The 72,089-nt window shown below is 38.9% G+C and overlaps 1 protein-coding gene across 2 annotated transcripts; it reads right to left on the bottom strand.

Moving 5' to 3' along the window:
• Positions 1-26,411: 26,411 nt before the first annotated feature.
• On the bottom strand, positions 26,412-70,112 carry LOC121318652 (terminal uridylyltransferase 7-like). Of its 2 annotated transcripts, XM_041255561.1 has the most exons (30): positions 70,034-70,112; positions 68,906-68,988; positions 67,384-67,829; positions 66,222-66,385; positions 65,972-66,088; positions 63,756-63,933; positions 61,411-61,499; positions 55,999-56,050; positions 53,547-53,616; positions 52,810-52,936; positions 52,091-52,210; positions 51,834-51,968; positions 48,639-48,819; positions 47,349-48,469; positions 46,528-46,678; positions 46,138-46,224; positions 45,029-45,129; positions 44,536-44,593; positions 44,332-44,435; positions 44,052-44,141; positions 43,653-43,766; positions 41,168-41,245; positions 36,043-36,220; positions 35,678-35,725; positions 30,542-30,633; positions 30,040-30,155; positions 29,409-29,674; positions 28,150-28,229; positions 27,649-27,691; positions 26,412-27,159 (listed from the first exon to the last, which is right to left on the bottom strand). In XM_041255561.1, exons 3-30 carry the CDS (start codon positions 67,808-67,810, stop codon positions 27,095-27,097), a joined length of 4,452 nt encoding a protein of 1,483 aa, XP_041111495.1. In that variant the 5' UTR covers positions 67,811-67,829; positions 68,906-68,988; positions 70,034-70,112; the 3' UTR covers positions 26,412-27,094. The 2 variants fall into 2 exon arrangements, with proteins under 2 accessions (XP_041111495.1, XP_041111503.1); XM_041255569.1 differs by lacking the exon at positions 68,906-68,988 and having other exon boundaries at positions 70,034-70,104.
• Between the last annotated feature and the right edge of the window lie 1,977 nt (positions 70,113-72,089).

The raw sequence follows: 72,089 nt of genomic DNA, 5'->3' as shown, positions 1-72,089 counted from the left end.
GAGTTTCAGATGTTGTTCCAAATAAGTGGTATTTTAAAATGTTTATCCATTAACATATACATTTCAAATAAAACCCTTTTTGGAATGCTGATAGCATGGGATGATAAGTAGTAAAAGAAGACGAGGACACCATTCATGAGACCTCAGATCTACTTTAGGATATTGTGCAACTGAACAGTGAAGGCATAACCTAACTCAAACATAAATATATACGATCAAAAAATAGTCCCTGTCTTGCTAATAAAACAAACAGGATCCTAATCTGCACAATGTTTCATGCATTTCATTTACCTGAAATTTTTTTAAATAAGTGACACAGCAGCTTGTTCACATATGAAAGGCATTTTATTACCATTGTTTTGTAAAAGAAATACAAACTCTTCTGGGGTAAAGGGTAATGCATTTGATATCAATTTTCTCTGTAGAGTGTGTACTTTCATGTGGCATTAGTGGTGATACAGCGGCTTGTTTACTTAACAAAGGCATTGGAATGTCATTATTTTATGTACATTTTTTTTTTAATTACTGTCGGGGGGCAGCTTGTGGTTTGGGGGGGGCCTCTTCCTGGGGCAAGGGCAGTAAATGTGTCAGTATTTTGTGTAGAGTGTGTTCTTTCATGTGGCAGCAGTGGTTAAGTGACACAGTAGCTTGTTTGCCTTAGAAAGGAATTTGAATATCATTACTTTGTGAAAAAAAAGCCTTTTTAGTGAAGGGATGGGCAGCTGTTTTTGATTTATTATATCATATATACATGCTGCTTCAAAAAGCGCTCTTATCCCAAATAATCAGTTAAACAATAAACACTAAATAGTGACTACGACTAACTTCAGGTTTCTATTACAACCGGGGCCAGTTGCATAAACATAGACTAAAGTCTTTGTCTTAGTCTAATTATAAGTCAGACTAACAATAGACACTCAGTTAAAATGGTTGCATAAAACAGCCTTTTGTTAGACTGGTCTTATTTCGTCAATTTTGCAACACATTCTGGGAAATTTACCACAGCTACTTGTCTCAGGTAAGATTAGACTCTAACCTGCTATGATATAGCAACTATTTTTCCGGCTTGCAAGCTCGATTGTTAGAAACATTAAAAGCACAATCCTGTGTATAATACATGATTAGTGATTTGTACCGAGATCTGGTGGTATTGTGTTAAACTGTATTACAGTATACTGCAGTTCTGATAAAGAACTAGGCTGACTGAGAAATATGTCTGGGTTTGGTCTGTGGAAAAGATGGCAACCCTATCCAAACTACACTATTTTATTATGTTTTGGGAGTTATTAGAAACAATTATTAAATAATTTAACATTTTTTTATATGCTAATTGGATACAAAAATGTAAGTAAAGGACAACAGGTACTGTTATAAGATAAATATTGATAATGCATTATGATTGATTTTTTTTTACTCCATATATCTCAGTTGAGCAAGAAAGCGAGGTCCCACTCCAGCGAAATGTATTGAAGCAGTTTGAGTGCAGCACTGGGAGAGGAAGAGAGAAGAGAATCACCATGGTTACGATCATGGAACAACAACACCACAATTTGATTCTTGAGAAGAGGAAGCTATATTTAGAAATAGAAAAGTTAGTTAGAAAAAACTAAACTAAAATTGGAAATAGCAAAAATGTCAGAACAGTAAACTGCAACAAATTATCAACACACAAAAATGTTAAATTGTTTCTTGTTTTAATAATGTTTTAACACAACTTTAAAATAAAACTGGTAGATCTAAGTTTCAAAACCAATTCCACGGTAACTTTTAGTAAAACATTATTATTATTTGGTAATTATTCAGAAAAAAAGTACTAAAGTATTAAATATAAGTTTATTTTTAAATAGCTACATTTGTCTTAAAAAAAAGCCTAATAAGAAATAATTGGAGGTATAATACAGAAATTGCTACACACATAGTTTATTATTATTATTATTATTATTATTATTATTATTATTATTATTATTATTATTATATTTATATTATTATTAAGGTAATTGAAAGGCTTTTATACCAAAGTAAACCATTACAACATTAGCAGATCAAAAGTATATTCTGAGGCCTGCAACACCCCAAAACCAGTGTCCCTGAGGTGCTACACGTTTGTTTTGCAGGTTGTGGTTTTAAATCCTGTGGGAGATTACTTGTGGCTTTGTAAATTCTAAAACATTAATTGGAGAAAAAAATCTCCACAATCATTTGGCAAATGTATCTTCCTGAGCCATCTTCATCCACTCTCGCTTGCTGAGACACTTCCTCCTCTTCCTACACAACCGCACCATTTAGCCCCTCCGGGTCTGGAAGTTCCCTGTCATTATATAAACAGTAATTTAAACATTTTATTTTCCACAATGTATTTTAATTACGTCTTTATTTATTTCGGTATCTATAAAAAAAGTTAACCAAAGATAAACTATAAATATACATTTAAATGGGATTACACCTGTTATGAAGGGAGAATTAACATGATGGCATATTTGCTCTTACCTTGCAATCACATTCCTTGATTTTGTGTGAGCGTCGTTGTAGTGGGTATGGGCTTCTTTGGTTGGGCTGATGAATGGTGGAAGTAAGCATGGTTTCAGCTGATATCCGCTGACTCTGAGCATTATACCGGGTATTGCGCCACCTTCAAAAGCTTCGTGTACAACAGTCTGTCTCAGGATGCGAGAATCATGGGTTGAGCCAGGTCAGCGTGACACACAGTTGATGATGTTCAGGTTAGCATCACAGACCATTTAAACATTTATGCTGTGGTATCCCTTCCTGTTCACATACAGGTGTTCATCAGCTGAAGGAGTTTCTATCTTTACATGAGTTCCATCAACTTCTCCCAAAACATTAGGAAAACCAGCAATAGAAAAAAGTCACTTTTCATTCTGTTCAGAACAGCTGACTCAACAGGAAACACTGGCAGTCTTTTTGCAAGTTCCTTTGACACTCTGTAGACTATCCATAAGGCAGTTGATTTATGCAGCCCTATGAAATCTCCCACAGAATTTAAAAAACAACCTGTTGCATAAAATCAGAGTGCCAAGCAGACCTGTAACAGTACAGGGACACTATGGTTTCTGCCGCTGGCAGGCCTCGATTTATCCTTTAGATATTCTGCAAATTTTATAATGGTTTGCCTTGGTAAACAAAGCCTTTCAATTACCTCAGTATCAGAGTACACTTCCAGTGAACTGTTTCTGTCTTTCTCTCTCTCCTCAGACAGTGTGTAAACGACGGAGATTGTGGTGGGAGGCCATGATTTTTTTCTGACGGTGGTGGCTCGTCATAAGAGGCTACAGAAGCTAAGACTACCCGTAATTTTGTAAAAGTAAAAAAAAAAACAAGAAGAAAAACTAGACGCGCGCTTCACTTCAAAATTTATATTGGCTATATGACACGACTATAACCTTTGAGTCTAAGCCTCCACCACTCACAGTCTTTTATTTACTAGACTGGGCATGCTGTGTGCATTACGTCTCTCTTTGGAATGCTAATTTTCAGTGGGCGGTGACTGATGTAGAATTTTTGAATTTATAACACAAGTGTTATGTTTTTATTCAGTATGGATGCTGACTTCAAAAACACAGTAGATTTTTTAATCCATATGCCATTTTCTTCACTTGCAATTGAGGAAAAAAATTTAATAAAAAAAGAAGGTCATCCAAAGCCTAAATTGGACCGTCTTCAACAAGGAGGTGAAAAACAAAACCGTCTTTTTAACTGCTTGTGGTACGAGAAAACAAAATGGTTGACTGCAAGCTGTTCTGCTGGCCTTGTTTGCTTTTTAAAACCAACACTACTTCGCCGTGGGTTTCTGAAGGCTGCAGTGATCTGAAAAATCTCTCACGGGCTGTAAAAAGATTCTGGACAATTTGTTTGGTCACCCTGGAGGAAATAAAGTTTTTGCAACTTTTTGAGCCATCAAAATTTGTCCAAATGAACAATGAGTTTCCCATTGAAGCTATAGAATCACTAAACAAGTACAGCCGTTTCTTTGATATTGAGCGCTTGAAAACTGAGCTAATTGTGATCTTTTCAGACAAAAATCTCCAAGCTGGTAATAGACATATTTGCTCTCTCTTGAAGTTTTACAGGCAAAACAATCTGGACAAAGCAATGTGCCAACTTTACCATTTAAGAACATAAGAACATAAGAAAGTTTACAAACGAGAGGAGGCCATTCGGCCCATCTTGCTCGTTTGGTTGTTAGTAGCTTATTGATCCCAAAATCTCATCAAGCAGCTTCTTGAAGGATCCCAGGGTGTCAGCTTCAACAACATTACTGGGGAGTTGATTCCAGACCCTCACAATTCTCTGTGTAAAAAAGTGTCTCCTATTTTCTGTTCTGAATGCCCCTTTTTCTAAACTCCATTTGTGACCCCTGGTCCTTGTTTCTTTTTTCAGGCTGAAAAAGTCCCTTGCGTCCACACTGTCAATACCTTTTAGAATTTTGAATGCTTGAATTAGGTCGCCACGTAGTCTTCTTTGTTCAAGACTGAACAGATTCAATTCTTTAAGCCTGTCTGCATATGACATGCCTTTTAAGCCCGGAATAATTCTGGTCGCTCTTCTTTGCACTCTTTCTAGAGCAGCAATATCTTTTTTATAGCGAGGTGACCAGAACTGCACACAATATTCAAGATGAGGTCTTACAAGTGCATTGTACAGTTTTAACATTACTTCCCTTGATTTAAATTCAACACTTTTCACAATGTATCCGAGTATCTTGTTAGCCTTTTTTATAGCTTCCCCACATTGCCTAGATGAAGACATTTCTGAGTCAACAAAAACTCCTAGGTCTTTTTCATAGATTCCTTCTCCAATTTCAATATCTCCCATATGATATTTATAATGTACATTTTTATTTCCTGCGTGCAGTACCTTACACTTTTCTCTATTAAATGTCATTTGCCATGTATCTGCCCAGTTCTGAATCTTGTCTAGATCATTTTGAATGACCTTTGCTGCTGCAACAGTGTTTGCCACTCCTCCTACTTTTGTGTCGTCTGCAAATTTAACAAGTTTGCTTACTATACCAGAATCTAAATCATTAATGTAGATTAGGAATAGCAGAGGACCTAATACTGATCCCTGTGGTACACCGCTGGTTACCACACTCCATTCTGAGGTTTTTCCTCTAATCAGTACTTTCTGTTTTCTACATGTTAACCACTCCCTAATCCATGTACATGTGTTTCCTTGAATCCCAACTGCGTTCAGTTTGAGAATTAATCTTTTGTGCGGGACTTTGTCAAAAGCTTTCTGGAAATCTAAATAAACCATATCATATGCTTTGCAATTATCCATTATCGATGTTGCATCCTCAAAAAAATCAAGCAAGTTAGTTAGGCACGATCTCCCTTTCCTAAAACCATGTTGACTGTCTCCCAGTACTCTGTTACCATATAGGTAATTTTCCATTTTGGCTCTTATTATAGTTTCCATAAGTTTGCATATAATAGAAGTCAGGCTTACTGGTCTGTAGTTACCTGGTTCAGTTTTGTTTCCCTTTTTGTGGATCGGTATTACGTTTGCAATTTTCCAGTCTGTCGGTACCACCCCTGTGTCAAGAGACTGCTGCATGATCTTGGTTAGCGGTTTGTAAATTACTTCTTTCATTTCTTTGAGTACTACTGGGAGGATCTCATCCGGCCCAGGGGATTTGTTTATTTTAAGAGCTCCTAGTCCCTTTAACACTTCTGCCTCAGTTATGCTAAAGTTATTTAAAACTGGATAGGAACTGGATGACATGTGGGGCATGTTGTCAGTATCTTCCTTTGTAAAAACTTGTGAAAAGTAATCATTTAACATATTTGCTATTTTTTTTTCTTCCTCTACGATTTTGCCATTTGTATCTCTTAAACATTTGATGTGCCTTGTTGCAACAGTTCCTGCATCTTCAGCAGCTGTGGAACAGAGCTTTTCTTGTTTAAAGTGAATTAAAACATATACAAGGAATACCACAGGCCAGGAACGCTTAAGCAAGTCTTGCTCTGTGAAGGTGAGCGTAAGTGTTATAATCTGGATAGAGACAGAGTTTAATATTTATTAATCTGGCATGGTCTTTTTTTCATTTACTGTGTATGTAAGAATATAAGCTGCTTGGATGAATATACTGCATGCTTGTTTGTTGCATATTTAAGTGCAACAAAAATAGTTTTGGTTTTTTACCCTCCCCACTTATCAAAGTCACGAGCCGCTATTGCTTTATGACAGTAAATGGTTACCATGGAAACACAGACTTAAATACATTTAAATTCTAAGTTAAGGTTTAGGTTAGTTGTGGCAAAGTGGCTGCTGATCGTGAACAGGTATAGCAGGAGCGGTGATGATGCAGTAATCCAAAGAACAAACAGACAACAAAGTAAGGATGACATGGATTGTTTTGTTTGTTTTTTGAATCCAATGGTCAGATGACCAGCTAGTAAATAATAAAGCTTTTGCAATACACAACAATGTGTATTGCACAATGAAAAACGGGGTTGCCATTCCGTGAATAATAAGCTCGGTACGTTTAACACACAAAATTAGACACACATGTTCACAAAGTCCAAAGTGAGTACTCTCAGTGCTTGTGGTGCAGGACAATTAGTGCTAACAATGTTAATCATGACTGTAGTGCTGTGTTGATATGGTTTTTTGCTGGCCCTTGGCGACAGCTCCGCATCCGTGTTAGCTATCTGGTGATTCACAAACACAGACACTTACTAACAGACTAAACAAACAAACAGACACTCACAAATATCTTTCTCTTTTTGGGAACTCTCCCGGTCCTTCCAGTTCCTCTCAATTTGAGCCAAATGAAGGAAAAGATTACTGATTCTCTGGCCCTGTGGTGGAGTGTCCTGCACCTTTATGTTTATTAGTGTTTTATGTTGTATGTAGTGTGCTAATGTTGGTGTTTATGTATTAAATACACTGGATATAAATATGGGTTATGAGCACAAGTGTTTAAAATGTATATTTGTATTTAGGCATGAGGATTGCACAGCACTTCACGTGCAGGTGAAATAATATGTGAACACTGGGAATTGCACTTTTATTAATTCACGTGCAGTTGTACCGAGACTCTAATTGAATGATTGATTAGCAATCAAGTCTCAGTACAGCTGCATAAAAGCTGCATGTTTTCACTCAGTCGGGGTTGTGTGTTCAGTGAGTGGAGAACGGGTGTGGAGAGAAGAATTAAAAACAAAGAGAAGGTAAAGTAATTGGTTTCACTCTCCGTGTTTGTCTATTCGTCATTTTGTTTGTCTGTTTTCTTTGGCGTCAAGTGCCATGTGCTGTTTTGTTTAAATCTTTTGTTTGTTTTATTATTTAATAAAACGCTGGACGCCGTAGCGTCCCAGGTTCACCGCCATTACGTGTTTTGGTTTCTGTGTTCTTCCGGATCTGACGTCACCACTACCATTATCCTGGTCACAGGCCCCTTTTATGCTATCATGCATGACCTCTTGGTAAACGATTGCAGCTGCTTTTATTGCTTGCAGCTGCTACCTCGTCTACCTTCCAGGTCAATACGTTCCTGCAACAGAGTCTTGCCTTCATCCAGGCTGACCCACTTCCCAACCCTGGAAATGAACTGTCAGGCCAGCCCATCTCAAACTCCCCCCTCCCCTGCCAGTCTCCAAAGGGTAAAGTATGCGTAACTTATAGCAACATAACATACTCAGTCTTATTTAGAGTAAAATGACAATATACTTACCAAAGTTAACGCTGTTCTTGTAGCTAGCAGTTTCCTCCTGCTGACAACTCTAAGTGTGGCTCCTGCCATGGAAGCAGACATCTTCTTTAGTATTTCTTACTGCCCTATCCAGCATAAACACTGGCGTACACAAGCAGTCACACGCTGTGCATCTTAACTAGAACAAGTAACTGATTCACTAACTCCAATACAATAGGACGATACTGCGACAGGCACTTGAGTGAGCCTATAAAGATTGAGTTTAGTGACCACGGTGGGGGTGGGGACTTTGTTACAAAACCATAGTACTGCCTGTCCCATTTGAAGAGGTTGAATTGGATAGGAATGTAACATATCATCACTGAATTGGTCTTGCTGCCATATGCATTTGTTACAGAATTCTGACTACACATACAGTACAGTTACTGTGAAGAGTCTCCCTTCTGACTGTCCAAAGAACTGATAAGATGAGAGTTTGTCTAAAGTTCATCAATGTTACCTTTTTCTTTTAAATCCCACTGAGAAAAAATGGAGCAAAACGAAACCTGGAACATAGACTGATGGACTCAAGCATGAGCACTAATGGATGGTTTAGGATTAACGATTGATGGAAAAAAGGATGCTGTCAGTTAAAGAGAATGATTCATTTAACAAAATATATGTTCTTAAAGAACATAATGGAAGCAGCACTAAAACAAAAATCGATTAGAGTAGAGAGCTACGGTTCTTGTATACATCTTCTCGACAGAGGCTGTAGATAAAAACAGAAGCATGCTCATTAGCTGGTGCTGTAACAGCTCTGAATTCTACATGTGTGTAAATAAGGAAAGTGGTATATTTATTCTGTAAGTATGTATCTCTATGTGGCAGAGCACAGCTCTGCTCTTTAGAAATTGGCAGGGATGGAGTTAAATTCCCCTACCTGCCTTGGTTCATTGTGTTCAGGTGGCTGGGGTTGATTAGATGATTAGTTTAACGATCAATCAGCGCCCAGCCACCTGACATAAAAGGAGGCCTCTGCTTTTCATTTTGGAGGAGGGAGCTGAGGAAGCAGGTTGGTGGTTTTTGGTGTGTGATTTTTGGAGATTTGTGAATCCAGTGAAGGCATTGCCCAGCCTGGAAATTGTTATTTTTGTTAGTTTTGTCTTTCTTTTTGTGTTTAAATTGCTTTGTTTTGGCCCTTGTGCCCTTTTAATTTTGTGTATTTATAATAATTATTTTTTTGAACTACAGACTGTCTCTGGACCTCTATCCACTCGCCAGCCTGCCACATTTGGTGTCAGAGTGGGATAGCACCACCTAGAGGCTCAGAGCAGTATTTATTTATTTATTTTCATTTTTGGAATTTTTGGGATAATTTTTTTTTGAAAAACAAAATAAAAATGGGAAAGAAGAGCAGACAGCGGCAAAGGCAGGAAAAGCAGCAGCAGCTGAAGAAATGCAAGCTGCTGCAGTCACCGCTGGAGGACCCGGCCAGCCTCTTCCCCTGGTGTTCCTGGTGCGGGAAGGAGGACCATCGTTGGCGGTCCTGCCCAGACGTGCCACCAGAAAACTGGTGTGGCCGGTGTGAGGAGGACGGCCACAACTGGGCAGGATGCCCGTACAACCAGGCCCAGGAAGAGGTGCAGTATTCACCCCGGGCATCAGGGGCCACCCCACTACCTCCAGCACCACCACCTTCACCACCGTCCCAGGAGATCTGGGACTGGTTGATGCACCCTGAGGCAGACCTCGTCCACGATCTCCCCATAGTTATCAACACGCTGTGGCATCGAGATAGGGAGAGGTGGGAACAGTGGGAGGAACAACACCACCCAGCATCCTTCCCAGAGGTTGCCCTCATGGTGGTTAATTACCTGGCGGTAGACATGGGAGATGCCCCGGTCACTCCAATAAAAAGGGGTGAGCCGTCGCTGTACGCGGCCAGTGTACGTTGTACATGGGGGGAGGTATGTGGCAGAGCACAGCTCTGCTCTTTAGAAATTGGCAGGGATGGGGTTAAATTCCCCTACCTGCCTTGGTTCATTGTGTTCAGGTGGCTGGGGTTGATTAGATGATTAGTTTAACGATCAATCAGCTCCCAGCCACCTGACATAAAAGGAGGCCTCTGCTTTTCATTTTGGAGGAGGGAGCTGAGGAAGCAGGTTGGTGGTTTTTGGTGTGTGATTTTTGGAGATTTGTGAATCCAGTGAAGGCATTGCCCAGCCTGGAAATTGTTATTTTTGTTTTTGTTTTTTTTGTCTTTCTTTTTGTGTTTAAATTGCTTTGTTTTGGCCCTTGTGCCCTTTTATTTTTGTGTATTTATAATAAAATAATTATTTTTTTGAACTACAGACTGTCTCTGGACCTCTATCCACTTGCCAGCCTGCCACACTCTATAATAAAATAATGACTGAAGTGAAATTGTCTAATTATCTTCACTTTTGCACATGAAATTAAAAGCCTGACTAAAATGCAAGTCACAGACCATTATGTGGGGCACTATAGGATGTTGCCATGGAAATCATTCTCCATGTATACAGTAGTCCCTTGCTAAACCAGACTTTTGGGAGAGAGACAAAGTTGTCTGAAATACTGAGGTGTCCGGTTTAAAAAATAAAATAATCACACACACAGACATTTATAATGCTTAGTAGGCCTATACTGTATATAATCTGTGTAAAATCAAATAAATACCGAGTGCGGTTTTGTTTTACTTTAGCCTACCGGTAACATAAAATAAATCCGTCACAGGGAAGCTCATCTGTGTGCTCGTCATCCTCACCAGGGTTTTGACCTGGCTGAAGTTTGGCGTCGTAACCGACTTCAGTGGGCAAATGCTCACCTTACACTGGAGAAGTGTGCTCTTCACGGTTGAATCCTGGTTTCAACTGTACCTGGCAGATGGCATACAGCGTGTATGGCATCGTGTGAGTGAGCGGTTTGCTGATGTCAACGTTGTGACCAGAGTTCCCCATGGTGGTGGTGGGGTTATGGTATGGGCAGGCATAAGCTATGGACAACGAACACAATTGCATTTTATAGATGGCAATTTGCATGCACAGAGATACCGTGACGAGATCATGAGGCCCATTGTCGTGCCATTCATTCGCCACCATCACCTCATGTTTCAGCATGATAATGCACGGCCCCATGTCACAAGGATCTGTACACAATTCCTGGAAGCTGAAAATGTCCCAATTCTTCCATGGCCTGCATACTCACCAGACATGTCACTCATTGAGCATGTTTGGGATGCTCTGGATCGATGTGTATGACAGCGTGTTCCAGTTCCAGCCAATATCCAGCAACTTCGCACAGCCATTGAAGAGGTGTGGGACAACATTCCACAGGCCACAATCAACAGGCTGATCAACTCTATGCGAAGGAGATGTGTTGCACTGCATGAAGCAAATGGTGGTCACACCAGATACTGACTGGTTTTCTGATCCACGACCCTACCTTTTTTTTTAAGGTATCTGTGACCAACAGATGCATATCTGTATTCCCAGTCATGTGAAATCCATAAATTAGGGCCTAATGAATTTATTTCAATTGACTCATTTCCTTATATTAACTGTAACTCAGTAAAATCTTTGAAGTTGTTGCATGTTGTTTTTATATTTTTGTTCAACCTAATGGCCTTGTAATTTATGACATCTATCTATCTATCTATCTATCTATATATATATATATATCTATCTATATCTATCTATCTATCTATCTATCTATATATATATATATATATATATATATATATATATATATATATATATATATATATATATATAGATAGATAGATAGATAGACGTCATAAACTACAAGGCCATTTAGTTGAGTAGTTTATAAACTGTCACAGAAACCCGAGATGGAATTACTTTCCTTTAACTCACTGAAGCCTATCTATTATTTTTTATAATACATGGATATTAGTATTTGTACTAAAAAAAGACAAAAAACAGGTGTTAAGGTTCAAATTGCAAGTGAATTTAATGAATAATAACAAGTCAATTTTAAAGAATCTTAAATATAAGACTCTCACACACGCTGCTGCCACTTAAGGTGGCGCCGACACTATTTACCGAAATCACACAGAACAGGGCAAGACAATATAGCACTTACACAACTATTTACATTTATTTGCAATGTCAGGGAGCATTTAGATAAGAGCCACTGGCCAAAACAGTACCTCCAATTATGCCCTGCTCCTCCACTCATGCAAATGAGCCTCCTGGTTGAGTTATAGTCCTGCTTTGTTAGTGGGCAGGCTGTCCAACAGATGGCGGTAGTGTGCCCCCTTTCACTTCCCAGCCGTCCCGGCCGGGAGTAGTGAACAACCCGCTGGCTGAGGCGAGTTGGCGGCCTTCTGTGTCAGCGGCTCCGGCGTGTTGCTGGCGAACAGGGGCTCTTTGCAGCTGGTTCCGAGCCATTGGTAGGACAACTGGCTGTCCCCTGAAGGTTGAGCTCCAGTGAGTTAAGAGTAAGACTGACTGTGGTGCTTGTTGCAATGCCCTTGCGTCAGGTCCCAGGTCGTACGCTTGCTTCTGGCGGAATCCAACACCCCCGATGCCGAAGGATGGGTCCCACCTCTGGGTCTTCGTGCTACTGCTGGCTGAGGGCTGAAGGGGCAAGGGGTGCTGATGGGTTGCTGCTGAGGTCGCTGGCGGTTCTCTCCTCGGGCTCTTGCAGTTGCTCTTTTTGTTCCAGGAGAAGTACTGGCACTGGGTCTCTGCACATGGGCGACAGCATTGGAATGTCAGTGGCTGGCTCGGTGGTGGATGCCGAAGTCGTGGCCTTGCAGGGCCTCGTAATTTTGATATTGATAACTCAGCATGTAAAATAAAATGCTTTTATCAGCGGAATTGAATAATTTGTTTTGCCTCCACCTCGACCAGGATAACTTTGAACACTGTCTGCTTTGAAGCATGCCCCCCCCCCCCGATAAACTTGAACACATTCGCTCCCTCATTCAAATCCTTCGAAACCAGCCACACCAGTTCAAAACAGGACCTTTTTTCATTCCTGAGACATCTCAATTTCACTATTCACATCATTCTTCAGGGCAGGATATTTGCCTTGCTCTGTCTACCACAGTTTAGAAGCATGGAAAGACATCAGGATTTGGTTTTCCCACTGCAGCACTGAAAAAGCCTTTCTCTGTTCTACGATGACTTCATATCTTGTACCCCCTGTGACAGGGAGGACCCTGTCACTGGTTCTTGCGTGGATGTGTGCAGCTGGGACATGTAACAGGAGACACTTTGCTAAATAACCAATTGAGCAGGTAGGCTCGTCTAGCACTGAAATGATCGGGAGGTCCTGATTGGATGGGGTGCGTACCCAAGGAGGCTGCATGTAGCTCGAGGCAGCTGCACCGCCATGCTACACAGATGGGCGCTTTGTTTACATAGAGGAGAGCATCCGCTCTGCAGGTACACATCACTGTGTATTGCCAGCTCTGTTATGTTTTGGTCATCAGACCGTTTGGAGTACAATAAAACATAAACCATTTCACCCATACTTTGTTGTCTCTCTTTTCTTGTTGGATTACTGCACCTGCACTTCACCTGCTCTACTAATTACCACTTTGCCAGGTAAGGTGGAACATTCGAAAAGAAGCTGGATAAATTTGGGATTACCATCTACACATATGGAAGCAAGAGGTTTGGAGTTGAAAAAAGAAAGTACAAACTTTTCAAGTAAAGTATAGATGGCAGCAGGAGATTGAGCACTAGTTAGAGAAAGGAGGCAGCTGAGGAAGCAATGGAGGAGAGCAGAACAAAGTCAAAAGGAGGCACTCAATCTATTACAAAGGGTCATAAAAGATAAGCTTGCAACGTTGCTCAGAGCTGAGCATCTACGGAAACACTACAAAAAGAAGGAGTGTGCGAGAACGTTTATAAAGACCCATTCGACTTTTATAAAGACCCATTCAAATTTGCAAAGAAGTTATTCACCAGGAAGAAAAATGATACACTAAAAGCAACTAAACCTGAGCTGGAGAGATGTCTTGAGGAAACGCACATAGATTAAAAAAGCAAGGAACCTATGTCAATTCCTTCAGACATCCCACCTATCAATCCACCATAAATACCAAATGTAAGACTGTGCACCTAAGTGGAAAGAAGTAGAGCAAGCTGTGAAAAATGAGAGGAAAGAGCTCCATGAGACATTCCTGGATTTAGCTAATACATACGGTTCAGTACCACATGAGCTTCTTTGGGCAGCATTTGATTTTTTTCAGTGTACCGAGGACAATAACAAACTTAGTGAAAGCCTACTTTGGGGGTTTGCAATTTTGTTTTTCAAATTCATAATTTACCACTACATGTCAATGTCTAGAAATTGTAATAATGGAAGAATGCACCATTTCTCCACTGGCTTTTACCATAGCAATGGAATTAATTATTAGGGCGTCAAAATGGATAGTGGGAGGAGCATGTTTGGCTTCTAGAATGCCACCAATTAGAGCGAATATGGATGACATGATAATCATCACTACAACAGTAGCCTGCAATAATTGGTTATTGGGCAAACTAATCAATAACATTGAATGGGCATGAATGCAACTCAAGCCCACTGAGTCAAGGAGCATCTCTATAATTAAAGGAAAAGTAGTGGATAAGTGGATTCTACATTAATGGTGATGCAATACTAATAGTGTCTGACAAGCCTGTGAAAAGTATTGGGAGATGGTATGATGGAGATCTAAAGGACACAGTTCATGTGGGAGAAGTGAGACAACAAGCAGTGCTTTACCGGTTTAAGGTTGAAGAGCATAGACAGCAGCGCTTTACTGGGCAAACTGAAACTCTGGTGCTTTCCATTTGGCCTACTGCCAATACTTCTGTGGCCACTCACTGTGTATGAGGTTTCCTTGACAACAGTAGAGAAGCTGGAGGTGTTAATCAGTTCATACATGGTTAAGAGTTCCATGCTGTTGTAAAGGGATTCTGCAGCTGCTAGTCTTAGCTTTAACCAAGGAGTTTTTAAGTGTGGGTTAAAGTGGAAATGACATTGGTAGAGTCACATGATGAATGTGTGAGGGAAGCAGCACCTGTGTAGAAAACTAGAAGAAAGTGGGTGGCAAAAGAAGCTGTGGAAGATGCAAAAGCTGTCCTTCATATCAGTGATATCATGGGGCAAGTACAGCATGGAAGAGGAGGCCTTGGTCTCAGTTCAGCTCCTCCTACATGGCAGAAAGCAGCCCCAGTTCAATGGAAGAAGCTGGTAGTCAACGAAGTCCAAAAGCAGGAGAGGATGAGGTGCATAAAGGCAATTACCCATGCCAAGCAGGGATAATGGATGAGATGGGAGAGTGTGAAATGACACAAGATTGCCTGGCAAGATTTATGAACAATGGAACAGAGCAGGATCAGTCCTCATCAGGCCAGCATATGATCCCATCACCACAGAACCTTAACTGGAAAATGCTGGCAGATGTTGAACATGTTGATATTTTAAATATATGTCATATGTATAGTTTTATGTACAGGAAATAAACAACAGAGAGGTGGAGTTGGGTGGAGCTGAGCGATTGGTACCACTCAGCATTTCATAATTTAAACAAGCAGAAATAAAAGGTTGTAAAGACAAACAAAACACAGGCACTTGAGGCCAAAATAAACAGACAAACAAAACGAATCAACACTAAGCGAAACAGACACTAACTCAGCAGACGAACAGACAAACACGGAGAGTGAAATTATGTTTTTTCTTTTACTTGTGCTTTTAATTCTCTCCTCTCCACACCCATTTTCCACTCACTGAACACACAACCTCGAGTGAGTGAAAACATGCTGCTTTTATGTAGCTGTACCGAGACTCGATTGCTAATCAATCATTCAATTGGAGTCTCTGTACAACTGCATGTGAATTAATAAAGTGCAATTCCCAGTGCTCACATATTATTTTACTTGCACGTGAAGTGCTGTGCAATCCTTGTGCCTAAATACAAAATATACATTTTAAACATCGTAACCCATATTTATATCCAGTGTATTTTATACATAAACACCAACATTAAACACACTACATACAACATAAAACACTTATAAACATAAAGGGGTGGGACACTCCGCCACACTTACTTACTTGTGTTGTGGTCCTTGGACATTCATCTGGGGGGGGGGTCAGGGTTGGTGTCACAGAATCCCAAAAGAACCTGTAGAGAGTGGAAAATGGGAGGGTTAATGTTTGTATACATAGTTAACAGTGTTTAGTTTATTGTCACCTGGTCAGCTCACTATTTTGTGCGTTAAAGCACGTGACATGTACAGTAACCAAGAGAACTCCTTTTTCCATTCTCCCTGATTTCTGCATTAGTCTGTTTTTTTTTTTTGGAGTGGAAGATGCATCACAAATTTAAAAAAATAGTTTAACAAAAACAAATCATTGTTAAAAGGATCACGCCCCAGTGCAAAAGCCATGAAGCAACAATGGCCCAATGTCTTTTCGTTCCTGTCTGAGTGGCACACAGAAAAACGGGAAATGGAATTCAGTTGGGGTGTGTTAAGTCCATCCAGCACTGGATGGTTTACCGATCTCAGGGAACCTAAGGCTGGAAAATCTGTGTGGCAAGCAGTGAGGCAAAATAAGAAACAAACTGCATTTCATATTAACTTGAAACAGGGCACTACATTTTACTGTTCAATACGGAATGGTTCCTTAAAATAAGTAACGGGTGGCAACACTAAGCTGTATCTTTTCAGTTTTCTAATAGAAATGTTTCTGCTGAAGCACTGTGGCTAGCTTCAAATGAAATCTCTCCTACTGAGATAATATATATATAATATTTATATATATATATATATATATATATATATATATATATATATATATATATATATATATATATATATATATATATATATATATATATATATATATATATATATATATATATATATATATATATATATATATATATATATATATATATATATATATATATATATATATATATATATATATATATATATAGTTATGACTGCTCTGGCGGTTCTAGGTGGGCAGGATTATAACTTCCTTATTTTCGTGATCCTGCCTTTCAAACACAGTCAGGGAATTTAATACATATATTTATTCATAGTCATGAACGGACAACTGTATAGACACACATATTAATTTAAATTTGAAAACCTCAAACCTTCAAAATGACTGCTGTGGCGGTTCTAGTGTTAACATACCCTCTTCACTCTTTCGGCTGGGCAATCACCTTCACTGAAACCTACCTCCCCCTAAACTAGCCCACAAACAAAGGATCTGGTTTCCTTTTTATACCATATGGCTGGGGCTTCATTGACCATCAATTATTCAAACCAGTCAAGACCCAGCCACATTACACACATGGATTTGGCAGGGATGGAATTAACCCCATCCCTGCCAAAACTCAAATTCAAAATACTATTCACATATGCAAGGCTTCCGCCATGCCACAATCTTATACTAAGTGTAGTATACTTTTGTGTGCAACTGTACTATACAGTACCTTACATATACTGCACAAAAATTTACAAAATTCAGATTTTAAATTGACATCGAAAATGTTACAGCGTTCACATGGCTACAAGTAAAACACATAGCCTGCCTGCTACTTTTTTCCCCTGTTGACTCATTTCTTACATTTCTAACCAGTGAAGTCCAACAGTTTTTCTGAAAGTTTCTTGCCCTTTTCCAACCATTTGCTCTCAGGTAGTTTAATTTCTGTAGAGTATGAGATTTCATGCCCTCTTTATAGTAGGCTACTTTTTGTCCTGTCTTTAGCGTCAGTATACCAACATTTTATATTTTATATATAATGGTGTCTCTGTGAATCATGCAACATAGTGTCACATTTGATTAAATGTAAACATTTTGTCAAAGCTAATACATGTCCTACAATTTCCAAGTTAACCTCTAGAAACCAAACTAGGTCTAGGTGTAACAAATTGCCCTTTAAATCAGTATGTGTGTAACCTGAGTTTAGTTATCCCAAAAATAAAAATAAAAAAATCTGTAAAACTAAAAATCAAATTCTACAATAACCTTAAGAACACAATTTAATCAGACTTTATAACAAGACAGGTGCTACTAAACTGAAGGCCACCGAAGTGTATCTATTAAAGTGTGAAGGACAGTAGTTTTTCTAAGGAAAGGTGTGATAAAACTTTTCATTTGAAATAACCCAGTCCTTCACATATTTATAGTTAGAAAACCATGTCCTTCACACTTTTCCATTGAAAAAAAGATTAAAGATTGCCTGTATCCATCATTTTGTTGCATAAATACCATATTTTATTTCGTATAATTGATCGACCAAAGTGGTTTGGAGAGAAATATTTCTGCAAGCCTGAACAAGTCCCAAGTTCAAAGCATTTTGATCTCTGTTCTGTGGCTGATGGTAGGAAGGCATTAGACATTCTATGACAGGCTTAGCAACCTAGGACCTAGTGTATGTAAAAGTTGTTCTAAAGAGGTAACAGAAAGAGATAAGACATAATTCCATAGTTTTCAAGGAGATATGAGGAATTTAAGTTATTACACCCAAGCCTGTGGCCTGCAAGATAACGACAACTGCAGTGTGGTGTAAATACATATAGTAAAACTCTTTACCCATCTCCATCTTGTCAGCAATACTGCTTTCACTCACTAGTAACTACTGTTTGTTTTTGCACTAGAGGGATATTTTCAACCAGTATCTGCAGTGTACATGCTTGTTCCTTACTTACAACATACACATAAGCTACCCAGTAATTGGGTCTGGTGTTTGTGAATGCTTTCCTAGTTTGTACTGAAGTGTGGCTAAGTGACAATATGACAGTTATTAAGAGGTGGATCTGACTGTATATCTTATATCTTCTATGGTAAACATAGGTTCCTGGTACTTACTCTCAGTGTAAATTATTCTTTACTCTGTTGCAAGTTCCTTATTGTGAAGACAACGATGAGTGGTCCACATTAATTAGGTCGAGAAGTGAATACAGAATAACAGCTTAGTAAAAAGTGACTGCAGAGATTCTGATTTTGGGAAAGCCTGAATCCTTCCGCCTATACTTGCAGTGCCATAAAAAAAAAAAAATTAAAAAAATGTATGGATGCTTTGGAAACTGTAAAACTTTTAACAGTTTCTCTATATTGCATAAAACCACTTCTGTAAGAAAAACGTATTGTGGTTGTACTTAACTCAGACTATCTATTTTATTTTATATATAGTATATATTCTTGCTTACGTATGACATACTGAGTTGGAGTACATTGTCCTGTGAAATGGTATTTTAGAGGATAAACGACTAGGCTCTGCTGAATACAATTAACAAACAAGTGCTGATGGATCCATAACCCACAATACCAAATACTTACTAAAATTTAATTTTAAAAAAGTACCCCTACTTTTGCGATGTTCTAATTGTTTCCAGATAAACTGACAAAATTCTCTGTGTTGCTGCTCTGGCTGCCCAAACACTGCGTTTAAACTTTAAATGATTAAACCAACATTTAATTTCAAAAGAGCAAGCAGCGACCTTGAAGGTTAATGGTTACATTTCTATTTCAGGGAACCAAGGTTATGATACTAACCTAACATTCCCCTTCAAGAATGAAATGTAACCATTACCATATGAGTGAGAGTATCAATACTGTCTCAAGGGCAAGATTGCAGACCAACTGGAATGCTAATAGGCTAAGTAGAGAGGCTGCCTTGTGCGTTACCATACGGAACCGCAGTAACAAGTATCTAGGGCTAAAAAAAATCCAAAGCCAGAGTTTTGAGAATCTACGACATTTAGTCCGTAGAGCCTAGTAAAGGTATGGGGAGTAGCCCACACTGCTGCATTGCATATGTCCTTGACAGATGGACTCTGAAATAAAGACCACAAAGTTGTCCCGCCCCTGGTGGAAGGGGCAGTTAGCTTTTCTGGAGGGGGCAAGTTGGCCAGTTCATAAGCAACCCCGACTATGTCTGCTGTCAGACAAGGCTTGACCATGGGACTTAGCCCCATAGCAGACTAAAAATAGTTTGGATTGCTTTCAACTTTTTGTCATGTCAATGTAGTACACCAGGACCTACACTGGGCACAGCTTATGGAGCTGTCACTCCCTATTGGCAAAAAAGCAGGATTGGTACGTAGCAAAACCTTTGTTCTGGCCTCTGTAACAACTAAGCAGGCTTTTGCAATGGAGAATGCCTGTATCTTACTCACCCATTTTGCTGAGGTGATCACAAGCAAGAAAGCCGTTTTGCACGATATATATTTCAGCTCAGCTGAATGCATGGGCTCAAATGGAGGCTTAATGAGTGCATTAAGTACCACGTTTAACTTCCAGCGAGGAACAATGTCCTTCACAGGCAGCCGAAGCCACCAAACTCTTACAAATATTTCCCCACCAGGAAGTGAGTTCATAGGGAAACCACGTCAGTTTTGACATGGCAAGCCGAAATGGCTGACAGATAGACCTTTAAAGGTGGCGGGGATTTCCAAGGGACAGGTCTTGGGGTCGAACCCACTAGGCAGAAATCACGTCTGAAAAACACCTCACTTCTAAACATACTGGGAATGCGTGGACGGTGCTCTGGCATTCTACAGAGTGTCAATGACCCTATTAGAAAGCCCAGACAGCTCAAATGCAGTTGTTCAGGGGCCAGACCCAGATGGATCAGGGTGCTATAAAGTCTATTGTGCCTGACTGAGCAAGTCGTGGTGCTTGGGCAGTCTCCATGGCTGGCCACTCAGGAACTGCGTCAGGGTTGAAAGCCAGTCTCCTGGGCAATAATGTGTTACTAGGAGCACCTTGGCCCGGTCCTGCCTGATTTTCTTCAGACACAGCAGGACAGGGCGAGTGGTGGGAAGGCATATACATTTTGCCTCTGAGTGCACCTTGGGGTGAAGCCTCCAATCTCCAATCAAACTCTCCTTGAGAGGAGGTCTACTGCCTAGTTTGTCACCGGGGGCAGATGCACTGCAGTGAGAGGAGATTTTTCTAATGGTAAATCAGCTTACTGTCATCTGCGCCAGTTCTGCTCTGTTGCATTTGAATCACAGACAACTGTGCATGCATTTATTCATATATAGTATGTGCCTATTCGGGGAGTTTTCAGGTTCTGAATCTAAACAGATTTTAATTTTGCCCAAGTAGTAGCCACTCCACTTACTGAGTGGGCTTTGTTCTGTTTTGGAACAGTTTTTCTGTCAAGACTGTAACAGAACTCAATGCATGATGTTATCCAGCAAGAGTTATGTTATCCGTCTGTTTAGAGACAGTTTTCCCCGTTGTCAGGTGAATTAAAGGAGATAAAAAGTTGCCTGATGGTCTGCTACCGATAGTCCTGTGGATGTAGAAGATTAGGGCTCTTCAGACATTTATAAGATGAATTCTAGCTTCTTCCTTTGATTTGTGAGGTTTTGGGTAGAAATCTGGAAATGTTATGGTTTGATTTATATGGAATTCAGTTACCACCTTTGGTAAGAAATCAGGATTAGTTGTGAAAAAAATCCTGTCCTTAAAAGACAAATTAAATATGGCACGTTAATAACCAGTGCTTGGAGCTTGCTTACCCTTCTTGCTGATGTCACTGCCATAGGGAATGTCGTTTTCCATGTCAGATACTTCATGTTTCAAGTTGCCATGGGCTTAAATGGTGGTCCTAAGAGCTTATTAAGTACCAGACTGAGGCTCCATTGCAGAATAACATGCTTCCTTGGGGTTTTTTTAGATGGTTCACTCCCTAAATAAACTAATGGATGGGAGCCCACCTGGTGATTATCTCAGCCAGGTAAAATACTGGAGGTTGCAGCAACATGCACCTTACCCCTTAGCGGTCCATTTATTCAGAGCTCGTCAGGCACATCAGGTCCAATTTATTTTCACACACGTTGTTTATTTTACAGTCACTGTTTAAAATATTTTTTTTCAGTGTAAAACAGGTTCAAAAGGCATTGAATCATAAAAAAAACACTCAGTACTGTATCTGTAGCCAAGCCCCACCCCTTGTTCGCTGAATTTTTCACATACCTCTTTATAGACGTGCATACTGATAAATCCACTCCTGATCACTCGTTTTATCGCCAAACTACTCAATAATGTGATCCAGTTCATTATTTTATTAATAAAACATCTCAAAAAGCTCTTAGAATGTCTGTGATGTCTTTGAGCGCTGGATGCAGAAGCAGCTACCTACATTGTTATGTCCGTGTTATCTCTGTAATGCATGGTGCGATGAGAAACACCCTTTTTTTTTCAGTCTCACTTGGCCATTGAAAGGTTTTCTCAGCTTTTTCCGAAGAAAAAATGACTAGAGACCTGTGCTTTACGTCTTTTTGATGATGTCAGACAGGGTGATGACTGGAAAGAGAAAATTGTAATGTCGGACCTATCCGACACAGGACAGCAAAGGGTTAATAAAGTACAGGGAGAGACCCTTATGGAATAAGTGGCTGAGGTAAGATAGAAATGTTTGAATGATGCAAGGATTTTGATTTGCACCTGGAAACAAACTCCCTCCATTCACCTGTATATGTTTGAAAGGTGGATGGTTTTCTTGAAGCGAGTAAGATGTTTATCACTTATTCATGTAGCCCAATATCCACCCTTTGTTGCTGGTCAATCTCCAAGCAGCAAGTTGAAAAAGTGCTGGATTGTGGTGTAGTAGCCTCCCCCTGTTCTGAGGTAACAAGTAGGGGTTTAGTGGAATGTGCATGGGTCCTGCCTCGGTTAGTTGTAGAATCTCCGAGAACCAATACGTCTTGGGCCAGTAGAGGGCTACTAATATGAGACTGGCCCTGTCTCTTCTTACCTTCCTGAGTACCTCTGAGATTAGAGCCCAGGGTGGGAAAGTGTACATCAGGCCATTTGACCATGAAATGGACAGACCGTTTGCTGCTATTGTTGCCTCCTGGGAAACACGGGAGCAAAAGAGTGGCAGCTGTTTATGTACTTCACTGCTGTGGTGTTGTCTGTGAGGATCAGTACTGTTTTTTTGTTTCAATATTGGGGTGAAGTGCTTTAGTCCCAGGGAGATTGCTAAGAACTCCAAATAATTTATATAGCAAGATTTCTGCTTGGGTGACCACATGCCCTGGACCTAGGTGTGCTCCCTACCCTAACAGGCAGGCGTCTGCATATAGATGTAGAGTAGGCGGATGTGGAGACAGCGGCATCTCCACACATACCAGAGGTGAAAGCTGATCCCAAAAGGAAGTACTTTGAACTGGAATTGATCGTTCTTGATGAAGAATCTGAGACATTTTCTGTATTCCTTGTGTATAGGAAGATGGAAGTAAGCACCTTTGAGATGAAAAGAAATCAACAAGTCTGCTGGTTGAATTGCCTTGATGATAATGGCTATTGAGATCATCTTGAATTTTTCTGAAAGAATAAAAATGGCAAGGCTAAGATGTCTAGAATAGGCCTGAATTTCCCATTTTTCTTTTGTATCAAAGTATCTTGAGTAAAGGCCCTGGGTCTATGAAGATAAAAAGGGCTATCTTCTATGGCATGGGAATGGAGCATATTTATTATTTCCTCTTGCAGATGCCCTTTGGTTTTGACCAGTCTAATACTGTCTGGATGATGCCTGTTAATGGTGGTAAAACCTGGAATGGAATCCTGTAGCCCTGTTGAATAAGCCTCAGGACCCAGGGGTTTGATGTAACTTTTTCCCAGCTGATTAGAAAATAAGACACCTTTCCTCCTGTTGGCAGTGGAAGGGGTCAGGGGTACGGTTGGAAGGCAGAGAAAATGTCTGGAGGTAGTAGAGAGCTATGTACTGTTCTACGTGGTCTCAACTCCTGGCCACATTGAAAGCCGCGCTGCTTGTTGAACCATGGTAGAGGTGGCTGGTTACTGAAAGACCTTTGTCTATTGAAAAAAAAACCCTGTTGCACGATGCATTTCTCCCTGTAGTACAGCAAGATCTTATCGTCTGACTAGCCTCCATGTCAGACAGGGAATCTTTTATACTGGTGCCAAATAAAACATATCTCCAATATTTATGTCTGGGTGTCCGCAGACAGTTAATTTAGATGCACTGTTTTGCAGAGATGACATTAGCTACAGCTCTGGTATTAGTAACAATGGTGTTGGAACATTTTATTTAGATATAAATGAATTTTTGGTCATAGAATACAACTCACAGAAGTGGTTAAAGATTAAGTCAGATTCTGGTTAAATTCCTACTTAGATAGTAAATTGCTAAACCTTTCTGGTCACTTTGTCCTTGCTAGGACAAGGCTGACCTCCAAGACATTTGGAAATAGGTTTTGGGTTCTCCTTTGATGTCCAGTTCTAACATGAAAGGCATTTGCCATTTAGGGTGGATCATTGTTTTTGTGTTGAGGTACCAGCATATTGTTAAACATCTTTACAAACTAGTTATAAAACAGGTTTTCTTAAGAAATTATAGGTGATTTTATGAGGGTTATAAAAAGTGGCTTCTTAAGACAAAGTGATTGAGCCAGATGCTTTGAAGCTAGGGTTAGGACAAATGGGCAATTAACCAAGTGATTGAGAGTTGTGTCTTTTTCTGATTGGTTAAGGAAAAATCATTATGTCATTGAGAAACTGCATTTATACTGAAAATACTGAAATGTTCTTTGTATTGCTCTGATCCGTGCTTGAAAAAGGATTCCCTCAAGCTGTTGTCACCATGTAACCTTTAACATGTCTGGTAACTTTGCAAATTACCTTAAACTATACTCATCTGGACTCGAAAAGGAGGCAGTGACTTTTCCTTTCTTTTATTTCTTATCTCAACAAATGGCGTCACATGCTGCTTGCAGCTGAACTTTTGCAGGGTTTTTTCCTTCTGCCATCTGCATGGCCACCTCTAGATTTTCAGGTGTAGGTGACTAAAATTGTAGAGCTGGTTCTACAGCAAATGCTGGTATTTTGCTGCATGGATCTGATAATTATTGATACGAATGCTGCATGTGGAGGCATAGTAATTTCTTTGAAAAGAAATGATGAATTGTTTTTATCAGATCCATTCAAAAGAAACAGATCTAGAGGACATACCTCCAGTTTGGTGTAGCCATGATAATATCTAGTTTAGGTTGTTTGAAAGGTGGCTTTTATGATCCACTGGTACCTTGTAGAAATTATCTACTCTGGGCAGACATGGTGCAGAAGTAGCAGATCTTTGCCAAATAGCCTCAACAGACCTTCAGACTGCCTCATGGAATGGGAACCCTTCAAAGACTTTTTTTTATCCCTTGCATCAAAGATGCTAAGGAAGTCATCCTGATCTGCACAGGTATGGGGTTGTACTTTGAGAGAGGATGAAATCATTCTCAGTACGGCATCTACATCTGCGTATGAGAGGGGCAGTCTTTGTACTCCAAAGCGCCCTCCTCAGGGGCGGAGTCAATGATGTCATCATCTCCTAGGGTGGGGGCACCTGGAAAGTATTGCTCCTGTGTACTTCCAGGTGCAATAGTACCAGACCTTGCTGTGTGAGTTACAGGCTGTAAATGTTGAGCCTGTTTTAACTGCTCAGATCACCAATTTCGCCAGCACGTCTCACCCTACTGCTGCGGGAGTGTGTGGATTTTTCTCATGCTTTTCCTTGGACAAGAAAAATCTAAACCCTGTTGTTTTCTGGGGCTGCCTTTTTTTTTTTTTTTTTTTTTTTTTTAAAAAAGACGTAGAGGGTGTAGAACAGTAAACCAACAATGGGGAAGAAACTTCCTTTTGAGTTGGAGTGATGACATGTTTACACACATTAAACATAAATGTGTTAGAAGATGGAGAAAGTTGGGAACTACACTTAAAACAGATGGAAGGCATAGAAGCAGAAAACAAAGAGGAAAAGGAAAAAAATTCTAGCCCGACTTTTTTTTCCCCCGAACAAAAATAATAAAGCGAAACACACGTTAGTCCTTACCCAAGTAAACGCAGAAATTCAGACAACTTGACTTGGGTATTGGATTTTTAAATTTTTTTTATGGAAGATTTTAAAAAGGATCTCTGGGAAAGAGATCTGGTTCTTTCTCCTGACCCAAGTGACATGAAGACTGGGACTGTGGGACTGAAGACTGTGGAGTTCATCAGACAAAGTAAGAACTCCTGTTTCGGCATCCTTGCATTGGCTGCCTATCAAGTCTAGAATTGATTTAAAAATTCTCCTGATGACCTATATGGCCCTAAGCACTAAGAGTGTGGAATGCTCTTCCTGGGTTGATCAAGGACTAGAGTATATTTAAATCATGTCTTAAAACATACCTTTATACACTAGCATTTCCTAATGTTACATCTGTAAGTTGTAATGCCTGCTGTGTCTGTTATTGAACTGTACAGTTTGTGATGTTTGTACATGAAAACACTTTGAATATGTATTCAGAAAAACAAATACTAGTGTGCGTAAAGGCAAGTCATTCCTACATCAGAGGTCCCTCCACCCACAGTTGTGTTGTTAGGGAAGTGCATTAATGACATCACCTCCTTCTTACAGGTTAAGGCCTGTCCACTTGCTGCTCATGAAAGCAAGGTTTCCTGCAGCAGAGAATAAATGCTTTGTCTGTAAAGAAAACCAAGGAAGCCAAAGATAACCCCAAATCAAAGAACATTCTGCAAACGTTTTAGGTTTGATTAGGCAGTTGTGCAGCAGTGCTAGGAGGACTGGCCTAAGCCTACCCCCCCCCCCACCAAATAACAATTTAGATGTTAGATTCCATTATAAATCTCCTTCATACCTGAAGCTTTCAGGTGTTCGTCATACAGCATTATACAATGAGTAAAATTTTGACTCCTGACTCACTTTTAATACACAATTTCAAAAACATTGTTTTTCTTAAGAACTTTTATTTGTCATGGGTTTCACAGACACTGGTAAATAAAATCATAGCAGCAATTTCAGCCTGGAGGCAAGCTCCACAATCTTTGTCTTGTTTTTTCAAACAAAAGCACAGTGGCAATTGAAATCAAGCAAAACAAAACTAATGTTGTACCAAAACTCTCAAAATAAAACCAGTCAAAAGTTCATACATAAAAATTCAATGATTTTGTGAGAGGCCTTCCTTATTTGCCAAAGTTAACAATTATTTTAAAAACATTAAATGCACATTTAATACTACTTATACCTTAAAGGATAACAACAATTATTCAGTCCTTACAAAAGACTTGCCTGTTCTTTATAGTGCACTTGAAATACAACCAAATTAGTTCATGAATTTAAAAGAAAACAAGAAAAAAAAGGTTGCACTACACCTCAGCCTGTACACAAATGACATGCATCATGGCTTTTGTTTAAAACATTAATTATTAGGAATAAGAACAAATTCCCCTCAGGAGGGGCTGGATAAAAACTTTTAAACTTAAAACACCGTCTTTTGGCTTAGGTTATCAAATTTGTTTTACAGTGATGCTGGTTTAGATTTAATAAATCAAAAATGAGTTTTGTACAGTTATATATTAGACCAACCAAAATGTGTTAAAATATATTTTAGTAGAGACCCTCTTGCCTCATTAGTCTTGTTGATTCCACTTTTGTTCTGATCTTCCCTGAGTCATGTGCTTGTTTACAAGGCTGCCTGAAAAAAAAAAAAAAAAAAAAAAAAAATAGAAAAAACAAATCCTTAATGTGCCTCAATAGTATGTATAAAACAGTTTTATGCTTATCATAACCAATAGTTTATTTTATTTCATTGACAGGAAATATGTTGTTTTTTTTTTCTTGTCAATTAAACAATAAAATATAAAAAAAACTTACTAAACAAGAAACCAGGCAGGGAAACATTTAATTAAATGCATACATGTTTAAAGAGACTGAAGCTAGCTACACAAATCAGTAATTTGTTAGCATCTTCTAATTTTCCAGTTTAAATGAAGGAATTACATGTAAGAATCCTACATTTTAATCCTGAAACATGAACAAACTAAGTGTATATACCCCAAAATTATGTTTCCCAAAAGAAAAAGTCTACAAATAAAACCGGTATCCATCATGCAAATAAAAAAAAAGATTAATAAGTGTACAAATAAAAGCGATATCCAACATGCAATAAAAAGAGACTCCAAACCTGTCTGAGGACTTAACACTTTTTGCTTCTGCAGAGATGTACCCTGAAGATACAAAATAAGAACATATTGATATGGAGACCCAATCAATCACGTAGATCCCACAAATCTACCACCATTTGTAAAAACTGACATGTAAATTCCAATGAAATTAGGTAAAAGAAAGGGCTAATAGTCCTACAGTGCCAGACAACTTGTCAGCATTCTGTATTTCAGTTTGTGACCCCCTAGAAAAACAGAATTAGTGCAGCTCACAATTTTTCCTCGTCTTCCCTACAATAGTGCAGGTAGCAATCAGGGACTCCACAGGTTAGATATGTAATCTGACCACAATTTGCCAGTGTATTCAGAGCAGTTTGAATTAGATCCCTAGAGTTTTACCCAGAGAATATGTTGCATTTGCACACATGGCATATTTGAATTTCTGCTTTATTCATCTTTTAGCTCAATTCAGGACACATACTGTACAAATAATGCAATTAAAGACTATTACCAGTAGTTACCTGATTCACTTTGAAATTCTTTAAATTACTTGGAGCAGATGGTGATGTAGAAAATGAAACACTGCCAGGTTTAGAAACACCTGTAATTAGAAAAAGGCATACAATTAAATAAGTCATATACCTGTGTATGTACACAATTACCCACCAGTACATTTAAACACCCTGCAGTCCAGCAGTATCCAACTCTGTTCCTGGAGGGCCGCAGTGTCTTCTGGCTTTTGTTCCACCCGAGCTCTCAATTACTTAATTGGTCTAATTATTTGATTAAATGGACAAATGTAACACCTCCAAGCCTTAAAATGTTTTATAGGTCGTGTACCTTGAATCAAGTGCATTTTTAAACCATCAACTGTAAAATAAAAAAAAAAATAGTAAATATGTCCAATTGAACAAATTAGAGCAATTATGTTAATTGAGAACTTAGGTTGAAATGAAAACCAGAAGACCCCGAGGCCTTCGATGACTGGAGTTTGATGCCCCTGCTCTAGTGACAATGTCAGATCTAAATTTACAAATAGAATAGTAAATTTTTACAAAGACATTAAAAGGAAAATTAAACAAAAACTAGTAAAACCTTTTATGGTCAGCTCTCTCAAATTACTAGACTGGTGCCATAGGGAGAACTTTACAAATAGCAACCTATGTATTACATTTCATGATCACAATTGTTCAGTTGTATAGACACTATAAATTTAAATACTATCATTAGATCAGTTGTCAAACACCATATTTTTGTGCTTTAACAACTACTCAAACATTGTTTCATGATGTGCTGTATAACCACAGGTACTATATATTTGCAGGTTATATTGCTTTTGTAACCCTGCTTTAACAACCTTCTGCAAACAATTAGCACATTTCTTTTTTCTAGGACTTCCTAGATGTGGACCTCCAGCAATCAGACCCCTATTCAATGCTGAACATTTTGACTTTCAAACTGCAAGTTACTTAGCTTGAAAACATCAATTACAACACACACATCTCTGTGCCACTGATCTTGGAAACTGGGCTGTTTTGCCAAAAACTGTCAGGATGCATGAGTTTGAGCTATATAAAATACAATTCTCAATAAGATGACTAAGATTTCCATAGGAGAAAGCTGTAGTTTCAGTAACCTGGAGCAAGACTGCCACTAGCTTATTACGACTACTGTTGTGTATCCGGTATTTCTTTATATGAAGGATTGCCGGCTGGGTAGTGGTTATAATACAATGAAACTTGCACTGTAATTCACTGAACATTCTGCTAAAAGAGGGTACCTGCAGAACCCTTGTACTGAGGGCATTCCTTTTTAATGTGGCCTTCAGATCCACATATGAAGCAGCGCTTCTCTCTAAACTCGCGGTCCTCCTGCTTACTCCACTTGTCAGCCCACTGCCGAGGAGTCCTGTCCCTCCCAGTCTCATAGGTCAGCTGTTCCTGCCTCGTTTTCTGAGGTGGGCTCCCCATGTTTGACATGTCTCGGTCTTCTAGGCTTTGCCTTTGATATCTAGCATCATTATACCCTCGATCTCTCTTTCTTAATCTGTTGACAAAATTGAATTCCCCCAGATTTTAAATTCAAAACATCACAAAATATGTTTTAAATCTCACAACGACACCTACCAACGATACATGCAGTATGGACTGTTGACATAAGTGGAGTTGTGGTGGCATCTAGTGGTGAAATAGTGATGTTAAAATATACAGTGCTTAATTTTTCTTAACATACATATTTTTACTAGGTATATGTAAACATCAATTCTAGCTTTTGATAGGATTACACTGTTAGAATCTGTCAAAAATCAGTTCCTATGAACACATTTAGCATTTCCACGGGAGCAAGAATTCACCACTGGGTGAAAAGGTGTGGTTGCATCACTTAAATTATGCAGCTCTGAAAATACATACTTCCTACGCAAAGGACAGTCTTTCATAAAGTGTCCAATCTTTCCACAGATTCGACAGCATCTATCATTTGGGGCCAGTTCACCCTCTGTCAGCACTTCAGGGTCAAAGAAATATTCCTGAAAACAAGTATTACATGTCACTGAGGGTCAAAGAGTTGAATAATTAGCTTTTTGGGGACTTTAGCAGTAGGTCATGAGTTAAGCTGTGCACTTGGAGCAGATTTCCAACTTCGACAACATGTCATTTTATGAAAGAACACAATTAAATGAGTGTTGTTAACATTAGGGGTCACTGTCACAGGGGACCAATGTTTTCAAACTTCTAGCCTGCAGTTTATCAAGACCAACTGAAAAGTTGGTTTTGTAAATTGTATTTGGAGGTGGGGTTTAAAGGAGCACTGAAATATTTTTTTATATTTTTCTCAAAATGGAACCATAAAAAAACAGCACTGAAAACATTAAACACTGCTGGTGCAAACACTTGAAAGTTAATAAAAGCATACCATTTTTGTAGGGTATTCGCTTGGAAAGACTTTGACTGGTGTACCAAAGACTCTTCTGCCATTGATGAAAGCTTTCATGATAAAATTTGTCACTATAATAGAGATACATAAATACAAAAATTAGGAATTAACATAACCATAATTTTAATAAAATTCCAAACCAAATAATATCGACAAAAGATAAAACCAAACCTAAACTGGCAATTTTGTACAATGAAAAACAGCTGGCAGCTCAAGAGTTGAAAAACTGATCATAACTGACTTGCATCCATATTCATACATACATACACAATGCCTTGCAAGTATTCAGACCCTCTCAGTATTCAGACCCTGACTCTCCCAGTCATATGAAACTTTGAAGTAGGAACTAATGTGTTATATACACAACCTACTCCACACATTGAAAGCAAAAACAAAAAGAAAGAAGTAAATAGATAATTAATCTAAATAAAAATGGAAAAGTCATGATTGCATAAGAATTGAAACCCTTTGCTGTGGCAAACCTAAACTAATTCAGGTGTACAAAATGACCTTAACGAGTAACACAATTAGTTGAATGGACTCTGTTATGATTTCTCATGATTTCAGAATAAAAATACCTGTCTGTGAGGTTCCTTGGTCTGGTAGTGAATTTCAAACAAAGACTCAACCATGAAGACCAAGGAGCTTTCAAAGCAAGTCAGGGATAAAGTCACTGAAAAGCACAGATCAGGAGAAGGGTACAAAAAAATATCGACGTCTCTGAATATCCCTCAATCATCAAGAAATGGAAGGTGCATTGTACCACCCAGACACTGCTAGATCAGGTCGTCCCTCCAAACTGAGCAGCCGGGCAAGGAGGAAACTGGTGAGGGATGCCACTGTGAGCCAACTTTGAAAGAGCTACAGAGTTCAATGGCTGAGATGGGAGAAAAAGTGCATAGGTCAACAATATCCAAAACACTTCATAAAAGTAGCCTGTAAAGCAGGGTGGAAAGAAGGAAGCCATTACTAAAAATAAGCCCACATGAGGTTTGCAACAAAGCATCTGAGTGATCTTGCCAAAATGTGGCAAAGGGTGTTCTGGTCAGACTAGACTAAATTGGAACTTTTTGGACTAAATGCCAAGCGTTACGTTTGGTGCAGACTCAACATAGCACATCTCCCAGTCAACTCCATCCCTACAGTCAAGCACGGACTCAAAAGGTTGATTAAGATTGAAGGAAAAATGGATGGAGCAAAGTACAGGCAAATACTAGAGGAAAACCTGTTTCAGTTTGCTAAAGACTTAAAATGGGGGGGGGGGATTCACCTTTCAGCAGGACAGTGATCCAATGCTCAAGGCCAAAGCTACACTGGAGTGGCTTAAGAATAAGAAAGTGAATGTCCTTGAGTGGCCCAGTCAAAGTCCTGACTTGAATCCTATTGAGAATCTGTGGAAAGACTTGGAAACTGCTGTCCATAAGCAATCCCCAAGCACCTTGAGAGAACTTGAGCAAATCTGCCAAGAACAATGGGCACAAATTGCACCAAGCCAGTGTGCCAAGTTGGTAGAGACTTACCCAAAAAGACTTGCGGCTGTAATTGTTGCCAAAAAGGTGCTTCCAAATATTGAGCTGATGGGTCTGAATACTTATGCAATGAACATTTCAGTTTTTCCTCTTTAGTTTTTGCTGACATTTACTGTAACTTTAGAAGTCTTCAGTTTGAGCATTCCAGTTTTAAACAAAATATTAAGTTTAAAAAAAAAAAATGTATATGCATCATTTTGTAATTTCACAAAATGGGACACCATAGGAAGGGTCTGAATACTTTTGCAAGGCACTGTGTGTGTAATTTAATATAGTTGGATGGTGAAATTTTTGCCCATTCTTCATGGGAAAATTGCTCCAGTTCTGATAAGTTTGTTGGGGATCGCCAATGGATTGCAATCTTCAAGTCTCACCATAGATTTTTGATTGGATTCAAGTCAGGACTTTGACTGGGCCACTCAAGAACATTAATTCTCTTCTTGTTCAACCACTCCAGTGTCACTTTGGCTTTGTGCTTGGGGTCATTGTCCTGCTGAAATGTGAATTTCCTCTCCAGACTCAAACAGGTTTTTTCCTCAAGGATTTGGTGTACTTTGCACCATCCATTCTCCCCTCAATCCTGACTTCCCAGTCCCTGCTGAAGAGAAGCATCCCCATAACATGATGCTGCCATCACCATGCTTGACAGTTGGGATGGTGTTGACTGGGTGATGTGCAGTGTTGGGCTTGCGCCAGATGTAATACTTGGAATTTAGACCGAAAAGTTCAATTTTTGTCTCTTCTGACCACTAATTTTTTCTCCACGTCTGTAGTATCATCTACATGCTTTTTCGCAAACTTCATACATGCTTTAAGATGAGACTTTTTGAATAGCTTCTTTCTTACCACCCGTCCATACAGGCCAGCTTTGTGTAGGGACCGGCTTATTGTTGATGTGTGAACACCGACTCCAATCTCAGACACAGAACTTCGCAGATCTCTGAAGGTCACTGTTGGATTCAGAGTGAAATCCAGAACCAGCGTCCTGCTTGCCCGGCTGCTCAGTTTGGGAGGGCAACCTGATCTGGGTAGTGTCTGGGCGGTATGATGCATTTTTCACTTCTAAATGATGGACTGTGCCAAACAGGGATAATCAGCGCCTTTTTTTCTTGTATCCTTCTCCTGCTCTGTGTCTCTCTACCACTTTATCCCGGACTTGTTTCGAAAGCTCTTTGACCTTCATGGTTGCTATGTTGGATCACTATGTGTGTTGCAGCTTGAAAGTCTTTATATACTTGAGGGAAATTATTTACAAGTTAAACCACATTGAGTACACACAGGCTGAAACCATTTCACTAATGTTGTGGCCTTTCAAACAAATTATTTGCACCTGAGCTGATTTAGGGTTGCAGTAGCAAAGGGGTGGTAAATCTTACCTATTTATATTCTATATGGATTTTTTTTACTTTATCACTGTGGAGTAGTTTGTGTAGATTCTACATGTAAAGTCTAATTTCACAGCGTCGTGGAGTACGCTCAGGTGCCAAAAAAAAGTGAAAATTTTGCAGGGGGGTGAATACTTCTGCAAATCACTGTATATATTAGGCTGCATTCACACTGGGTCTGTTTCAAATCGTAGCCTCTATTTTCATAAGGATTTCTACTCGTGTGGTCACATTACAGGGCTACACTTTCTCATAGGATGCAGTTTCTCGTGCTACACCAGCACCAATCACCTCAGCCTTGCCTGCAGCTTACATAGAAACAAGAACCATCTTCATAGCACTTACTATTTGTTTTATTCATTAAAATGAACCCAGACAAAGACAAAACCTGCTGCAATGAGCATTTAAAGGGGTCCTAAACCCGGCACCAAATAGACTCCTTGCCCCACAGCTTACACAGAAACAAGGTAAACTCACAAGACTGACGCAAGGCAGCCCGAATTCTCTCTGCACGTGGTGCTGAAAGAACAGCTCTCCCAAATCAAGTCCGATCAAGTAGTAGGGTCTATTTCATTTTCTTTACTTTCAATATGATTTTTTTCCTCTACAGAAGCGTCCTAGTGCCAGTCAAAAAAAAAGAAAAAAAAAAGGAAAATCTCCTAATCCTTTTAAACTCCTAGTTTGACTTTTTAGTCCTAATTAGGAGATTTTTTTTTTTTTTTTTTTTTTTTTTTTTTTTAATTGGCACTAGGATGCTTCTGTATTTTTCTTACTTTGCTATGGCTTAAGCATTTCTGTATTATTTAGTATTTCAGGTGTGTTTTGAACCTTTAACTGCCCAACAGCGTGCCAATTTAATTTCGAGGCTGCAATGTTGCAAATTTACAGGCTTTAACAATGTCGCAACGACAAGCCGCACACTATGTGCTGAATGAAATGCTGAGACAAAGGTCTAATTGTCTGAGATCTGATGTAAACTAATGTTAGACATTAAATAATATTGCTTGAATGTGTAAAAAATATTTTCTACAGAACAAAAACTAAACTTTTTATAAGAAAATGTTTTCTTCGAGTCAAATTGTCATTCATATTTCTAAACAAGAAAAATACAAACTTTATACTGTTGATTAATGATTAATTAATATTGCTAAATTAGTTTTGGCACTGCGTTCTTCCTGAGTTTCAGGTAACTAACTGGGTGGCTTTTACACGTTTAAACTTAACTCTGATTTTGCGATTAAAGGCAACAAAGGAAATTCACTCTTTATTTGTATTATACTGTATCTGTTAAAAAAACTTTTATTCGCCTAGGTAGACAAAAAAAAATAAAACAAGTGAAATTTTCTAACCACTAAAATAAATGGCTTTACATAACCACTAAATAAGATACTGGGAGCATCCAGTGTGAAAAGACAACACGAAATAATAAATTAATGTAGCACTATAACATTAAATTGTTCATACAAAATGCCTGTTACAAGCTCTTGCAGTGTCTAAAATAATCCAAAATATGGATTGTAGCATAACAGGAAAGCGTAATCAATCATACTGTAAAGTCTGTAGCCTTGAAACCACCAAACTCCACGTCTTCATCACCTGAACCTTCACTATTGATGATGCAAGTAATTGTGTGAATCATTAATGCAGAGAGCAACTACTTCTAGGCAGTTTTTTCACGTAAGCCGTGACATTTCCCCTCAGGCACTATTTGCACATGGTTATTAACAAACAGAAATTAATGGTGAAAATGTTGCTTTTAGTTAAAAGTTGGGGGGGTGGGGTCTTTCAAATGGGGTATTGACTTGGCAAAATCCGGTAACATGGTATTATTAGCAAAAAGAATACATTGCGCAAAATTACATTTGTTTATTCTATTTCATTGGTTGCATAAATTTTTATAGGGTATCATTGTATAAATACAAATACCGAGTTCAATTACTAACAGCTCTTGCACGCTTTTCAGGAAGCCTGTATATTTCAATATTATTAGTTTTAGCAGCGTCTTCTCTTGCTTTCACCTCGGTTGTACTCTGCAACACCCACAAGAGCACGGAATTATGCGTGCGTCTTGTGTGTGCCTGTGTTCTCTGCATGTTCAAATTCCGTGCACCACTCTTCATGAGCCTCAATAATATGTAAATAAGTCTGCATTACACTAAGTAAACTACAGTATATACAAATAAAAATGTCAAAATGCTTACTCTTTCTGGACAATCCTGCTCCAAGATTGTGGTTCAAGTCAAAGGGATCTGTAATAAAAGTTACAATTCAGTGAATATGCATCGATAAGGTTTATGGTTGAGAACACAAACATTGCATTAAATTTTCAAAGGTAATCAAACAGTATTTGTGAATGCATTTCAGTTCTATATTAAAACTAAAAATACATTTTTTTTCTTGTTCACCAGTATATTCATCCTGAAAACACAATTTTTCCATTACAGATCAAAGCAATTTATTATGCATTAGCCTTAAAATAATGACTAGAATCTGCTGAAACCTCTCAACCGGCCCACACAAAACACAACACAAATTGCAGCACCACGCATTTTCCTTTAAACCTTACCTTCGATAACAATGTACTTTGATGTCCACTGTTTCTTGAAGGTTGTGAGCAGTTTCTTTCTCCTGATACTAATGACATGCTCTTTGAAGTCAAACTCCTGAGTGTAGAACTGAAGCATTCCCAACCACAGCTCTCCCACTGATTCAGTATTTTTTCCAAACTGGGGCCACCTGTTTGGCTGCATATTAAAATAATCAAAAGGAAATGGTTAATGCTTATAATTGGAATATTAATAAATGATTATATTGAAAAAGCTAGTTTTTCCCAACTTTAGGTATTTTAACTACACTGCACAGAATGATGTTCAACATGCTTCCTACTGGAGTAAAGCAAAATTTAGTTTATATGTTTTAGTTAAATTAATTGATAAATGGACAAGGCAGCACTCCATTCAATTGCAGTCACTCTCTCCTCTCAGTTTAACTCTAGTGATAAAAAAATGGTTAAGGAAATTAGATGGTGTGGCAGGAAATGGCGTTGTGGTGACGTCAGGCCAGAATGAGGAACAACAAACTAGGTAACTGCAGTTCAAATAGACGCGGTGTGCGTTGTTTTATTTTAAATACAAAAATAAAATATTTAAACAAACAGACAGTGCTCACAGAGCAGAAAAATAAAAGGTTTAAACAAATCACAAACACAAAGTACGATCAGGCTGGGCAATAGCCTTCACTGATCATTATTTTTAAATTTATTTTCTCCTTGCTCGTTCTCTCGCTCTCCTCCATACACCCACCTTGTACTGAGCTGCAGGTATTTATACAGATGTACATCTCACGATTAGCAACAAATTAATCACTTAATTCGGGAGATGGCCACTTTCTGCACGAGTTTTAATTAACGTGGATGGGATTCCCATCCACGCGGCAAAAACAAAACATACAGCCTCCCCTGTCATTTACAATAAATACATTTTCAAAACAACAACAACAAAACAAAATGCATGGCTACGCCGTCATGTATACAAATACATAAAACAAACACATACAAAATAACACAGGGGCAGAGGGGGAGACCCTGTTCTAAAAATAAACAACTAAATGTACAGGGCTGATCGCCCTGTTACAGATTGATTAAAACGTTAGGTTATGTATGTAACCATGGTTCTATTTTGTGGTCGCAGCTCCCTCCCCTCTCACTGTTGGGATATGCGCTAGTCACATGCCGAATCACTGAGCTTTCAATAAGAAAGGCCCCGCAGCGACGTACTTCCCCTATAAGTAGTAGACGCCTCAGGAGCTCTTCCTTTTTACGCACAGAATTCCCAACGTCATCCTGCGTTGCCGTGAGTTCAACAGGAGGGAGCTGCTACCACTCATAAAACCACGGTTACCTTCGTAACCTAACGTTCAATTTTGTGGTTGCATCCCCCTCTCCTTTCACTGTTGGGATAGCAATAACCAAGCCGTCACGGGGGAAGGCAGCAAACGACGATCGCATGAACCCCCTCATGGCATAAGAGCCGAGGAAGCGTGCGCGCCTGCCAGGACCCTCGTGCCCAATGTAGGCCAACTCGAACTCGCCACATTAAGGCAATAGAACCACACCACTCCCCAGCCTGTGGCTAAGACACCAGTGCTGACGACCATTCGCCTGTGGATGGCACCCAAGCTCACTCCCTCCCAATGACGGAAAGTGGAGTCCCACCAGCCGAGGGCAGACCGACACCTGCGGGACACCTTCAGCCAATGGTATCTGTCCCTCTCGAGGTGGAGGCCAATAGAATTCAGCCGGGTCTGGAGGGGGCACATGTGGAGGAGACCAAGGGGAAGGGCGACTGTACCCACTGCCATTAGGCCCAGCAATTTCCGACACAGCATCAATGGCACCGATGTCCCTAGCTGAAAGCGGGACACACATGCTCGGAGGGCCGTGACTCTGTTTTCCAACAGGTTCGCCCTCATGGTGCGGGAGTCCAATTGGAGCCCCCAAAAATGCGTCACTTGTTCGGGAAGAGGTGACTTCGTCTCGTTGAGCGAGAGGCCCAACCTCATAATGTACTCCACCTCTGACAAAAGAGCAAGAGCAAAGAGCCTTCTTGGCAACTGGCAGTGTAGAGGCCAGTCTAGACCAAGAGCAGCAGACCTTTCTGTATGATGTATTCCCTGAATATGATTATACATGAACGTGTATTAGAAATGTAACTGAATTCATTCATGAAACTGTCTTGAGAAACAGGGCAAACTGCTGTGTCTTGAAAGGGGCCTCTGTTTTGCAGACACACAAACTATATGACCTACTGATTAGAGGACTGGCGTCTGAACTGGATTAGGCTGAGCAGACAGTTAAGTTATGCATAGGCAATTCACACATGCAACAGCAATCGTTTTGACGCAAGGAAGACAGAAACTAGCGATGTCCCAGTGGAAAAGGACACTAAAACATCAAAAGGCGTTGGAGTTAAAAAAGCAAGATATACAAATGACCTCCTGAAAGTAGCTAATCACCAGAGTGAAAAAGACAAAAAAAATCAAAGCAAAATTGAACATTTTGCGCTCCACACAGAATGCCGAACAAGGTCCTGTCACTCTGCAAAGCAAAGCTGCAACTCCGGGACTCTGCCTAAAAACGGAAACAAGACGGGACTCTGCCTGGAACGGACCCAAGATAAGGAAGCATGCTGCAAGCGAGTAAACGACCACAAGCTACGAGACTGAGGCCCGGCTGCAGGACTGCCGTAAAACTTAGAGAGACTTATCAGACAAACCAGTCTGGGTCTGCTCTACACCTAAAACCACAGTATCCAAAAGAAACTGTGCTACCGGCTACCTGCATAGCTAAACATTCAACGAAGAGGGCAGAGTGGAAAGGCGCTGCTGTGGATGCTATACCGAGGACTGGAGACTTTGTTGCAGCTGTTTGTTGATTCTAACGCAGCTGTTTGTTGATTCTATCGAGAATTGAAACCTTGTTGCCAAATTCTGACTCAAAATGGGACTGAAGACTTTGTTGCAGAGAGGAGAGTTTTGTACTGGAAACAACAGATTGAGATTCCAAACCAGCGGACCAAAAGTCTAAGCTTCAAGGAACCGTTGAGTATAATTCCAGTTGCATTTTCCTTTCATGGAAAAATTAATTGTAACACATACACATAGAATTCAACTTAATTTTTTAGTTTGCACATCTTGCGCGTGAAATAACTTGATGAACTATGTAATCTACCTCATACTGTTATATGATAAAGTTCTTTAAAAGTAAACTTGCCATATACTTAATCTATATACCATTACTAAGCTTAATGTGATATATTCTTAAGATTGTCTGCATTATCTCAGATGTACTCTGTGCACTGGATGTGGGCGTGTGTGTGAGCGAGGGACTAGCTACATTACAGCCTGCTTGCTTGCTGCTAATGATAGGAGATAGGCGGTGTCATATTTCAATTGCCTGCTAGTCAAGCATGATTGCAGTGAGAGGAGTTTTGAATAGTGTTTTGTGCTTAGAGACCAAGATATTTACTTTGTGACTTTTCTGATTTGTTTATTAGTTGTGTACTACTACTGATTAACCATTCCTTGTGTTTGCACGTGAATGTTTGTTCATAGTAAATCCTCGACCTTTAGAACACCTCAATTAAATATTGTGAGTAAGAGAACTAATCAACTCAGTATTAAATTATCAAGGCATTATCAGGCAGTGAGCGAGCATGTTGATAAAGCACCAATTCCGACGGCTCTACTGCCGCTTGCCATGGGAGTTTGAGGAATTGGGCAGCCCTTCTAATGACCCCTTAGAAGGTCGATGAGGTTGGTTCTGAGGAACCTCCGTCCATCACTTCTTTCCCTGTAGAAAAACTCTCGGATTCCTGAATGGAATCCAAGGAGTCAGACGCAGCTACCAACAGCATCTGAGCAATCAAACTGGGGGGAGGCCAGCAGGAGAGCCATTTTAATTATTGGCCCCGACCCCACCGGCGGGGAAAGAGGGGCAATGAACTCACTCATCTGATTCTGGAGCACCGTGAGGGCCAACAGTTCTGTGTCTTCAACACGCTGCCCGCTTTTTCCCAGGAGGTGGGGTGGAAGAAGGGAGCTGAGTATCTCAGACGATGGTTGCAACATGAGAGGCCACTGAAGTGGCCGTGGCGGACATGCCTACGCTAGTGGCAGGCACTCTCGTAAGCAGCCGCAATCTCTGATAAAACGTCCGGGTCTGGAAGACCCCACATATCCGGCATGAGTCAGGATCTGTAAGGGCACGGGAGGCATGCTCAGCGCCCAAACAGTACATGTATTAGAATGTTTAAGCTTTCCTGAACTCAACTGCAATGGTTACAAACTAACTGAAAGGAGCAGGAGGGAGCCTTCCTGTACTCAATTTCAGTGATATTATCTATTATTATTATTATTATACCTTTCCTGAAATCAACCTCAACTGCCAGCTAACCGAGGAGGAGGACGCTTCCCTGTACTCCAGCTCAGTGATTAGTTATACTAATCAAGACGGAGCAGGTAGGTCTTCTGCAGTATCCTAACCCTCCCTGAACTCAGATCCGGCAACCAGAACTAATCAAGCAGGAGCTGTGAACCACAGCTAAAGCATGCAAGCACAGCTATAGCATGATACACACGCTACACTTAGAAGTGTAGCATCCACTCTACCTGAACTCAACCACCCTAATCAGAACTAATCTAGAGAGAGCAGGGAGAAACGGATGCTTACCTCGGAACACAGGCAAGATGGTGCCCGAGAACTGTAAACAGAAACTCGAACTGCCAAACACACAGCTCAGATATTGAGACGACCTCTGTAAAAAGCAAAGAGAGGAAAAGCTCCCCGAGGTGTCACTACTTTGATATTGAAAGCTCAGTGATTCAGCATGTGACCAGCGCATATCCCAACAGTGAGAGGGGAGGTAGCTACATCCACGAAATAGAATCATATATAGCAGAGCGCCATGGTTGTATTTAATATGCTAGTGGCATTCTGAAATGCTTTTTATCCATAGTCGCTTACAGCTGCTTTTGCCATCTGGCCTTGCATTGTTTACACTGGAGACCCTCGCCCCACATAAAAGAAAGCTGAACTGACAGGCGATAATGACAGAGGTTAACTTCATTAAGTCATTTACACAGGCGAGTCACTTCCCTGAAAATGAATAAAATGTCATACACCCTGAACATACCAGGTTTGAAAGATCATCAAAGAAGTACACATTCCAACCATCAACGACCTTCTCAGGTTTTCCTGGACCATCGTAAATCTTAAAAAAAGAAACACACACATATTTTATTTTTTTATTTACACACACACACACACTATATCTGCATCCTGAGCCATTCGATAAAAAGCATAATACCACAGTAGTCACGTCAAAAAGTGATAATTCCTCTAGAGGAAAATATACTTGAACTTCTGCCCATTCCACGCCAAGACCATCACTTTCAATTCAAACACAAAATAGCTCATTTTCAGTCACTCGACAACATCCACAGTACAGAAATGTTCATTAATGATCAACAAAATGAAAATGTTAAAAAAAAAAAAAAAAAAAAAAAAAAAAAAAAAAAAAAAAATGATGTAACTGGTCTTGTGTGCATTGCACTTAAGCAAAAAACAAACAAACAAACAATGTTCACATATAACATCAGTAGGGGGTTGGACAAAGTTAGGTGCTACATTGTTTTCATTTAGGTTCCTAAAATCTTGTTTTCAGCCTTGGAGGTAAAATAGTAGAAATGGATGACAAAAAAAGCAAAGTATATTTCAGCTGATGATCGTTTCAAGATATTTCCCAAAGAAACTGTACATGCAGATTAAGGTAACTGTTTTGCATATCTTAATGTGTCTTTGGAGAAAATACGATAGATCGTTATTTAGCTTCAGAATCGCACATTAAACAAAAGCTGCTACAGAGGCTGTTGAACAGAACGTAAAATAAACAGCTTTAAGAAACTAAACTGGAAAATCAGACCAGACAAAAAGTATTCCTGTCTGCAAGTTAAATCAGTCCTAAAACAGATCTTTCACAGCCACCTCGCTTCAACCTGCTGCTTACTTTTTAGCAGTTGGAATTTTAGACCCGAATAGCCACGTTTTCTTTGTTTTGCCGTGGTACTAATAAAATAAATTATTGGTCGGGACAAATAACATGTCAACGAATTTGCTGCATACATTGCCTTTATTAAAGTATGCCAGATGCCCTTGGGTAACCGAGTTTTAGGACTGTTTCGAATCGAGTTCCACATCTGTATAACTTGGCAAAGCTTTGCCTTAACACCAATTCAGTGGATGCAGATGTGCAGTCTCACTGTATGGGCAAGTCAACTGCAGGGGGGGATGTTGCTTGCTTGCCTTTAACAAATGACAGCACTCTGTTTTAGTAAGGAAGCAAAATAGGCTTTATAGTGTTCTGAAATACTGTCTACTTAGGTTTATTTAATGTTTAAAAAGGTCAGCGAAATCCTAATTTATTCTGCAACCTACCCATGAAAAATACAGAAATTTACTGCGATTTAAGTAGACCCCTACATATAAATGGGCGGTGTGTGTTGTATAGTTTTGCAATCCGTCGACCGAAAATCGGTGATTTTGTTAGTATTTATATATATATAATATTATATATATATATATATATATATATATATATATATATATATATATATATATATATATATATAACACACACACACACACACACAGTAGATGTCAGTTATTAGCAACCCTGATAGACAACTTTCAGCATTTTCAACATTTTCACAGGAACCAATCCAATAGCAACTGTCTGCTGCTTAATGACAACTTCTTTAACAATTTCTATGGCTATGACACACACACGAATACATCGTGCGCACGCATTGCAGCGTCTATTTATGTATCAGTTTCCATAATGCAGCTGCGAGTCTGACTGTCGTCTGTCATCGTAGCTTCAAAACATGTAGACCTTTCTATAGCCAATAAAGTTCGGATTCTAGAGGCACTACGTGAACCCGGTGCTAAACAAGTACAGGCAGCAGAAAAGTTTGGCATTTCAAAATCTGTTGTATCCAGCATTTTGAAATTGGCTACGAAGCTGCAAACTGAGAGTGATTTACAGCTGGAGGTGGCGAATCGTAAAAAAACTAGCATTGGACAACTATACTTTTAAAACGATGCTTTACTGTTTTTAAGGATATTGACAGTATGTTGTTGTAATACTGTGTGTACAGTACAGTGTACACCTTTTTGTTTTACAATCCGTGTAGTATTAGTAAACAGTTGGTGTTCTGACATTTGGTGTTTTTCGTGTTTATTTTGTAAAACTAATGAACCAAGACATGTAGAAACAGCGCACTGAAATACAACTAGTTTACGCTTTTACGCGTTTATCGCTTTTTCCATATAAATACAATTGAAAATGTGGCTTTTCACTTAATAACAACATTCGGTTAATAACAACCCTTTGATGGTTACCGAGAGGTTGCTAACATCATCATCTATTGTGTGTGTGTGTGTCAACTTAAAAAAAATAAATTAAAAAAAGCAACAAAAAAAAATAGACTGATGTATTTAACCAAACATAACCACAATCATTATAGGATGCCAAAATATAATCCCTTGCGAGTGACCAATGTTAAATTGTTTACCATAGTTAAACGGTTGACAAATCTAGATTGTGGATAAAGAAATACCTCTTGAAGCACTGGGATGACTGGCTGTTTTCTTTGTTGCAGAAAGTAGAGCACCATTAGAGTGTAAGCATAAGAGGACAAACTGCCCCTCGAAGCATCTCCAATATCACACACCTGTAAAACCAAAACAAGTAAGACAATATATATATATATATATATATATATATATATATATATATATATATATATATATAATATATATATATATATATATTATACACACACACACACACACACAAAATTACAACTGCCAAGTATACCTGAAGTAGTTATTTAAAAGTTATAGAAACTATTTCCAGAAAGTTTCCTCCTGTTTAACGGGACGTGTTTGCAGATGACACTGTTGCACTGGAACAGGTAGTCTGGGAATAAAAATACTTCTTAGTCCACAACTCTTACCTTTGAAAAAACCTTCATGGTGTAGCACAGGTATTTCACTCTTGGGTCAATACTGGCATAAGCAGCAAGCAGTCTTGTGTTATGGAGAGCCTGTATTTGAGCAAAATATAAAAGGAATTTCTCAGCTTCATTTCAATCATGCATTTAAAATAGATGAAATAATCTGCTTTTGATGCTAGGACCCCTTTTCTGAAAAATGTATACAATACAAAGTTTAAAAAAAAAAAAAAAAGTATACAAAGTACACAGTAAAAATATTTAATAATAAAAAAGCTCTTACCAGAGTATTGTACAAACTAATGTCTCCCTCCAAACCAGTCCTCACATGGAAAAATTTTACAATGGGCACTTTAGCTGTTGTAATAGGCAGAATGTTCCGTAGACCTAGAAGATACATACAAAAATAATGGTTACCTTTAACACGGACGTTTAAACAGTTCAAAATAGATTTCCTAACCATATATTCACATTTAAAACTCCATACCTGGATGCTTTCTGAGCACTCTGGCCAAATTCTCAATAATCCTTATGCAGTCCAGTCCCTATAACAAAGATTTTGAAATAAACAAATCATACAAGCTGGTCTACTAACTTCACTTCCTAAACACATTTATTTTAAAAAGAAAACTCATAACTGAATGTAGGACTATTGCAGAGTATATACAAAGGCAGCAGTGCTTTCCGTGCGATGCAGCACCCCAATCGCTTTACAAAATACTACATTTGCATTCACAAGGACTTCCAATTAAGCATCAAAAAATAAAAGACTATTATAATTAGAAAAACTATAGATTTGACAGCTTCATCCCATTTGATAACCTAAAACAAGCGTTTCTAGTATTGTGTACAGGGGTCGGTCAAATGGCTTCCTTTTTTTGCACAACTGTGTAAAGTCATCATACAAGACTACAGAGGTCAGACACGTATACCGTATATTAAAAAAAAACGTAGCAGCTTATCTGGATCACCAACATTACCTCTGCGGTCTCCCTTCCTTCAAACGTCATGCAAACGTCAAGATCACTCTGTTTGAACCCAAATCCATTTTTGGAAGAACCAAAGAGGCTCAGTTTAGCTCCTTTAACAAAAAACAGGATGTCAGCATAAGTTTATAAGAGTTCTACAATAACTCTCCAGCAGAGCATGTGAGCAGAGTGGTCTAAAATCACTGCTCAATCATATGTGAATCCGCTCAGCTCCACAGCATTTAATTCCACAGTTCGCTCCACTACTTCTAATTACCCAGTCCACTACGCTACGATGCTTTTTATTCTGTCTCAAAGGCTAATTAAATGGCTTGGATGGCCTTTCAGAAATGATCCCTCACTCTCAATTGATTGTGGAGTATCTCGCACTTTTCTTTCTTCCTCTCCTGTGTTTTTTTTTTTTTTTTACCTGGAAAATAATGTAACATTTAACACACAGTGAACTGAGGGGGGGGGGGGGGGGGGGGGTCATTGTCAGTAAGCCCTTTATTGATTAGTGAAATGTATTATGTAAAAGTAATACAGTAATTAAAGACAAGATTGGGAGATGCCAAATAAAATACATTTAACTCCCCGCTCCGCCCACATGCTTTGCTCCCAACCACCATCTTCATTATGCAGCGATACAAGTTAAATTATAATATATAATATCTTTATTTTTATATAGAGCCTTTCTTAGTGGACCACCATCACAAAGCACTTTACAGAGGTAGGCTGTAAACTGTGCATTATATGCAGAATCACTTACAATAGGACATTGATTTAAAATCTCATCTGCAGGATGGAGCACAAGGAGATTAAGTGACTTGCTCAGGGTCACACAGTGAGTCAGTCAGTGCCAGAGGTGGGATATGAACCGGTTACCTTGTGGTTAGAAGCCTTGAACTTTAACCACTGGACCACACTGCTTAGACCCTTAATCTATATAATAAGTATATAAATGTGTAGGTATATATATTCATATATATATATATATATATATATATATATATATATATATAATATATATATATATATATATATATATATATATATATATATATATATATATATATATATATATATATATATGTGTGTGTGTGTGTGTGTAAAATGATTACCATCAAATTCTTGTTTGACAAACTGTTCCAAGTTCTGTAGTATGTATTCACGAACCCGTTCCTCAGTCTGGTCTGGAGAAAAGTCCTCTGCAGGAATGAAAAACACAGATGTTAACAACAAAATGTGCTCCAATAGAGATGTTTTAAAACAGAAAGGTTCAGAGATGTTGTAAGACAACCAAACAGATGATGGCTTTTTTTTTTTTTTTTTTTTAAACATACTCGCAGCTCAATTATTTGATACTTTTAATTCAAGCATGCCTGTGCAATCTAACAGCTCAAATAAAATAATTTCTTCTCAATCACAAGGTTCACTTATTACTGCTTGCTTAGACAGGAATACACCAATTGAAATCTTGTTCCCACCATCTCAAATTTACTTCTACTTACTGTAACACTGGTTACAAACTTGATCCAAGATTTTCAGAAACATTGGTGTCATTGGAGGTAAAGGCTCAAGTTCAACCTTCTTAAAGTCTTCAGGACAATCACGCTTTAGATGTCCCTCTCGTCTACACAAACTGCATGCAATTGTAGGGAGCTGCAAAAATAAGAAAGATTTTTTTCTGTTTCTTTTAATTTATGCAATAAAAGCTCAAATCATATTTCATGCATATATATTGACATTTGTACTCTGTTCTTTAACATCCAGAATTAAGATGTCATTTTTTACAGAACACTAATGTGATAACATTCATTCAAGAAATCCCAAAGTTAATCTATAAAATATATAAAAGGAAGACAAACACCATACACCACTCCTGCCAAAGTTATAAAGTAAATTTGCAGTACAGAAGATACCTTTATTAAAAAAAGGCTAAGCAAAGTTTTACACATACTTGTATTTTAGAGATCAATATGATCTTGTTTCTTAAAATGCTATTCATTTTGGAAAAAACACAGAGATCTTCATTGGAAATAATGCATTTGAAATCAGTTGTGCCAATTGCATGTTTATATCTTTTCATAAATTAGGACAACAAAGCTTTTTCGAATCTCGCCAATCAGACTTTCTCTTTGTAATAAATATAAAATGTAGGGAATGGAGGTACTTTTTATTGAGGAAACACTACCAAATATTCTTAATGGAACGTATTAATATACTGTGCAGCATACAGATACAAATGAGAAATTACACAACATTTAAAATAATACATAGGCCTATTAATGTGTGCTTTCAAGTTGAAGTGGGCTGAGTAGGTCATCCTTACCTTGCCTCTGGTGAATGTAAGTTTACTGAACTCATAGACCAAATCATTATCATGCCGTGAATCTTCTGCAAAATCTGGATCATTCTTCACCTTTCCATCCAGATCCCTTTTGTTAGAAGTTCCAACTCGACCAGGCGTCTCATTCTCTTTTTTGTGCCCCCAATGGTCATTGCGAGTAACAGCTTCATGTGTGAAGTGCTCATCCTCTTCAGATAAGATGTCCTCTCCAGATGCTGTGAAGATGTTATCCAGTTCATCCTCCATAGTCACACTGTCCAGGTGATTTCTATGGTATTCATCCTCTTCATCGTCATCCTCTTCAGAGTTAATACTGCCCAACAGGTGCCTTTGTTTGGATGCCAGAAATGTGTTTAGGGATTCATCCAATTCATCATTGCTCCCTGGGTCTTCATCCTCCTTATCTAGTCTGCCTGTGTCATCTAAACCAAAGTCATCGCTGTCTACCAATCCTGGATTTAAACAGCCTTCTGAATCTGAAGGGCTTTCTGTCTCATTTTCTAATTCCGTGGAGAAGCAGGTCAAGTTAATAGGGTCTCTGTTTTCACACTCCTCCCCCAATTGCTGGTTAGCATCCAATTTTCTGCATCTTTCAGCTTGTTCTTGTTCTTCATTTTCACTTTCTGCATCAGAATTGGGTTTGTAGCAATCAGGATCCTCAAATACAATCTCCTCAATCACACAATCCAAATCATCCATGCCTTTCTCAGATGCCACCTCCTCCCCAGCAAAACTGTCATTTCCATGTTGTATTCTTGGATAATCAACACCCTGAATATTGTTTGGAACATGATTTTTAATTTTTCCATTCAGGTCAGTCCTTGTCTGACTGATGTTAACACTGAGGTCATGCAATTCCGATTGGATTAAATGCAGTTCATTTGGACTTGGTGGAATTTTTCCTGTCTCACTTGGATCTTTGCGCTGGAGCTCTACATTTTCAATCACTTCTAAATCCTTGTGATTTTGCTTATTGGGCTTTACTTGCTTTTTCGGAGGCAAAGCAAAATACTTATAGGTTGTTTTTAAGCAGTGTAGAATATATTCATACATCAATTGACTGTTTAGCGTCCTTGCCACATTTCTCTTCGAGGAGTAAGGATCTTAAAAGAAAAAAAACAATGAAAAGTAAAATGTAAATATATATTTAATCTAAAACCATCAGCAAATGTATTTTTTTTTTTTTTTTTTTTTTATTATGTGCAAACTTTACTACTGACCATCCAGCAACAATAACTAATAACTAAGTATTATTACGGGTGATGCTATTACCTTCTATGGCAATTCTCTTTTTAGGCCAGTCCTTTAATTCACGACTAATGATGTCCTTAATGCGAATACTGATGACATAATCGGGCATATTAAACTCCAGCGAGTAGAACCGAAACAATTCCACCCACAACTGTCCTAAAGCCACTTCACATTGATGATCTGGATCGAAAGTCAGGGGGGCCTGTTCAGAAATAATAAACAGAATAATAAATCAACATTGGTGTCATTTTAGTTATCAGTGTTTGATCATATATATATATATATATATATATATATATATATATATATATATATATATATATATATATATATATATATATATTAAATTTTGTACACACAGTGAATTCTAGATAAATAAACTCAGATTAGACAATCAAAATTTTGCAGTTGCTTATTGTAAATTATTTCTTATAATGTAAAACATTTGCACCACTATTTTACTGCTGTTTGGGGACTACAGATCCTATGATGCATTTCAAGTTGCCATAGTGCTCAGGCAAAAACATACACATACACTTGCAGACAAAAGGGGAGGTGTTGAAAGCAGTGGATAATGCACTACCGCCCAAGAAAAAGAAAGATTTATTGCTACAGATTTCAACATTCTGTGGGAGAAAATTGCAGTTGTAATTGAATGTACTGTGTAAAAACTATGAGACTTGAGATGCTGTGATTTTAATTAGGTTCGTCTTTCCCCTTCCTTCCCCCTGCTGTGCTGACCTTTACAGTCTGGTCTTAACAAAGCGTATTCGTATCTATTAATTAAGAATGTCTGTCTGAAAGACCAATATACAATTTTCTTCCTATAGGGTTAAGTGTGATACCTAGTGGATACAAAGCACATGACTTTCTCCCATGAAATGAATTGTTACCATGAAACACTGAACATTTAGTAAACAGAAATTACTAATTTCCTTATTCTAAAAATTAATTGAAAAACAAACCTTTACGAAGGTATAATATTAACTTGCTGAACAATCTCATGGTTTTAGATTTACTAAAACTGGAAACATAACAAATAAGTAAAACTTAACTGATAAATTGGTTTTAGAATAACTTGTAATAACAAATGCTGCAGGCAGAAGTTTAAGAGTTGTTTAAGCATGTTTTCCCAATAAAATTGAAATGTTTATTGTGTTTTAACGACGTTAAAGGTAAAAAACATAATTATTTAATTAGTTTACTTTAATTATTGTATAATGTGTTTAACATGCTTGAAACTGTAATTTAGATGAGAGAATTAAACAAATTTGTATTCTTCTATGATCAATGTAACTAAAGTCAGAATAAAATGAAGTTTAGTTTTATAAATGCTACTGTTTTTATTCATCTCTCCATGGAGGAGGAGACTCTACCTGTGTTACTGACATATTACTTTTGTATAAGGAAGCATCATTCAAATTCTGCAAGCCAATTAAAGAACTGAATTCGGTTAGGGATTAGCTTCTTGTGATTGGATCACCAAAGTAAACTCCTCTTTGGGAGCTACATTTAAAGCAAAACAAGCATGAACTCATTCTCTTCGACTCTTGCATGCTTGGATACAGACTCATCACATCATGAAGTAACCACAGATCCTTTTGCGTGTAATGTGGACCTATTCAAGAGTCGTTCGTATCTTCGTCCTGAAGAAGACTACATCTTGCAACTCTACATGTTACGAAGAAGACCACATCTCCAGAATAAGTATTACGTTCCAAAGACTTTAGGATTCAAGTAAAATAATATTTGTATAAGAAATATGTATATGCTAACCAGAAGTAAAAACATGTAATACATTTAACACTGCTAAGATTTAAAAAATACAAAACACAATTTACTTTGATGAACAATTAAAACAAGGTAAGACTTGAACTAAACTGATGACAACATGTGCATTTGAAAACAACTGCGAACCTTGGAACCATTAAACACTGAGTTTATCTACCAGTTTGAAGTAACTCTGGATTCAAACTTGATAATAAATGCAATTGAAACTGCTTCTGAACTGAACTTGTAAAACAAAAACGTAGTCTTCATTCCAACACAAGAGACACGGCTTAAACACTGTCACTGTAAGTAATGGGCACGAATCTTGCGTGCTTGTATACTTAAACATACGGAGGCCTGCGTGCTTATGAAAATATTTGTTTAATGTTTTATTCCTGCTTGTGTCTATACTTATAATTCTGGTACCATGACTTCTAACTTCTATATTCTACTTACTTTTGTTAGCCTTAATAAACAATTTTTATGTGCGAGTGTACATATTTTTATATTTTATATATATATATATATATATATATATATATATATATATATATATATATATATATATATATATATAATGTGACTGATTGACTTCTTGTCACAACTGTCTACTCTCACTAGCCCTCTCCTTGTAGGAAAATAAAGCACTCACACAATTGTGGCCTGTGTGTGTTTATTTACAAACAAAATAAACCAAAACAAAAAGCCTAACTCCGGAGCTCTAACTGAACTTTTCCCACTAACCTGACTAAAATCAGCTAGTCCGTTTACCAGTCTCCAATCAAACAACTCTCAGTTTTAATTTACCTATCTTTCTTTGTTCAAACACCGCACCCAAAACTTTCCAACACCCAACCAACAGAACACACAAACTGGCCTTTTTATTCACCACCATGATCAGTTGCAGCTGATTAGTATTTTCTCAATTATCATGCATTATTCCATAAACCAGTGTTCTTCATTGCAAATACACACACATATACATACACACACAAAAACAAACATATTTATATAAACTTAATGTCAGTTTAACCTTTATAACAGCCTCATATTTATTTTCTACTTTGTTCATAGTTCTTTCAATATTTGAAAAATCTAATGAAATTTTATATAAATATGACATTTGTGAAGGACTAAAACCCTTTTTCAAATTTTTTTACTTTTTTCAAATTTAAGTATTAATCACATAATGGAGGTGTCATCCTGTATATTAAATAATTAATACTAACTGATATGTTTGTATGCTACCAACATAGTGGGGGGGGGTCTAGGATAATATTATATCTTCATAAGTAAGCACTACAATTCCTGCGAACACTTTGTCAATCGTTCTAATAAAAATAAATTAATTTAAAAAAGGATAGAATAAAACAAGCTTATGAACAGCAAACTGTGGATGCAAGTCATCAATGTTTCATGAAACTTTTAAAGTGAAAAGGCACTCACCTTTCCATGGTTGACAAACTCTTTGCCAGTGTGAGTTGCCTTATCTAGAGACGGGTTGTATTCCCAGAGAACCTGGCTGTCTTCCACACCAATAAGCCTGAAATCCATCAGTTTGTTCAGTGAAAACCCTTCAATCTGCAATTATAAAAGTAACATATAAGAGGAAGTTAATTTGGAACATGGAAATCTTTACCCTGCAGTAAGAATAAAGTGCATTTAACAGCATTTTTCCAACAAGGACGATTCACATTACTTACCCACAGACCCAGGTACACTGGAAGCACAGGTTCCTTCCGCTGCTGGAGGAAGTAGATGACCATCAGGGCTATCACATAAGGAGGCAACCCCCCTTCTTCAGGGCGGTCAATGTGACAGACCTTTTAAATGTAAGATACACAATTCAGTACAGATGTTTACATGTAGAATTTGTTACTTCTAAAATCAGCAATTAAGGCTTTAAAGGAATAAATTGTAAACAAAAAATAATAATCCAGGTTTTATTAGTAAATTACTGTGATGACACACAATTTAGAAATTATTAAAAGTAAAATATAAATGATTGTAAATACATTATGTGTACTTTTTATAGAAAATTAGACAGTTTAAAAAGTAAACATTTTTATTTTCTTAATCTTACCAGCAAGAAAACATATTTTGTTAGTTCTTTTCTGTGAACACTACTTTGTTTTAAAAAACATTTAGCTTATGCAGTCTATATATTGTGAAATTTGACATCTGGATTAGTGCCTCAATCATTTGCAAGAAATAAACTACAAATGTAATGATATAAAAATGTGTTCTAGCTGATTCTATCATTTATTAGTCTTCCAAAACTACAATTTCAAATCATTATTTATACAACAAAAGCCGAAACACATGTGCTGTTTTTCTTAAATTTCAATAAGGTAGGAGGTTATTCCTTGAGATAGTAAACATAAAAAGCCTTATTACTTTAAACAAAATAGATAAACATTACCTTGGCCCAGTATCTGAAGGCAGTCACCAGGGGAGTAAGACGGGGTTCAAGTTCTGCTAGAGCAGCCATGTGATCGGTTGTGAGGTATGCATTATCATTGCCTGCACTCATTTTACAAAGAAGACCACTGTAGTGAAGACAAAAATACAATTTTACTGGCACACAATACAGCTAACATGCATAGATGTTGTCAAAGTGTTACAGAAAACAATGCAGTGTTTACAGAAAACCATTATTTTACCTGTGCTGTATCTTTTGTTGTCCATATTGCAGTGACTTTTTTTTTAACGCAATCCTGATTTTTCATAGTTGTTATTCACACATCATTGGTCACAAATACATCTCTACATTTTTACTTGGGATAAACTGAAATGTTTCAGAAATTATCTTTTCTCCAGTGAATGCTCCCAAGTAAAAGTTGAGACATGTACTCCCACCACACATCATGTGAATTAAATACACACACACAAAATCTGGATTATGTTTTAAAAATATTTCTGTGAAAACAGAAAGCACAAGATAAATAAGACAAAATAATGTATTTCTTGGAAACACTGCAGGGTGCTCTGTAACATGTAACACTAAGTGCACTGAACATTTAAGTTATTTAATTTACAGCATTAACCAAAGAAATATGTTGATACTTTCTATTTATTTTATACAAAAGCTCTACAGAGAACCAATGCTCCAGAAGGGCACTTACTAAACAGTACAAGCAAATAACTTAAGACACAAACCTTTGCTTCTCTCTGCAAACCACAACTGGAACTCTGGCATGAAAGTCTGCCTCAAGATCAATAAAGGATTCTGGGGAAAAACAAAAACAAACAAACAATGTTCTTTCAGTTTTGTAACTGCTGATTTTTAAAATGACTTGTGTATAACCTGTCAGGTTTCTCTGCATTTTGCAATGCTTCTCTACCAAAATGCAAACACTATTTACAGTAGGCTCCATCAAATTCTGCAAAGACATTTTTTTTTTATTATTTTATTTATTTCTATTATATACTTTTTTTTTTTTTTAAAAAACAGTGTACAACATGTTATAGTTATTTTTCCTCAACTAACACATTGACCCATGATGGCTAATTGGAACACTGCTGCAGCAGGGTGATCCTGGTTTCATACCCTGATGTATTTTTTTTTTTTTTTGGGGGGGGGGGGGGGGGGGGGCAACATTCTTTGCCTCCACTACTCACTGCAAAATAAATACATAAATGAATAACCTAAACACCTTGCCGTGAGATTTACAAAATATTTAACAGATACACGTATATAAGCTTTTCATTTCTATCATAAATGTATTTGTCAATCCACATTTTAATAAGTTTCACAAATCTATGGATTGTGCACGTCCATTAAACAGGGCTGCAATGAAGGGTACATTTTCACCTTCGAAGTTTCAGAACGCATTACCAAAGGCAGGTTCGAACCTTCGATGGTAATAATTTGCATAATCTGCTGCTACTACTACTACTACTACTAATAATAATAATAATAATAATAATAATAATAAATAATAATAATATGAATTTAGGATTGTAAATTGGCCCCAGAGATTGGATGTGCCTCCATGATGCATCAGCAAACGCTTGCACAGTTTGCATTCAACTTTTTTTTTTGGTCGTCAGGGCATTTAAAAAAAAAAAAAACAGCAGAGGGGTTTCAAGACATTTCTTTCAATACAGCTTACGCTATATAACGCTTTGCAGTCGAAATGGTAAATAAAAAAATTTCACTCTAACACAGTTCAGTTAACACGAGTTGGAGCAATACACTGTTTTGTACACTAGGTACTCAGTACGTATTTTACTGAAGCACTACAACCACTATAGGTGCCCCCAAGTGCTTTGGCATAATAATATACCCTGCTCCATACATAGCAGCGGCACCATATAGTTGCTATGTTTAACGATTTGGTAGTGGATTTTAATACAACAACTTTTATTTAAGCAATATGCATTACACCAATCAAAAGATGGAATTTTGCACGCGAGTGACATTTAATGTTTGATTTAGTATTCACATATTGTCAAACGATTTCTGTCTTTTTTTCTTAAATACAGTGCGTGAATGTTGTCTTTGAATTCCTGGAACCTTCGAACCTTCTAATAGAGCCCTGGCAAAAAATAACTAATATCGCTTCTGTTCAAATCAAATAGTGTTTAAATCTAAAGAAATATGTAAATATGGTAAATGGCAAACTAAGTTAACTGCAACACTAAAAATAGAAATGCTTCCTAACAGTAAACTTTTTTTTTTTTTTTTTTTGAACATCAACAATGAAATACACGCTTGACCACGAACTGTTATAAATCACACAACAATGATTTTCTAATCCGCCAATACTTTAGCAACTATGGTGTTTTTTTGGGTTTTTTTTTTTTTTTTTTTTAACTTTACTAGATTGTTGCATTTAAAATGTCAGGTTCATACATTAAGAAAGCAGTATTACTTATTTGCTAATTTAAATAACACCTTAATTTTAAAAGATTAGTCTGTGCCTTGTTACAGTCTCTAAGGGCAGCAATTTCTGGGTTTCTTTTTAACCAATAACAGCTTCTTCCAGCTAGTCAATCAGAAGTGATAGGGTTGGGACGTAAACACTTCCACAATTCAGTTTTCAGAAACTTGTGTGGCTCTCTATAAATATACTGGAGTATCTTTCTAGCAACAGATCGAACATAGATAAAAATAAATAAATAAATTAAAAACTTGTCTGACGGGCAAAGTATAATGGCAAAACTTGTTGTCCCTCACACAAATCTTGCTGTCTCAGGCATCGGGCGATGCGAATTGCACACCCCTGCTAAGTTTGTATGCACCGTTAAAGACTGGCTGCCAAAATATTTACTTAAAAGCTACACAAACACTTAATACAAAAATGCTTCCCGGTCATGCAAAAGTGAGTCAATGCAAAAAACCCTGCTGTCGGGAGCTGCAGGTAAGAGGCCGTGCAATTTGTGTTCTGCCTTAGAACGACAATTCCTGTGCTGTAATCACGTTACGGGAGTCTTGACCACACCAGCCTGTTCCGTGGTATTGCCTTGTAACAAGGGAGAACTGTGTTCTCAGACTACAAATCACAACTTGATTCTTCACTGCTCCACAATGTGTGTGAAAATAATCTTTACCCAAAACCAAAAAAGATTCATTCATGGAACAAAACAATTTAAAAAATCAACTTACTGCTGTTGTGAAGACTTTCTTGAACAAGCAAAAGTACATCTGGCTGCTGCATCTGAAAGTAAAAAAAAGTATAAAAGATCAAATATACATTTAAAAGTCAGCAGCATATACGTATCCAGAGATGCCAACTTATGAAAGTAGAAAATAGTAGCAGATGCTAGCCCTAGAAATTAAAAGGTTCTTAGGTCGGCCAGGGTGTCCTTGGCTCAACGCGCACCAGCAACCCCTGTAGTCTGGCCAGGTGCCTGAGGGCTTGCCTGTAAGCTGCCCAGAGCTGCTTTGTCCTCCAACGCTGTAGGTGGCTGCATGGACTGACAGCACACACTTTCCTCTGCTTTTTACAGCTGTTAAAAATAAATAAATAAATTCTAAGAGAAGGGAGAACGTGATCCTCCAATGAGACCAGCTCCACTCTGCCCTGCTGTTGACTCGCTGTGTACAGCCTAGTGCCCCTACAGGTTGTTAATTATTATTGTTTTAATTACTGCTTAAAGTAAAAAAAAAAATCCTTACACTCCTGCTTTCTGTTGAGTGTCTGAGGTGCTCCACTCCACTGCAAGCTTCGCACTGCACTGTTTGTGTGACTGCACTGTAACTGCCTGTAGGCTACGCTCCACACCGTTGCAAGATACGCGCTGTTCCTCGTTGTGTGACTGCAACAGCCCAGACAAAGACACACAGTTCAGTACCTTGGTGCTTTGCCCTTGGCGTTTGGTTTCCCAGTGTCTAGGCCTTGACGCCCTCGTGTACTCGTGCACTAAAGCTTTGACGCCTTGTGATCAAGTGCTCCCCAACATCGGTGGTATCATGCCTCTGTGCTCCATAGCATCGGTGCCTCAGCATCCTCGATCCCTCAAGGACTACGCCTCAGCGCTTCAACTCCTCAAAGCTCTTTGGAGCCTGTGCAGCGGTGCCTTCTGTGCCATGCTGCCCCAGAGCTTCGACACCATCGGTGCCTCGAGGCCTCAGTGCTCATAGCCTTAACGCTTGGCTCCATCGATGCTCCATTGCTCTGACGCCTCAGCACTTCTGCGTTTACTCGGCCTCAATGTCAGGCTTTCACCCGTGCATATCCAGCAGGTAGAATCTGCTCCTGCAGGACAAACACACTTTGTGTGTCAAGTGCCTGGGCCTACAGCACGCCTCTGCTGCTTTGGTAGAGAAGACATTCTTGCACTATTTGTGCCAGATCCAAGGAAAAGACCTTGTTGAATAGAATGGCGCAGTTCATAGGGGAGACCTTTGCGGCCATCCTGGGAGAGTGGTCTCCCCTTCCGCCTGCCCTCAAGCCCAGCGCAAAGTATATCTTGCACACAGGCTCCAGCCTGTTCATTCCGCAACTGCTCTAGATCTCTCGAGAGGGGTAGGAAGCGAGCAAGAAATGCGGACCAGGCAAGGGATATTGCTGAGTTAAAGGGTCAGATGGCCCAAATACTCAAGCATTTGACCAGGTAACAGGATCCCCACCCTACAACTTCCCCAGCTCCACCACTCGTGCCTACCACAGAGCAGACTCCAGCTTCACTGTTGGTCGCTCCAGAAGTTTCAGAGCAGGTCGTGGTGATGAGAGAAGAGGAAAAGGACGCGCTTTCTACAGCGGCTTCCTGAGATGAGTCCTTCTTACGGGGAGAGACTCAAGATCCAGACCTGACCCAATAAACGGTCCCCAGCTCTGAGCTTGCCTCAGAACATAAGGTTCCAGCCCTCTCGAGCTCGGTTCGGCACTTACAGAATGAGCCGTTATCTTACTCCAGGTTCCCTGGAAGGCAGTCTCTGAACAGTGCAGGTCTGTATTGAGACCAGCACAGATTTCAACCCCCCTAGCCTTTTCCGGTGTTCCCGGACTTTCTGGAGGAGGCCAAATCCTCCTGGCAACACCTGGCCTCAGCGCTCAGTGTATACAAGTGTGGCCGCATTTGCCTCCATGAAAGATGCAGAGGCAGTAGGGCTAGCACAGTTCCCTCCGGAGGATTCCACCATAGAGGCCCTAGTGAGAGCCCTCCCAGTAAGAGGCCTGTCCAAGGATCCTGTATGCCCTAATGGCCAATGCAGGGTCATGGAAGCCCACCTGAAAAAGGCTTATGCAGCTGAAGTGCAGGTGACGTGCCTTGCCAACACAAGAGGCCTCTTGACTGCCTACCTGGAAGACATGCCGCGCTGTGTAACCCTCCCTGAGCCACTAGTTTCAAAGCTACACACGGTCTCTGGCACTTTGTTACAGATTTCGGGTTTCCAAGGACAAGCCCTGGGCAGAAGCCTGGCAGACTTAATGGTGGCTGTCTCAGTCGAGGTTCCCACATGCGGATAAGTCTGCCTTACTGGATATGCCTATATCCCCTGGCCATACTTTTGGATCAGCAGTATAGAAGATCCTCCAACACTCAGAGAACGAGATGTGTCCCGACAGGTGGCTGCAATGCTCCCCTCCCATGCCCAGTCACAGGGAAGGGGGAGGCGATGGCGTCCGGCAGTTACTACAGTAACCCGAATTATCCCAATTCCTATAGCACCACGAGGAGACCTGAGGAACAGCCTCCAGGACAGCTTATTCAATGGGCCATCAGCAAGGATGGGGAAACACCAGACGTGGGGCCCCAGCGCATCAGTGCCCAAGGAGACAATTCCAACAGAATCGCCCCAGGCGGAAGAGGTGAACTGGGCAGAGGACCTTCTCTCCAGGGATGGTCCTCACCTGTCAGAACGCCAACTGCACCCTCAGGAGGTGCAGCACATTTGGGAACACTTCGGGGAAGCTCAAGTCGATCTCTTTGACACAGCAAAGACAACCCATTGCCCCTTGTGGTTCTCCCGCTGCAGCTAGAGGTCCACTAGGCGTCGACTCCCTAGCCCACGGAACGACCAAATCGTTTTTGTATGCTTTTCCACCTATACCACTGCTCCCTGCTTTCCTCAAGACGGTCAGGAGAGACAAGGCGACAGTTCTCCTGGTGGTCCCCAGATGGTCCAGGAGAGTCTGGTTTTCGAGCCTCTGCCAGCTGCTGCAGCTCCAGCCCTGGGAGATTCCGCTACACATGGATCTCCTCAGTCAGACGAAAGGCACCCAGAGCAGGGCAGACTCCAATTGTGGGTCTGGCCCCTAAACAGGACCATTTGTCCACCTTAGGGCTCTCAGACCCAGCAGTCAGTACACTGCAGAACATGAGGGCTTCTTCCACAATAGCATTGTATGCCTACAAGTGGAAATATTTTCAAAATTGGTGCATGGCCAGAGGCCATGATCCCATTTATTGCCCTACTGCAATTATTTTACAGTTTCTGCAAGAGGGAGGTAAACCATCCTCTACATTGAAAGTGTACCTTGCAGCCATATCTGCATGTCATGTCCCCACTGACTCAGTATCCCCGGGCGGTCATATACTGGCAACCCGTTTTCTAAACAGGTGTGCGTCCTCTAGAAAGAACATCCTCCCCAAATGGAGTCTAGAAGTGGTACTGCAGGCTCTCACTAAAGGCCCCGTTTGAGCCCATAGATACCATAAAATTGAAATCTCTCTGTGAAGACAGCCTTTCTATTAGCTATCACCTCTGCTAAGTGGGTCAGTGAGCTACAGGCTTTGTCCGTGCACAGTTCCTGTATGCGTATTTGGGACAATGGAAACAGGGTATTGTAGCGCACAAGCCCTGCTTCCCTCCCTCAGGCGATTACAGCTTTTCACTTGAATCAGTCAGTGGAATTTGAGGCGTTCCGACCCCCTACCCTTGTGGAAGAGATGGATAGGAGACTGAATTCCCCCTGCCTGGTTCAGGCATTGAGAGGTTATGTGGATTGAATGAGATCGCTGCATCAGTCTGACCTGCTCTTTGTCCGTCATGGTGAAAGGACCTGAGGTCAAGCCCTCTCTAAGCACCGACCGTCTATAGGATTGTGGACATGGTTTAGACTGCGTATACTAACACCGGCCTGCCCCCACCTGGGAGGGTGGCCGCACACTCCATCAGAGAGAGATATTTGTACTGCAGCTAGCTGGGCTACTCCGCATAAATTTACCAGGTTCTACCGACTTAATGTCGTAGATACCTCTATGCCTTCAATAGGCACTAGGGTCCTTGAGATTGCATGCTCACACCACCAACAATAGATGGCGGTAGCAAGATGTCCCTCATATGTTGTCCGCTCATTCTCCCTCGCGATGGCTTTGGTAGTTTCCCAAAAGTATTGTTTTGACGGTCATCTTCAAATTGAAAGGGAACGATAGGTTACGGATGTAACTCTGGTTCCCATAAAGAGAAGATGACCACCAACTTTGTGACGTCGCATCACTCGCATTCGTGGGTTCAATGCAAAAGAGACTGAAGTCTCCGTGCAATTACTATTTATTACCTCTGGAGTAGGGACCGAGGACATCACTCCACAGAGGGGCCTATCGACAGCTTTGATATAAAATGCTTAGTAAATACCTGTCAAGCAGGCATATCCCAAAAGTATTGTTTTGACGGTCATCTTCATCTTACACGTTATTTTACGTTTTGGTGTTTTTGTTTACATATTATTCTCATGCAACATGTTGTACATGTTTGATGCCTTTCTGGAATGCTGACCATCCAGTACATTTTTTTGTGCAGAAAATGATTAAGGCAAGAGTTGGGAATTGTATTTCATTTAATTGACATTTTCGTATTGAGCACGGTACTCACACTGTACTACACAGTTGTCTTCAAACAGTAGAACGGCCTCAAAAACACTGCTTTCTCAGCTATGCCGAGATACTTCACTTGATTTGGGTGGAAGACCCACCAGGAATTGAAAAATGCGGCTACAAGTTGACAAAAATCAGAGCTCCACCTGCATGTATGTTTAAATCAATTTACATTGCTGAAAAAAATCTAAAGTCTAATTACATTGCAAAGTAAATGAGCTAGTTCAACATCATTAGCTAAACCGTGAAAGTGTCCCCCCCCCCCCCCCCCTTATGGTGGAATTGCAAGTTGTGTTGGTTAAGTTCAACGTTCTCTAATAAAATCACTGAATCAGTGTCCAGAGTGACTTAAATCACAGCTTTACTGACAAGCAGTATAATGACAGCAGGGCAAAATTTGAGCAGTGGTTTCTGAAGAACTCCTAAACTGGTTACAAAGCAACCAGGCTCAGAGCTTTCTGTATGTCAGTTAAAATGCCACAATAAACTAAGTGAAACATAGTATTATTTAAGAACCATTAATTTCTTTAAAAAAATTAAAATAGGAATACAGACACATGGTATTGAAATAATATTTCATAAACGTTCAGGGACTATCCATCATTTATTTAATAAAAATCGTAGTATTATACCCCTTCGCCATAGCAGAACCTCCAAAATAGTAGCTGCTATGGCCAAATCGTAGCAGTTGGCATCTCTGCATATCATATGTAATCTTAGTAACTAATCATAGACAAGTAAAAGTTTTACTTACATGAGGTGGAAACTGGATGTCAATATCAATGTCTGAATCTTTGAAACCAAACTTTGTGTAAGAGGAGCCATATAACCTTAGTGAACACTCTGTAAACACAAAGACGGCACATGTGGTTTCATGAAAAGTTGAACAGCAATTACACACACACACACACACACACACACACAGGGTTATTCCATTATTCGAGGTCTGACAACACTGCATCTTTTTTGTTATTTTGACCAGTTGTCATTTTCTGCAAATAAATGCTCTAAATGACAATATTTTTATTTGGAATTTGGGAGAAATGTTGTCAGTAGTTTATAGAATAAAACAAAAATGTTCATTTTACCCAAACACATACCTATAAATAATAAAACCAGAGAAACTGATAATTTTGCAGTGGTCTCTTAATTTTTTCCAGAGGACTATTTAGCGATAATATATATTCTAGATATATAATATATATATTATATATATATATATATATATACTATACTATGGCACTGTTTAGACTAATGTGTATGAGTACCGTGAAAAAGTATTTGCCCAATCTGATTTTTCACATTTTTGCATATTTGACACTGAATGTTATCTGATCTTTAACCAAAATCTAATATTAGATAACTGGGACACAGTGAACAAATACCACAAAATCTTGATATTTATTTCATTTATTTATTAAAAAAATTTATGCAACACCCAATGCCCATGTGTGAAAAAGTAAATCGCCCCCTTACACTCAATAACTGGTTATGCCACCTTTAGCAGCAATAACTGCAACCAAATGCTTCCTGTAGTTACTGATTAGTCTCTTACAGCACCCTGGAGGAATTTTGGCCCACTCCTTCATGCAGAACTGCTTCAACTCAGTGACATTTGTGGATTTTTGAGCATAAACTGCTCGTTTCAGGTCTTGCCACAACATCTCAATGGGGTTTAGGTCTGGACTTTGACTAGGCCATTCCAAAACTTTTAATTTCTTGTTCTTCACCCATTCTGATGTAGACTTGCTTGTGTGTTTCGGTTCACTGTCTTGCTGCATGACCCAGATGCGCTTCAGCTCACGGACGAGTTGCCTGACATTCTCCTGTAGAATTCTCTGATACAGAGCTGAATTCATGGTTCCTTCAATGATGGCAAGCTGTCTAGGTCCTGATGCAGCAAAGCATCCCGAAATCATGACACTACCACCACCATGCTTGACCATTGGTATAAAGTTCTTACTGTGGAATGCAGTGTTTGGTTTTCGCCAGACATAATGGGGCCCATGTTGGCCAAAAATCCCACTGTTTACTCATCTGTCCATAGAACAATTCCAGAACTCGAGGATCATCCAGGTGTTTTTAGGCAAACTTGAGACTAGCATTCATGTTCTTCTTAGTGAGCAGTGGTTTCCGCCTTGCTACTCTGCCATGAATTCCATTTTTGCCCAGTGTCTTTCTGACGGTGGAGTCATGAACACTGTCCGTAGCCGAGGCGAGAGAGGCCTACAGATCTCTGGATGCTGTTCTAGGGTTCTTTGTGACTTCCTAGATGATCCGACACCTTGCTCTTGGAGACATTTTGGCAGGACAGCCACCCCTGGGAAGATTCGCTATGTCCCAAACCTTCTCCATTTGGACAATATAGCTCTGACTGTAGTTTAGTGGGGCCCCAAAGCCTTAGAAATGGCTTTGTAACCCTTTCCAGACTGATAGGCATCAACAACTTTTTCTGGAGCTCTTCAAGAATTTCTTTTGATCGTGGCATGATGTGCCTCTAGAACCTGTGTGCTGTCAACTTCACTCTGATGGTACGGGCCAAAGTTAGTCAGATTTACATTGGGCAGGCCTGGCCCAAATCAGGCCTGATTGTTATTCAAACAGCTGACCTCAACTATCCCTTTAATTGGGTTGAGTTAATTGGGGAGGGGGGGATGCCAATAACTTTTTCTATTCTGAAGATTGCATGTTTGATTACCTGCACAGCAACCAAATGAAAGCACCACCAAACTTTGGTGTCATTTTTTTTTTTTCCTCTCAGACTCTCTCTACATACTACTACAACCCACAAAAAGTTCTGACCAAATTCAATATGAAAAATGTGCAAAAATGCAGAATATCAGACAGAGGGCAAATACTTTTTCACGGTACTGTGTGTGTATGTGTGTGTGTGTGTGTGTGTGTGTGTGTGTGTGTGTGTGTGTGTGTGTGTGTGTGTATAGTTTACCATACTGCATTTATTAACTAAATGATCATCCCATGTTGAGTAAGTACAACATGGCTGCAAATCACTGCAATCAACCAATAAACACCTTTAGTTCAGTTCTCCAAAGTAACTTCATGAGGATAAAAAAAAAATATACAAATAAATAATCTTACCAGGCAAGAGGCAGTTTATAACTTTTTCCAAAGCAGTCACAATATCTTTCCTCTTTATTACATCTTCATCACTTAAGCCGTGTTCTTCCACCACCTTCTCAATGGCAGCACCTATAGCTTTCACTTGAGACTGATTTGGTGGAAGCAACGCAGAGAGCAAGTCCTCTTCACGTTTCTCCTGAAAAGGTAACAAACGCAAAGTAAATAAGAAGTACAAGTTATGAATGCTGTTATTAAAATTAGTGTAATTTAGTGTTATTTTATGTTGAATTTAAATTTTACATCTTAATTTATTTATACTTATATATATATATATATATATATTACTTATATATATAATATATATAATAATATTATATATATATACATATATATATATATATATATATATATATTATGTGTATATATATATATATACACATATATATATGTATATATATATATATATTGTATATATATTTATATATATATACACATATACACACACACACACACAGACACACACACACATATTTTATATATATAGTACCAGTCAAATGTTTGAGTGCACTTGCTGGAAACTAGTTTTTTTTCAGAATTGACAATGTATTACGTTGTATACGTTTCTGTAAATACTTGAAAATGAAAACACGTTACAATATACATAAAAAACATAAGGAGTATCAAAGCAATGTTCAAGAAAATTGAAAATTGGTCTCAATCTTGGATTCCTCAAAATTGCCACTCTTTGCCTTAATAGCAGCCTCACAAACACGAGGCAATCCGTTAACAAGTTTCAGCAGGAAATCGTCCAGCTCTTCTGCAGCAATTCCCAGAGATGTAGGGCACTTTTGGGTAACTTTGCTTTGACTCTTCTGTCCAGTTCGTCCCATACAAGTTCTATGGGATTGAGGTCTGGAGACTGGGCAGGCCAGCTCATTAGATTGAGTTGTCCTTCACTTTCCTTCTTTGCCAGATAGTTCTTGCACAACTTTAAGGTATGTTTCGGGTCATTATCTTGCTGAAGAATGAAGGACTGCCCAACTAGCCGTAATCCTGATCGAATGGCATGCCTCTGAAGTAAGCTATGATAGCCATGCTGGTTGAGCTTGCCATGGACTTGGTAAAGATCACTAACTGTCAACAGCAAAGCAACCCTAGACCATGACACTGCCTCCTCCATGCTTGACAGTGGGAACCACACTTGCAGAACTCATGCGCTCACCCTCTTTGCGTCTTACAAATACTCGGCGGTTGGACCCAAATATTTCGAATTTTAACTCATCGGTCCACAAGACCGACTTCCACTCCTCAAATGTCCAGTTTCTGAGTTTTTTGGCCCAGGCAAGTCTCTTGCTCTTATTCTGCACTCTTAACAATGGTTTATTTGCAGCAATTCTTCCAGTTAGGCCAGCTTCACGCAATCTCCTCTGAACAGTTGATGTTGAAACATCGGTACTTCTAGTAGCATTTAGCTGAGCTTGTATTTCAGGGGCAGTTAATCGCCGGTTTCGCAGACTTGAATGAACTTGTTCTCTTATTCTGAGGTCACCCTTGACCTGCCTGACCTTGTTCGGTCCTCATGAGTGCCAGTTTCTTCAAATTGTTTGATGGTCTTGGCCACAGCAGTTACAGACACTTGCAAAGTTCTGGCGATTTGTCTTAAAGATTGATCTTCATTTCTTAAAGTCTTTTTTCTTTGCTTAACTGAGCGTATTTTGCCATTTCTGCTCCCTTACATTTAGGAATGACAAACTTGTGCCTATGCTACCTATATTTATAGTAATCATGGACCCTCACCTGTTAACAATAATTGATGACAAAAGGTTAATTAGGTAACATGCTAGTTAACTTCATGAACATCTAACAAAGACACTTTTATACTTAGGCCAGTGTTCTAACACCGTGTTATACACATTTCAGACTTTTAACTGACTTGGGCTTCAGACTGAAATCCCCTTGCTTTGGGTGACCACTTCATTGAAATTGACAAGATTTCCATTTTCATTTAAAAATTAAATTTTTGAATGCAATTCACTTATGATTATCATCTTATACAAGTACACGTATCATATAATGAAATATTAAGTGTTTGTAGACAAGTTTATACAGTTAAAAGCATAGACAATCATGAAAAACCTGGTTTCAAGCAGGTGTACTCAAACTTTTGACTGATACTATCTATCTATCTATAAGAGAGAGAGAGAGAGAGAGAGAGAGAGAGAAGATTTTATTACCTTAACTTTCTTCTTGTGCCATTTTTCTTTAATATGCTTATGGGCAGATGATATAGACTCAATCAAAACATCACAAAGCTTGCAAGAATACTTGGCATTTGGGCAGTTCCGAGGATGCTAAAAACAATTTTAAAAAGTGTGTTAAAAGAAATAATTTGTGAAACAAAAATATAAGCATAATAAACGTTACTAGTAGTTTTTAACAAGAGTTGATTCAGGCAGACCATATATGACAGAAGTTGACAATTACCCGTTTAAGTCTAAAAATGTCATCTCTGTTTAATCTTTCTTCTGCTTGATGCAAGCCCAGTAGCTCCTTCTCAGATAAGACAGACTCATCAATCACAGGGGCATCCCGATCTTCTTCTCTGTCCAAGTGGTTCCTTCTCCTTTGTTTTGATTTCCTTTTATTTCCTAAAATGAGGTCTTCACTGCATTAGCCAGATGACACATTGCTATTAACATACATTTCAGCATTAAACAAGAGCTAAACCCCAATGAATATGAGAAATGTTGCATATTGCATTTACTGTTTGCCATAAGCAAAATGACTTTCTATTTCAAGTTTTGAACAAAGAAGGCTGAACCACTGGAAAACCTATATTTTACATATATTAGTACATTGACACTGGTGTTGCATAAGCAATATGGTATCTTTGTTCTAAAAAGGCCCATACCTAAAACACTGGTGACAGCAAATAAGAAAATAAAGTGCATTTATGACAGCGAATCAAACAGCAAAAAATAAAAAAATAAAAAATGTCCTTTTAATTTCCATATAAAACTTGGCATTGTATATGGTTAAATGAAAACAACAGCTGTTTCCTGTTGTGCACAGCTGTCTGATGCCATTACAGTGGCCTGACCACATCTGTTCAACAAGAAACAGTGGGCTGCATTCAGCAGGCATCAGCATGACATTAAATGCAACTAGGACTACAGTGCATTTAATAGAAAGTTAACAGTACAAAGGCAGAGTGCTGAAAATACAGACATGCAATTAAAAGGCCCAGTACAGACTAAAAATGCATACATTGTAGGCTACCTCAGTGATGTTATTTTGCTCAAGTAAGACTTTCACCTAGTGTTTTGATAAGTTCTTGGGTTATATGTTGCCCTTATTTTCTCCCCTCTTCTAAAGCAGATTTAACAATGCCCACAAAGTAACCATACTTAAAATATGTAAGTTTCGCTCAAAACTCAAGAAATAGGCTTTACAAAAACATTCAAGACTTTGCACATTTTCTTTTTTTGATAAAATTAAAAGTATACGCATGTTTGCATATTTCCTTATCAATTAATCCTGTTTGGTCTTATGTTTTACCACTAACACCTACCACTTTTTGGTTCTGTCTTTGTAGGAAACTATTTTTTGACACGACAAACAAACATTCTCACTCCTAACATGTTACCTTTACTGCCATCATCTGCAGACCTGCTCAGGTCTTCAGAAGTCCCTTGCATGGAGTCCTTCCTCTCCCGGGTGAACTCATGACTGTTAGATCTCTCTCTCCAGTTTTCTTCTCTTGTGTGATGGTTATCTTGCGCAGGGAACTTTCTAAAACCATCGTCATGCTGCCTCCCTCCTGGGCTCTGCCCCCTCTTTTTAAAACCAACTGAGCTATTGCTCAGGATACCATGACCATCTTTCCTGGGACTGCTGCCATAGCGAGCTTGTGGGATCTTCCTATGCGACCCCATTTCCGCTTTATTGCTGAAGCCTCTTCCATAGTCAGAGCAGTCCTGGCGCAGTGGGCTTCTCCAAGACTCTGCCTCTTCAGCTGGGTTTCCTTTCTCTTTGCCTTGTTTTAAAAAGACAGTCCTACTGGAGTCTTCCATTTCTACTGTTTGTGTATACCTTTACAATTAAAAAAAAAAAAAAAAGTGGTTTACTCCAACTGAGGGGACATAACATGGGAAATCGTTGTCCGTGTGCACAGTCTAGGGCAGGGGTCTGGACCTTCAAGCCAATTTTATTAATTAAGTTGTTACGGTCATTATATGGGCACTGTCCCTTTAAAAAAATAATGGCACCTATACTGCCCAGTACATTTGCCATGCTTAAGGAAAACAACATGGAACCTCCTAAAAAAAGAAAAAGTGCTTCAACTTTTCTTAAATTATTATTTTGTCATCTCCTATCGCTTTCCACTGGGGAAGATGCTTAAAGATTGTGATATCAAGACTTGAAGGTACCATCAAATAACGTTAGATTAATTTATGCAGCTGAAGTAGTTAGCTAGCTTTTGTAATGTTAACAGAGCGACTGCAAGAAACGTAACGGTTCAGGATACAGACGCTTTCAGGCAATTTTATTTTATTATTTTAAGAGCAAAACTGTATTCAGCTTCAACAACATCAGGAACGTGCTTTTTGTACAGTATTGTAGTTTTGGTGTTCAATTTGGAGCTTTTGTTAGGGAAAGTACTACTGTAGTAACAGTACCGGCTAGAGTTTAAAATTGTTACTGTTACATTTATTTTTTGTACAGTGTTTCTGAATAAGACTACAGTTAGGCTACAGTACAGTAGCTAGTAGGATGTTAGGTAGCAGTTGTATGTAATTGCATAAAAAGCACCAGTGTAATGGCAGATAATTTATGAATAATAAATGCTGCACTTGAAATAGAAATGTGTGATTATTGCATTGAATTCAGAAAGAAAAAATAAACATCAAGGTAAAATACAGTAATGTCTGTTTTATTTCTGCAGATTTACTATGGAAATAGCTCTAAATGTCCAAACCATGGGGCAATTTACATAATGTGTTTAATTCGAACTATTTGTAAGGTCCTGAGATTAGAATTAAGCAGAGTACACTGTACAGACATTCAGCTCTTAGTGAAGTGGTTAGTTGTACAAGTCTAGATGCATTCTGCCTCACTACTGAAAAATAACCCACACAATTGTTTAATTGGTATAGTTTGAAAGGTACCTATTTCAGTATTATCTTCTTTAATTGTTGTGACCAGGACAATGTAAGATGTGGCAGCGTGATATTGGTGCTCCAACCTAAGTCTGTTGTGAAACCAAGACACAGGATAAAATATAAATACATTTCAAAGCTGCTTGTGTTGCAGTGGTGGTAATATACATTCCTAATTTAAATACAAAAATGTATAGGAAACAAAAAAGGTATGACTTGGGACATATTTCGGTTTATTGGGTGGGACGTGTTTTTGTTCGCCCCCTCCCCCTCCCCAATCCCATGCAACCTCTGGAAAATGGCCCTCCATCACCCAAACTTTTGGAACCCCTGGTCTAAGGGGTCATTGTCACCCAAATTTGTCAATAAAACAGACTCAAGTCCCTTATAGTTTCATAACATACAGTACAATTAAAAGCACAAATCCCGTTTGGTGTACTATGAAATGCTGTGGCATACGTGAAGTATGAGACTATTGATTAAACAAGAGTGTACAGAAGCATTTAAACTTTTGCCCAACACACATACTGCATACATCTAAAATAAATAATATTACACAAATTGGAAAGCAAAAAAAAAAAAAAAAAAAGAACGTATTTGATTAAGAACTTGGTAATTCAGATCTTATGATTTATATATAAACTTACGTAGTTATGTTGGATTGTCATTAGTTTAATACAAAAATAATACACAGAAAAATGGCAACTATTTTACAGCAACAAAATCAAGATAATTGGCACTTTTCGTTAAATACACGGTATTGTTTCTTAATTAACCAAGTGTCCACCGTCACGATCACGATCACAAACACATACGCAATAACAATGTGCTACTATAAGGCTAACCAATGTAACCCTTACTTAAAAGGCCCGTTCTTCAAACTTTTCTTTTTTTTTTTTTTTTAAATGGTGGAAAAACAATATTAGTCAATAGCATAGGCGTTTTACTTTCGTCACGCCTGTCGTACATAGTACTCATTATTTTTACCGGCTAAACAACTGCTTTGTTGTTTCTTACGAAGTTATAACACGATAGTATATTTTTAGATATTATTAATTATGCTTACAAATCTGGTATTGTGTACCAAAAGGTTTGAGAACATATCGAGAGAGCATAAATGCTAAAACAGTAACTAACCTACAAACAGGGCTGCATCCTGCTTCTTGTTGTTTCCTCCAGAATGTGAATGAGCTTTCCCAAATAGGTGGTGTTTCACTAGAATGTGTCCCCCTCACTCATGAAACAGTACATTTTGTATCCGATTCAAAGTACATGTTGTTATCTGTAGTATACGTCTATGGTAAAACACTGCGGAAGTTACAGTCTCAACTGCAAAAACACTGTATGTTGTGTTTTAAGAAAACTGACCGCTGAGCCACAAAACTATGTTGACTTTAATAATAAAGAAAGAAACAGAATTGCTAAATTGAGACTTGCTGTTCCAAAGACACTGGGTTTACAAATTAACTTAATTAATATGACTCCAAAATGTATGGTACCCACAGAGGTACCCGGAAATATCGTAACCGAAGTGTATCAAATACACATTGGAAGTATTATAATTTAACAAGGATACATTGTAAGTGTTTGCGCACATTGAGAATCTAGCTTCTCATGTCCAAATAAAAAGGAAATAAAGCAGTTGTCCTTGGATTCAGTGAATACAATGATGTCTTTCCGTCTGCCTTTCACATTTTCAACTAAGCAGATTGTGGCGGTCAACACAGATAGACAAACCAAGGATGCAGTCACGCAGATAACGTGCAAGTTTGTATTTAAAAATATTATTTGTAATACATGCAATACATGTATTTGTCCCCCGACCATTTATTTTAGTGATTGTGCTTATTTGATAGTTCTTATAGCAATGATTCTGCGTTTTTACGAAGCCCGTCCAAAACTAGTCCAAATACAGGTTCGTTAAACTCAAAATATATCAGTTAAAAAAAAAAAAATTATATATATATATATATATATATATATATATATATATATATATATATATATCTAATGCTCGCTATTGCTGGCACAACTTACGAAAACTGTACTGCCTATACTGTCCAACTGTAGGCCTATTATATGAGGTATTAGAAGACAAAATGCATGTAGTTAAGGCTCACGTTATAATCTGTCAATAAAATCCATTTGATTTGAAAAGGCACGTACATTTAATTATGTAAAATGTGGGTAACTTTGGCAATGCATAATATTAAACATATTAATACCACACATAACAATAATAATGGGCGGCACATTGGCGTAGTGGTTAGTACTGATGCCTCACAGCACCAGCGTCCTAGGTTCGAATCCGGCCAAAACATGCAGCCAAAGCACTGGTGGGTGAGTTGGATTGCTCTCCAGGTAGAAAGTTGCAGGACTCCATGTCGGAGGGCAGCCCTATCCTCAACAGAGCTCCCCCGCACACCTGGGTCACCCTCCCCTTATCCACCACCGGTGCAGAGGCGTAGGCGCCTCTAAGGGGAAGCGAGGTGGTCACCTCCAGGTAGTACCACTCGAGGGGGCGTTCACCAGGGGACAGGCAGGTACCACTCTCCTTCCCCGCAAGGGGTGGACGATTTCCGTCGGAGTCGCCTCGGTGGTGCCCAAGCTCAGCTGAGCGGCGCTTTGCAGAAGATGCTAGAGACCCTACTTAAATCGCAGGGCAGACTGCCTCCTACTACCGGGCAGCCCCAACTTCCAGAGTCTCGTTCCCCATCCCCAGCACCTAGGCCTCCTAGCCCAGGTGAGCTGTCCTTCACAGCTTTGAGGTCTGACGTATCCGACCAAGCCACTTCGACTGGAGTAAAAGGTGTAACCAATCGCCTTCAAAATTACACACCAAGTTAAGTGGCCTCCACTTGTGTTAAATTGTGGTGATTTACATGATTTCAGGATAAATTCAGCAGTTCCTGTAGGTTCCCTCTGCTGGGTAGTGCATTTCAAAGCAGACTCAACCATGAGCACCAAAGCGCTTTCAAAAGAACTCCAGGACAAAGTTATTGAAAGGCACAGATCAGGGGATGGGTATAAAAAATATCAAAGGCCTTGAATATCCCTTGGAGCACGGTCAAGATGTTTATTAAGAAGTGGAAGGTGCATGGCACCACCAAGACCCTGCCTAGATCAGGCTGTCCCTCCAAACTGGATGACCGAGCAAGAAGGAGACTGATCAGAGAGGCTACCAAGAGGCCAA

Source organism: Polyodon spathula, chromosome 1 (genome assembly GCF_017654505.1).
Source record: "Polyodon spathula isolate WHYD16114869_AA chromosome 1, ASM1765450v1, whole genome shotgun sequence".
Taxonomy (NCBI): domain Eukaryota; kingdom Metazoa; phylum Chordata; class Actinopteri; order Acipenseriformes; family Polyodontidae; genus Polyodon; species Polyodon spathula.
The sequence above is the reverse complement of the archived record's forward strand: the minus strand, read 5'-3'. Positions and strand labels throughout refer to the sequence as shown.

What these genes read in the sequence shown, in the direction of transcription:
- LOC121318652 (XM_041255561.1), bottom strand. Translation starts at nt 67,810, where the DNA reads ATGGAAGACTCCAGTAGGACTGTCTTTTTAAAACAAGGCAAAGAGAAA. An exon ending in AGTTTGTCAACCATGGAAAG is followed by an intron (nt 48,820 to 51,833) that starts GTGAGTGCCTTT and finishes ATTTCTGAACAG; the next exon opens with GCCCCCCTGACTTTCGATCC. An exon ending in AGAATTTCAAAGTGAATCAG is followed by an intron (nt 27,692 to 28,149) that starts GTAACTACTGGT and finishes TTGTATCTTCAG; the next exon opens with GGTACATCTCTGCAGAAGCA.